Source organism: Manduca sexta, chromosome 20, assembly GCF_014839805.1.
Source record: "Manduca sexta isolate Smith_Timp_Sample1 chromosome 20, JHU_Msex_v1.0, whole genome shotgun sequence".
Taxonomy (NCBI): Eukaryota; Metazoa; Arthropoda; class Insecta; order Lepidoptera; family Sphingidae; genus Manduca; species Manduca sexta.
In genome coordinates, this window is record NC_051134.1 from 6810033 (window position 1) to 6882121 (window position 72089).

Consider the following 72089-nt stretch of genomic DNA (forward strand, 5'->3'; position numbering starts at 1 on the left):
AAGGAGAGGTATCGACAGTATAAAGCAATAGGACAATATGATTTAGCATTGACATAATTATTTGACTAAGTTCTAATCGCTCTCAATATTAGTGGCTCTCGTTCCGAGCAGTGGGTTATGCCTATGCAACATGGTGAGTTAATAAAAGTGGAAGACTAGCAATACCTACATCGATACCCTCTCAGCTGTTTTTATATTGTCTAAAAATATCAAAATGTTTTCAAGACGCTGCCTTGATAACGTAGTTATATTTGGTACGACCACCGATCTCCAATCGGGTTTGGATCCCAAGACGGGTAAACAAATATCGTGACTTTCCACTCAGTGTTAGCACGGAGACTGGAATTTGTGCCCGATATAGCGATAGGTTCACCCCGTATTACGTCATGATAAACAAAAACTGCCTTAGTTACTTCTGCCTACTCCTTTAAGATAAAAGCGTAATGTATTTTCTTAAGATTCTATCAGTACATTAAACTTCACTACCAATTCAATCTTAACTTATCCGGTAGTGCCATTATAGTCTTGTTTACAAGTGTACTGAGTGTGTCGCCCCATTGCACCAGCCGGCGGGCGCAACGCCTCTTCCATGTACCACATCAGATATGCGCCGATTTATAGCGGCCCGCCTTAATTGCGGCCCGATTACCGCTACAGACGGACGATTTCAATTTGTTATTATAGACCCGCGGGATCATTGGGGACGATTGATGTGTGTTTGGGGATTCTGTTTTGTGCATGCTTGATGGTAGTTCCGTGATGCTTTAAGATAAATAAAGTCCTGGATTCGATTCTGGTGAGGTAATGAAAGGTGTAAGTTATTAAGTACATTAAGGAAAACAGGGCAAAAAACGACAGATGGAATACAGTGCCTTACAGTACTCTGAGATTTCAAGCTATTGGTGTTTCTACATACATAGAGCGATGGTCAGCTGGTAAATTATAAACATATTGATAATTATATTCGATATGTTACATCATTTATACGATAACATTTTTCTACCTCTAACAAAGTTGGTTCTAAAATCTTTACAAATACATAAAACCTTTATAGCCAAACCGATTTCGTACACAACATACGAAAACATAAAAATGCCATCAAAAGCCAGAAACGTAAATATGAAATAATAAAATTCTTCATATAAAACATTGGTATGTAGGTACACCACTTAGAGCCGGCTGCCGCGGCCATTCTTCTTCTTTATGATGTCGATTCACCCCCGAATACGGTGGAGTGTCTACCTCGCGGTAGGAGGGTTGGCATGTGTGTAATAAACGGGTTCGTATTACCGAGGTTATTATAATGTAACACGGTAAGTGTATTTGATATATGTGGTGTCTTTCATTTTAAACAAATAAATTAACCAAAGTATTTCTGGTTACAATAATATAATTTTACAAGTTTTTATAGTCCCGCTTATTTCTTTTACCATTTCGACTTATCAAATCGAACATATTTTGCTTTTATAGTATTAACGGCAAGGGGTTTTAATTCCAATACACTCAGATTGCAAGCAAAATATAGAGTGCTCTGATATAAGAAATAGGGCATCTCGAATCTTTGAACCAATCCACTAAACCAACCTTTTACCGAGACTTCGATATAACGAGACAACAGACGGAAAGGTTTCACAACGGTACGCTATTTTTACAGCCCCGGGGTCATCCCTTAAATTCTTTTTATTGCCGCCCTTGTAAATCATTGCGTAATGCCTCAGTGCATTATCCGTCCGGGGAAACTTCATTATGGCCGGTTTAATGGTTCGAAGGAGCGATAAAATCTAGCCGGTTGCGGTGGGTCGGCCTGGACGCGTAATAGCTGTGGTGACTATGGCACTGACGATGCGAGGATTGTGCGAGAAATTAAGATATCAGCTGTGGAAGAATAGTGATATTTTTGGACTTAGGAAGGAGACACTCTCGCCTCATATCCCATCATGAGACGGACGCGAGGATTGTGCGGGAAATGAAGGTATTTGCTGTGGAAGAATACTGATATTTTTGTGCCTCTATCACATCATAAGACGCACCACAAATTGCAAATAGTCGGTCTCCTGGTTGCATCTGTATACCCTTTTGGGGATGAAGGCGTTATGTGTGTAAGAAAGGAAACTATGTCAGGAATATGTTTGTATACTCTGGAGACTTTGAAAAGGGCATTTGAAGTGGTATCTGACTGGAAAGCGGCTGTAAACGTGGTGGGAAACCACATTGTCTTGTTTCAGGGTCTGATGGCGTATATCCAGCAAAGATGGGTTGGACAGTTGAGCTAATTTCTATTTTAGGTTGTATTGTTTCATTCTGGCAAAGGAAATTTAGCACTATTAATTACTTAGGGCCTGTTTCACAACACAGACAACTCGCTTTTATCCCCGAAGGGATAGGCAAAGGTACAATCATGGTACATACTTTTTACCTGAGTGTTCCGTCTCATCATGTAATAGGCGATGAGCCTTACTGTGTCACTCTTTCACAAGTTTAAAGTAGATTTATTTGACTGTAATGGTATTAAATAGCTAGATAGTACTAATTTTTTCACTTGTTTAGAAGCATTAGATTACAGTGAAATTTTTGTGTTTTGTCGGCCGATAAATTTATGTGATGCATTTACTCAGAAGTTGTGAAATAGGTCCTGTCTTTCCATAAAAGTGTTCTATCACTTGGACCGGTAATGTGAGAATTCCAGTTACTGAGAAGCTTAACTCAATAATTATTTTTAAATTTTTCAGAAAAGGATCTACAGTGCTTAGCAATACTTCGTAATTCAATGCTATGGCTGTTTTTACAGGCGGTAAAAATCAGACGTACAACCACTTTATACAAAACTGCTGCACTCAGTCTTGAAAGCACGCAACATAACATCTCGCCGTATCAAGCACAAATTCCAAACTCCGGGCTGATACTGAGCAGAAAAACCCAAATATCTCTTAGCCCGACCCGGATTTCGAGCCCAGGACCTCACAGCGCTGCCGTACCGCGCATGCAGTACAACTACGACACCGAGGCAGTCCTGAAAGCAAGAACTAAAAAATACTAGGACCACTAAGAAGTAAAAAAATTGCCGTCTCCCTAGGACTATCCACCAGCGGCCGCGGTGAACGTCACCGGATTAATGGCGGGCGATACATCACTTGCAATTTGTTGCGATAGCGCCGCGATAGGTGGCCGCTGCCAGCGCTGGATTGTGTTTTATTGCGCTATAAAAACGTATACGCAAGGTACTTTTTGGATACTCTGTGCTGTTAATTTGTATGGGGTTGGATGAATTTTTGCGGTTGAAGAAGGAAGGAAGATACAAACCGTAGACACCGTACACTATTACAGAGTAGCACAATAGAAGCGATCATGTGTTTGAATAATATCTTAGCCTATGTAATTAATCGTCGATGGAAATTTACTGATGTCTTAACATACGTTTAAAGATGCTTATTATATATTTTGATTCCTTCCTAACCGACATTCGGCCACGGCGGTCAATTGCCAAGTAGCCAAGAGATATTATAGTGCACAAGTGTGTGCGCCATATACTGGTGTTCTCTCTGTTCCTCCACTCTCATAGTCCAGTGAGACGGCAATCTGACATAACCAGAGAGATATCAGGCGCAGAGCCTGCTTTACGTGCTTTCTGAGGCACGGAGGGTATCACACCGCTAACGTCCTGACTCGAACTGCGACTGAGTATTTTTTAAGATTGAAAAACCTATTCCCAATTTTTATTGGCCTGCAACCGCTGTACCATCTTCGATTTCATTTAGATAGTTCAGCGATGTCCCGAAACGTCTCGTAGCGCGGGTACAAAGCAAATTCAAAAATAGAACTTCACCGCCAACAGAAAAAAGCTTTTTGAATGCACAAAAGATTTCCAAATTGATGATCACGAAAATACAATCGATTATAAAATTGATACGAAGCAAAATTTTCTATAGATAAATCAATTTCTTTTTTATGTACTATTCTTCTATATCTTGACAAAAACTTTAAATTCTATACCAATCTAACAACTGCACACTCATTCAAACGATTTTTCAATACTTTCGAACAGTTGGAGACTTTATTATAAAATGTCTCATTGAGTAGGTAATCTGTTAAGAACTGCTTCATCATTACGGATAATGCTGAGCTTTTACATTGTGGCGTGGTGCGGGTTCGAATCCCGCGGGGCGCCGCCCGGGGGTCCCCGTATTAACTCCCAAAGAATAAAAAGGAAGATAGGATGTTCCAGTTAAAAATGTAGGTAATATTAAAAATAATGGGTTTCTATTAAGTGGATAGGACCATTGCCAGTTACAAGGGTTTGAGTAGGTTTGAGAGTATTTAAGTAAGGATTTTTTTTAAATAGTTTTCAAAAGCTTTATACCTATTAAATTATTCAAACAGTCATTTTTTTCACGGTTTTTTTATGATAAAGCATTTTCAATCGTGCGCGATTTGAATTTGAAAAAAATATATATTATGTAGTAGTAGTATTATGTAGAAGTCGGTGCAGATGAGCGTCCATGGTTTTATCTATATATTTGTTTTGTGATTATACGTTTGACAGTGATTGGAAGGCAAATTGTTCTCTGATCGATGAATAAACGGTTCTGTTCAAGTTAGCTCTATGTCCCTGACACTCGCGTTCACATTTGGAAATAAATGGGGGGCATCGCATGAAGGGCCCCGTCTCCGCACTGGGGGGTCCAAAATCCAGCAGCGATGTGAAATTGATACAGAATTCGGTTTTCATGCACCGATTGAGTTTTTACATTCATTGTTATTTAAAATGGCGTTCAGTAGTTATTAGGACGATGAGTTCGTGTTTCCACCCCTTTTTGTAATTAACGAAAATATGGATTATGTTGTATTATATTTTTTACTACCATTGGGGGGTTATTATGTATCTATGATGAAAGTCATGTACGCAGATGGCAATTAGTTAGTGTAGAATAGGCAATTTTAAAATAATTAGAATACATTATTATAAATGATGTTTTTTGTGTATGTATATATTATAGGGTGTAGATGCACACGCCATTTTGAAGTTTTTAAAAAAAGACGTCGTCCACTGAGGTTGATCAACCCGGTGAATGCAAATGTCATAAAGTTAACCTATAAATATAAATATTTTCTTGTTTCCTATAATGAGTTTAGAGAATTTATTTACTCATTAAAGACAAGATATCCAATTACAGTGAGTGTTAGTAAATTAAAGTTACTTAAAAACTATGGTTAGCTCAATCTTTACATGTATTTAAAATATTTCTTCCCTCACAAATTTTCTTAGCCATGTTTCAAATATCTCTATTCATTTACGATCTTTTATATTACTTGGAAGACTATTGTACTATAATATTTGTGTCATAACTATATAATACAAACAATATGGACGCGAAATAAACTGCAGTATCGTGGTCCGAGCACATTACTCTGCCGAATCAATGGGCTATTGTGCTCGGTTACATTAAATTTGTTGCCGCAGTTACTCATAACGGCTAAAGGTAGTCGTCTACTTAGGATTCAGAAATTTGAATTACGATCTGTAATGTATTTGTATACCGAAATATTATATACATCTTTATATAATATATGACTATGTAATTAAAGACGTTACAAGCACTTTCTACGTGTAAGAATATTATCTATCTATCAGGAATATTGCAAAGCACTGTATAACAATGTATTGTTCAAGTCTACTTAAGTTTTATGTCTTTTTTTTAGATAAGGGCAAGTTAAAATAGCATGACTAAGTCTCGTAAGGTAAGTATTATAGTATCAATTGGTGAGAGATCACTCGATATATGATTATGACGGCTTGATAAGCTCTGAATGCGCGTCATCATTATCGAGGATTTTACACCTTGAACTATATGGACGGGTGTAAACCTTCCACAAGCAATATTCGCTTCTGCAGCTTCCCAGATGTTCGCAGACTGATCGCTGCCGGATTTGCAGCGATCAAACGTAAGCGTGCAGCATTTGTGTTACATAGACTACGAGGCAGTACGAACTGTCTCTTATTTGTTATTGCCGAAACAATATTTTGTTCTCTGGTTAATTCTTTGAGCCCATTACATCATGTACTCACATAGATAATATTATACTAACTGTCTCTTAATTGACATTGTCGATAAATTATATTGTCCTCTTAATTCTCTGAGCAGAATGCATCATTTTGTTTAGGTTGTCTGGAAGAGATCGCTTTTAGCGATAAGACCGCCTATTGGTGCACTTTTTATATGATATAATAATTGTATTTATTTTTCTGTATTTGGTGTATATATACAATTAAGTGTTTCATTCATTCATTTATTAATTCATTTACTAACATAGGTAAATAGTGTATTTGTTACTAACTATAATATTAATATTACATTAAGGAATGTTTTATTTTTGAATGAATAGATTATGATTATACTACTACTTCTTTCTTACGCTCAATTTATATAAGAGTCAAATAAAGGAAAGCCTGACTAGATATAACGATTTTTATTGACGAGGTCTCACCGATTACTCTTATTATAGTAACCATACTATCTGTATACTGGCATATTAATTTCGTAGTTTTTTAATTCCTACCTTCACTCAGTGGGTGCTTACCCTACTAGCGGAGGTAGCGCGCAATAATTCCGCGCACAAAGCCCGCCCGCCGCGTGGGTGATTAATGCGCGCCACCTAGCGGCCGCTGTTGAAATGAGATGTCGCTTGCTGCTCGTACGTTATGATGTGATGTATCGTGATAATTAAATAATGTCGGGTGAAGTATAAGAGAGGGTCGGATTCCTAAAGTGTAAAAAATATATTTTATTTTAGAACATATAAAACAAAGTCCCCATTTCGACAGAAATATACATACATAAGTACATGTATGTATGTTATCGATTTTGTTAAAATCTACTGTATGGATTTTTATGAAATTTGGTATGGAGATAGTTTAAGACCCTGGGAAAGTTAAAGGCTACTTTTATCCCGGGAAAATATAAAGAAACACATTTCTCCCAGAAAACTCCTTCACGTGGGTAAAGTCGCGAGCAAAAGCGTGTTTTGAAATAAGACAGTCAAGCGGGCAATATCGCGGGCAAACCTTGTTGATAAATTAAGTCTAGACCTTTTGTGGAGTCAAGCTAGTCCGCTACTAGTTAATTTGGATTCCCTCTATTTTCCTGTATATAAGGAACCTTTAAGTAAATTTTATCCGCCAGTTAACATATAAGACAAATAAAGCTGAATTCATATACTTACTCTTTGCTTTACCAGGGAGTTTGACTTTTGAATTTGTTCGCTTTATACTCGGCGATTAGGGTTTACTTAGACATCAATAAGAGGCACTGAGTAGGCTGAATAGTCTTGCGTAGGAACTGAATTTGACCAGTCAGAAGGATATTATATTCAGTATAGTTATTTGGCATAGTGAGACAAGCGTAATTCTGAACTACTAACGATAATTTTATTATACAGTAATTTCGAAATTGCGTTAATAAACGAAAACACACCATACTATTATTTACCTCTGCTAATATTGTACTAAAAGTCATTTAGGAACAACGAATATTTTTATCTGAAATCCTAGTTTTACTTTTCTTTTAATTTTGTTGTTTAGTGCGAATATGGACATTTCGCGAGAGTATTTCTATCTGAAAGTGTGATGATATGTGTTTGACTAACTTATTGTAATGTGATATTTTTAAGAAGAATATGGTTTCATTAAGTAACGCAATGTCAAAATTACCGTCGACTGTTTTTACCAATCATTTTAAAGTCGCCCACATATCCCTATGTCGCCCAATAATAGTGCATATTATGAAGGCAAATCATGAGTATTGGGTAGTCGGCGCGCTGTCTGCCCCAGAATTGAATCAAGTAATAGAAAAGCAATCAGAATTGAAGGGGCGTTGCGTCGCTCTCCCGCTGTTCATTGTATGGATTAGGGATTGTCAGCAGAGAAGTATACTTATCGATATTAATGTATTATGTGCATTGACGCATGCATGACGATTTATATGGATAATGTTCAAAATTTTAACCAAAACGTCACTGTTATAACCTATTTATTCACTTGAACAACAAATAATTTTACTTATTTGACTAATATATTTAATTCTCATCCAGATTTACACTTAGACTCAAGTTCTTATATTATGAGCGCCGCTCCGTACACAACCACACGCTTTCAATGTTCAAATCATACTAAAGTCAGTCGTATAGATTCCAATTTCCAGTACAAATCAGTTGAACACAGTGAGCGTTCGGAACGCCATATCTAGTACGTATACATACATAGGTATATAGATCGATGATTACGAAGCATTTTATCTAAAACAGCTTTAAGAGTAGCATTTAGGTTCTAAAGCGTGGGGTTCTGGTGTCTCACATAATTCAATGAATTAGATAATTAGGTGTGATTTTTTTAATACACGCTTGTGAGCTCGGGTTTTGTATTTCTGCTCCTTATGGCATTGGCTCTCTGTTATCACAATAGATGCCATTACGATTAAAACTAGAAAAAATATGAAGACAATTCATCGATCAGTGTTATAAAAGCCCTAACCTAATTTAAAAATAACTTAATAGGTGAAAAATTACATAAAAAAGGCATAACATAAAAATGTCTCCGCTAATCTAATCCTACCAAATTATTTCTGGCATAAACCTATTTGATTCATCGATATCGATAATGGCGTCTCACTCCGCCATATTGTCGAAAATGCCAACAAGTAACATACAATGAGGCACCGAGATTGTTTACCGCAATGCAATGCAATATAATGCTCATTCACCTGCTCTTACCGGCACTGTGGGGTTGACGCAATACCCTTTTCAAATGTTGCAGAATTAATATACCTTAATATTTATAACAGCCTGCTACAATATAATATGTGTAAGAAATACCGCATTATTATTAAGGTATTTTAAACATATTTTTGGAAGAAAATACTGAAGAATCGATGGCTCCCGAGTAAACTGTCGTATCTGAAAAAATTACGACATTCGCTTCAAAGGCATTCGTTATCTAGGTACTGTTTACTACGAAACCCATTTAATTCAAAAGTTAATAAATGGAAAAAAGACATTAAAAATCATTTACTAACTTTTTTTTTAATTAGCTTTGGTAGTAAACAGTACCTACATAATAACGTTAAAAAAGTGAATATCGCTATATTTTCAAATACGACAGTTTACTTGGAAGCCATCGAAATTTAGATTGCCTACAAAATAAAATAATTATAAAATAATACATCTCGGAAATTTTGTTTTCTTATTTTTAAATTAATATTGAAATTGTGTATATATTTATAATAATTAACAACAAAGAGGAAATAAGTCAATGGCCGTGTGGAATTATCATTGGTATGTTTTGTTATAAACAAGCGGTTGTAAAGTATGCTGTAGACCACAGATTTGATTGCCGCATCAATGCAAAATGCGCGCGTGATTCGTAAAATATAAATATTAATTGTTTGAGGTTTAAATAAAATTATAGTATTTATTGTATGCATATAATCGTTAAGCCTCCGTTCTACCGTAGTTTGGGTTCAAGAATACCAATAACTAAGAAAATAAAATAACGAGGTTATAAGGTAAGGGTTTATTTTTTTCTTATAAAGATAACAAAATTCGTAACTCCTTAAAGTATTGTGAGTTTGTTCCAATCTCAAGGTAAAATTGATAAAAATTTTATTAATAATTGGCAAAAATATGAAATCATTTTACAGAGCTGCAAATATAAAAAATTATAACGCCATCTAGTAATTTTATGTTAAACTAAGAATAAGAGTGAGCGCCTGTTAAATAAATTGAATACGAACTGTGCACATAATTTCATAAAAAGCTTACAGATGGCGTTAAAATAAATTTTGGATTTCTTTCATCCTCATTTATGGAGCTCGGTTTTGTATGACACGGTGATACCGCCTTTGTAGAGCTTATACTACCAGGGAATAGATAAATTATCTGGTATATGGCTCTGAATGATATCTATAAATCCATTATAATTCTCTTTTCGGATATACTTTGGTTTTATAGGGTTGTATAATACTTCCTCTATCGGAGTCATTATGAATTACGAAGGCTATTTTTTTAGTAGCTTATATTTCAAAAGAAACTCGGTGGAATTAACAGATGTCACTAAAAATAATTTGACTAATCAAACCTTTACGCTTAAAATGGGTAGGCAAACGGAGCACTGCAATTATGGGATAACAGTAAACCAAGTTTAGCCAGACGAGCATACCGAGGAGAGGCAGGGGATAGCGGCTTCTCCCATCCTGGATTCAACATAAATGCATCTTTTTGGAAATACCAGAGGGAATGGGGGATCCTACCCAAATTAGAATGGTTTTTAACATCATGGAAAGAATTTGTAGGGACAATTTATTTAAGGTGTCTGTGGGGAGTAAAAAAATAAGAGCGGAAATACAATGTATATCAATTGTGTAAAGTATACCTACTTTTGAGGTGGAAAATCGGAGATTTTTGGTTGCGTGCTCTAATTTAGGTTAGACTTTTTTCGAAAAGCCTATGTGTTTGGCTTCGGGGGGCTGGGGCTGTAGTAAAGGCTGCCTCCTAGAATACCTCGAGGCTTCCTAAAAGGAAAACATCTGGCAACATTGCCAACAAGACGTAGATATTTCTACGGATTACTTAAAACCTAACTATAATAGGTATTAAAACCATTTTAGCCTAACCATTCGATTCGACTCAGCCAGCTTAGACGCTCGCCATTTGTTATAGTTACGGAAGCCATAAATTCCATAAGCATATGATACCTAAATGTAGCGACAGTCAACAAAAATTATCGGCTTACTTTCATTATCAAATCAATTACAATGTTTAAGAATTATGATAACGTATCGATGTTGCTTGAAACATGGACTTTAATATTTTGCTCTGACGTAGGTTATCTCTAAAGTTAGTTTTTTTGTTATATATTGTTAAAATGAAAGGCCAAAAAACTAAATGAGTCACCTAAACCAGTGTGATGATTATTAAAATTAATTACTTTTGCATACAAATATATCTTGACACTAGTTTTCACCCGTATATGTCTGTTACTGTCCGTTCCCAAACTGAAAACAGCCTATAGCCAGCCTATAACACGGAGACATAATGTAGATTTCCATTAATGAAAGAATTTACAGAATAATTAGTATTTCCAGAGAGATATGAACTTCTACAAACTCTTTTGGTTTTATTGTAATAGTAAAGATTATACGTAGAAATCAATCTTTATATATTTGTTTGAATAACTGTTTTCTGTCTGTCTGACAGTTTTTCTGTTTGTAGTTTTCACAAGTGAACAGTGCAGTCTTTGTTTCATTCAAATGCGATATCCAGAAAAGACGTTCTTGATCCCTCCTACCCCCCTCCTTCGGCTGCGTGAGAGCAAAAAGTGATAAATTAATACGCAATTATGAGATAACACAAAATTATGTAAAATATTAAATTATAACAAGTTATCGGCGTTGTCCTTGCAATAGCCTTTGCGATATTAGCAAATCACTTGTGAGTGATAATTAGTGCAAAAGAGACGCGACTCTTAAAAATATTTTTATTATTAAATGTGACACTGATAGTGCTTTAAACAAGGTACGTGACTGTATTAGCTTTGTATTACAATTATTATGCTGAAATCGTTTTCTACTTCGAACCCTTATTCGAATTTATTTTCATATCAATTACCATTTGTTTTAATTTTATATACGGCCTTATTATTTTTACGCTTATAAACGGTTATATTATTTATTTAATAATAGAGGTTACTTTTGCAAAATCGTTGGTAATCAAATCAAATTTAGTAGTCTTAAAATAGCTAATTATAACTATATTAGATTAGCAATAATAAAAGAATTAACAATGAAATAATGGCATTTAAGTGATAAAATATTAATTAATGCAGTATGGCGATTGAGGAAGTCAGACAGCGGATCATTAAAGATGAAAACAACAACAAAATAAAAGAAGTAGAAGAGAAGAAGTCCAGATACTTCGACCCGTTGACCGATGGCGTCAGATGGATCGAGAAATACGCAGAGTCTCTGGAGAAGTTCTTCGAAAGATTACCAGAGTTTATCAGCACATTTATTGCAACCTTTGCAGTGTTTACATTTGGTGCTACTCTTAGAGGTAAGACCCAAGCTTTATTATAAAAAAAGAATCTGGAACTAAGTAAAGGTCACCCGATTTAAAATGAGTTAGTTATACACTCGCATCATCGATGTCACAAGAACCATGAGCATATTAATACATCGAGAAAGTTATAGGAGTTAAGAGATGAGGGGAATTTCCGGAAATCCTACAATCCCTTTGGCGAAGTCGCGTTGATGCGTTCTCTTTATATCATGGACGTTTTAGATTTTTCACTATAACGTGTGGCAGTGGGCAGGGCACATAGCTCGCAGAACTGATGGCCTATAGGGCAAAAAACTTCACGAGTAGAAACTACGAACCGGCAAGCGCAGAGTTGGATGTTCACCTGCAAGGTGGGCAGACGACTTGATAAAAGTCGCAGGAACAAGCTGGATGCAGGCCGCTTTCGATAGGTCCGTCTGAAAATCTTTGGGGGAGACCTACGAGTTAGTATGTATGTTACAAGTATACAAATATCTCATAAAATAAGTGTTTGTACAATTGACATACAGCAGAATTGAAACTTCTGGAAATCAGTCTACGAGATTGAGATGGATATGGAGTATCACGAGTATTAGGATAAATGTAAGGTATTTTATTTTTGCATAATAAGATACTTGCAAAATTAATTTATTAGTGAGATTAAAATATTCACATAAATAAAAATACACAAATAATACAACACGCTTGCTTTATAATAAGGGACTTTCTCCGCGAAACCAAAAAAAAGGGCTTTGTAATACGCTGGCACAAACACATGTATGAGACACATCCTACTAAAAGGATGCAAAATGCAGGCAGGCATGCAGGCTGGTTAAACGCTGCTCCTTTTTCAAACGCGTTTTCGTTTCATCGAATTTTAAATCACAACCATTTTAAAGAAGTTTCACTTCAATAATATATTACTTAGCTGTTACGTCAGCAACCACTGCCACAACAGCACATGTGTCAAAGGGTCCTATGGCATTCCTGCATATATTTACACAGTATATATATTGCTGTTGCCACACATGCCTGCCATGACGTCCTGCATTAGAGGTTAGACATTAATGGGAGTAACGAAGACTTATCAAAAGTACTGGCAATGCAACTCTAAAGGACTTGGTGTTGCAAGTTGCGATGATGACTTGCCACTACGAATCCCATTAAAATAATCCCCCTCTTTATTAAATTGTTATTCACGTTATATAAAGATCTTTGATGATTTCGAAATCCATGAAGATGTTTAAATCATCGGTAGCATTTTTCTATAATCATTTCATATCATCAACAAACTTTGAAGACCGAGTTAGCAATAATGACTCATAATTTATTACCACGCTTCAATTGCTGATTAAAACTTCATATTTATCATCATGCTAAATCAATACTTTTGCAATATCTTGCATAGTAATTGAATTTTTATTTATATATATCATATGGATATAATTTGGTAGTAATCTGGATCCACGGTCTAACAACTAACTTTTTTAGGAGAAATGCAGTGAACTTGTGGTCTATATATTGCCTTTACTGTTGCTGCTTCAGGAACGCCATATTGCTCTTGATGAACACGGGATTGGATATTGGCTCTAAGACCGTCTCTAATCGCTGAAAATAATATAATCATAATAATACCAGACCATTATTATACCTAGTCTTGCCATAAATATTGTAATAAAGAAAAAAGAAAATTGTTAACTGCAAATAACATTTATTACTTTTACAGTGTGTCAGTTTAATACATAAATATAAAACAATTAAAAATATAAAAAGCTTATTCGAAGTGGTCTCCATTGGCTGCAATACGGTCCTTTAAACGATGAGGCCAGTTATCAATAGAAGCACGCACTCTTTCCATGGGAAAATTCTTCACGGCCAATCGTATAGATTGTTTTAGGGACTCCAAATTATCATGGCGTTTAGAGCAAGCTGTACTCTCTAAAACTGACCACAAATCATAATCCAGCGGATTAAGATCGGGACTAGACGACGGCCAGTCTTCAGCTCTGATGAAGTCCGAAACGTTCGATTCCAACCAAGACTGCGTGGACCGAGCTTTATGACCCGGCGCCGAGTCTTGCTGGAAGGACCATACTTGGTTATTGAACATGGTGATGTTAAGGGGCTTAACTACCTTCTCAAGAATGGTATCTTGATACACTTGTGCCGATGTTTTGATACCTTTTTCACAAAAATATGGCTCAGTCACTCCTTCATAGCTAACACCCCACCAAACCATCACTGAAGTCGGATAATGTCCACGTTGCACTCTGTCGACTAATTGGGAAGCTTCCTTAGAGCTTTGAGCATAAATACGGTCATTTTGTTTGTTAAAATGTTGCTCAATTGTAAAAATTTTCTCATCCGTAAACAAAATTTTTCTGTGACCTCCCTTTGCGTACCGCTTCAGTAGTTGTTTCGATTTTACCACCCTATTCTTCTTTAAATTATCAGTTAAGAAATGGCCAGTGCGTCTCTTATAGGCTGCAAGTCCTAAGTCATCTTTTAAAATACGCGACATGGTTCTAGGTGCTATCTTCATTTCCCGAGATAAAATCTTTTGCTTTCGGACAGGATTTCTTCGAATTCTTTCCCTTACTGCTTTGACCACCTTTTTCGTACGAACACTACGTGGACGGCCAGATCTTTTTCTGTCACAAACAGAGGAGGTCTCATTGTACCTATTAATAGCCCGGTACACAAACATTTTACTAATACCAAGTGTATGGAGAGTTTTAAAAATTGCATTTGGCTCCATACCTACTTTGTGTAATGCTATCACAGCGATTCGGTTCTCTTTATCACCCCACACCATTTTAATATCGCAAAATATTTTACAATGTATTGGCGCCAAAATGAGAAAACACAATGAACAATCGTATAAAAATGACAGATTCGAAATTCAAATGTAATATTTTTTTATAATTAAGTGTAACAGTATTTATGGCCAGACTAAGTATAAGTACTGTCCCACTGCTGGGCACGAGCCTCCTCTACTACTGAGAGGGATTAGGCCTTAGTCCGCCACGCAACTTAGTGCAGATTGGTCTAATGTAAATTGCTGATAGCTAGAATCTTATTAATTTGGTCAATCCATTGAGAAATTTTTACTTATATAAAATTGGATTCCACTGTTTTCGCAATTAGTATGCCAAAAAATGTTATCTCAACTCAATGACCTTCCAATATCGTAATAATAATTTGCAAATGTACAAATTGTGTCCCAACGTAGCAATCAGTATTAATTCTCAATTACCCTTGTCAATAACTCTTTTAAAGATAAAAGTTATGGAGATGTAATTAATCAAAAAATATTGTCCCTGTACGCATAATAATAAAGTTATTTGCATATTAATTAAACCTCATAATCAGAATTCTTTTTTGTCCGTCTGTTTGATCGGTAATTATTCAAAATGGCAGACTCGATTTTAACAGGTCTCTCACGAGTAGGTAGTTATCTGAAAATGGAATTATTCTCCATGGAAACTAAAATTTTCCATTGTACGTACACGCATTCATTAATTACCAACTCAAAATTGTTATGTTTAACTTACCAGTTACCAAAAAAATATTGTTTAATATTATACAAATCATTATCATCTTTCCCGTATTTTAATAATAATATATCAGCCCCGTTTTATATACTGTCCTCCTGCTGAGTATTGGTTTCCTATACTACTGACCTCGACCTTAGTCTACCACGCTGGCCTAGTTTAGATTGGTAGACTTCAAATACCCATAAAATTCCCATAGAGAAGTTCCTAAATATGCAAGTTTCCTCGCAATGTTTTCCTTAACCGTTAAAATAATATTAAATTATTCGGTAGCTGGGCACGGACCTTTTTTATTAATACAATTCATTATAGTCCTTCACGGTCTAATGAACCTTATATTAAATCTGACAAGCCGAGCACACTTCACATGCCTTTGATATACGTATGAAAATTCTTTGGTGTGCAAAGATGAAGTAATTTATGCTATTATTGAACATTATAATCTGTAATATTAATGTTTATTTAACTTTAAGAAAGGTAAAAGAAAAAAGGAAAGTATATATGGTAGATTAGAAAATTTTATAAATTTTAAAACACTTAAGGCTCTATACGAACATCAACGCTGTCTTTCGCTAAGAATGCCCGTAATTGCAATAGGACGGATTTACCCTCGTAGACGGAACAGGACCCCCGGATTATATACTCGTCTTTACCTCTGCTACCGTTGTGTGAAAAATGAACCATGAATACCGACTATTTTATCTAAAATCCCGAGTTTACTTTTCTGATTTTTTTATCAGTTTAGAGTTTAGCGCGAATATGGCGTGTGTCTGAGTGTATTTCTGACTGAAAGCGACACATATATGTACCACAGCGACAAATTCTATTAAATATCTAGTAGTGGTATTAGGGCGTGGTTTACAATTGCAAGGTTTTATGTTATTCATATTTGTTCTATTTTTTTACTTATTTGGTATTTAATTATAAGTCTTTTTCAGTAACATTTCCAATAATCGTTTCAAATTTTTGCCAACGTAACTCTAAGATTTATGTGAGCCAGATTTTTTTTATCTACGGTTCAAGTAACTTATTATAAAGTTAATTTCGTATCGTATCGTATCAGCCTATAATATCCCAATGTTGGGCAAATGCCTCCCCAAGATCCTTCCATGAATCACGATCCTGCGCTATAGTGAACTAGTTATAAAGTTAATTTCAAGAAGATTAAATATGTGGTTTCATTGAATAACGCAAAGTTAAAATGACTCTTTATAACTGTTTTAATAACTTAAACAAAACTTCACATAGATCTTGATGATAGCCGCAGCGCAGGTGGTAATGACCTTTTCGTTGGTTCGACATTCGCGGCGACCTCCATTAAATCAACTTTGATGACTAAAGAACGCATCCTTATTACACTAAAAGCAAAGGCACACATAGTTTATGTCCTACGTCCTGTTTCAAAAACTAATGAGTTCAATTTTTTTTAAATCAAGTAAGCAATGAGATCATAAGAAAATGATGAGAAAATAAACCGCGGTAGACTTTTGTAATGCTATTGCTTTATCCATTTGTGGTGGTAGGATATATTTTACATCCGTCCACATACCGACCACCGTACCCAAGATGTTAAAACCCCCCATAAGCCCACGTTAGTGTGTCGCGTTCTGGAATCAGCTTGTGTATATCCGGTTCCAGCGGGCTATACACGACTTCCGAGGGATAATCATCTCTCGTCAGTCGACATCCTATTGGACCCCACTCCACTTACCATCAGGTGTTGTGGAGTCATTTCCCGAGCACGAATAAAAAAAAATATTCACTGCTCAACAATCTCAGTCAATAATAGATCTATCATAATTTTACCATGACTTATCCTACTTTGACATTGGCAAAATCATCGTCTGTAAACCAAAGAGCCTGAATCTAAAAATTGAATTGAATTACCTTAGGTATATCAAGGAACAGGGCTTAAAAAGCAGTTTTTACTTCGAAATCTGCTAATAGATAAACGATTAAACACTCAATTTAAACTATGTTCGTGAATAAGTGGAAATTACTCATTTTTATAACAAGACTTTTACTGTAGATACTTTTACTGTTCAACAGTAGGAACACCATTCAACACCTTGAATTACAAAGTGTTGTTTGGTGTTCCACTGCGCTCGTTATTCTAAGGTCTTACCTTCACTGGCTACAAAGTCCTTTAAAGCGAAACACAACCGTGACTACACACTGCTTCTTGGCGGCAGAAATAGAGATTTATGCTATTGCGGTAGTACCTATCCAGGCGGACTCTCACATATAGGAGACCTACCACTATTTGCATAGCAAAAATTACTTCATAATGTCAATAAAGTCATCTAAAAAAATCGCTTGCAAATATATTTTGTGTGTGTAGTAGTTAAATAAAAAATGTAAAATGAAATTAGTAACAGGCTTTGACGTGGTAATCCTAGAAGAACAATGATTATGATTAGTTAGGACTTGTGGCATTCTACGTAAACTATACATTAAATTTTAATACTATATCGCAGTATATTTCATCTTAGTTTTTGCGATAATATTCGTCTGAATGTGACTTTAGGATGAATGAAAGTTCAAGGTGACCACAGATTAAAGAAAATGTATCAACAGTATCAATTACTTCTACTACCATTTGGTGGGCTTTATCTTCGTCATCTTTATCTACGTTCGTGTCATTGTGTCTTCATTTTTTGTAGAACTGATTGTACTTTACACCCAAATAACGAATGACAATGTCAACATCTCAGTAATGTAGGTATTTTTAAACGTACGTAATCTCAACGAATCTCTTTGACATCATTTTAATTCATTGATAAAGAACACCTGCAAGTATTCATAACATATGAAACAACAGAAGATTGAGTGTGTTCTGAGACATTGAGCCGATAACATTGATAAAGATAAAAACACTGTTGCTTTGGTAGTTATGCTAGGGATTGCATTAAAATGCATTAAGGAAAGGTATCTGAAAAACGAAAGTTAGAGTGAAAGAAGTGAATATTCAATTCTTGTAGTACAACTTTAAAGTAAATCACTATTACTACCATGAGCGTATGACGTTGTCTGGCCATTAATGGTTACCCACATCTACTGAGGTAATAGATGCAGCAAGATCTAAAGAAGCTGAAGTAGTTTGTTTTGTACAAAATTTAAGATCCAAATTTGAACTCAAGTTGTACTTTCATCGCTTACCACCAATATTCTATCAAATACCACGCGAAGTCATACGTGAGCACTGTTGTGTTTCAGACTTAATAACATAATCCTGATGACGGGCGACATAATCGCACAACGAATTTACGTAATTGTGACATAAATACATCGATATCATATCGCAAATGTCCGATAATCGATAAAGTCATTTACACGCGTTTCGCAAGCTTTAGTCATTGGTATTGAACATGAACTGTTCATCCGTTTCTTTTGGAGGGCATTGCAATAACAAAGAAGGGTAATGGCTGTGTACTATGAGATTAAAATTTCGTCTCAGGTTGACAGGCAGTATCGAAAAAACGAAACGCAATTTTGTTTTGGTGACACCTACACTTGCATAAGAAATTATGCGTCTGCTCGTCAATAAAAGCACAAAAACAATGGACAAAGCTTCTTTAAGCAATACTGATGGGTGAACAACGGCTGCGATAGTAAACAAATAGGAAATCAAAGATAAAGAATGAAACAATATATATCGAAATCCTGAGATTTCGATATATATTGTTTCATTCTTGACACTATTTTTACAATAGAGGGAGAACTTGACAATATTTTTACACGAAGAAATTCATTAACAGATTTGTGGTGAACCTATTGGTCTAAATCATCCTACCGACTAAAACCTCGCCTAACTATGCACTTTTCGGTATACCGAAGGTTGCAAAGTGCGCATGCACATACTACCACAACCTTCCCAAGAGTTAGCTTTCGAGCAGAATCTTTCGTAGTAAACTTAACACTACCATGTTAGAAATAGGAAGAATATACGTATCGAAAGCCACCCTTCCATATTGAAGAGATACTTCAAGAACCACAGCATACTATAGATTCATAGTGTTTATGACTAATGTAAAATATTTTAACATTATTTATACAATTAATAATAATTTGAAACAATCAAAATCCATAGTTTGATTTCATAAAATTGATATCCTATTCAAAGATAGATCACTTCGGGAGATACAAGAACCGATAGATATTTCCGTTGACTAGATGTTAAAGCTGTCTGCTAGAATAAAATTAACAAAGCACCATTGTTAGTGGTGCTAGGTATCAAAGGTAATTGCTCCACGCACAAGTTTGAAGTGCTATAGCTATTCGTACGTGATATTTAATTACATTTGCTACGTGCAGCCAACCTTATAGGTACTCGTAGTTAATAGCTTAATCCGTTTAAATATTTTGTTTATTTCAAATATTTTATCATCTTTACAAGTAATTTAACCCGAATTCAAAATGGAGTTCTCAATTCAAAATGAAAGTATTTAACCTATTTAACCCTACCCTACAACTTTCAATATCGACCCTACATTGGTCAACCAATATAGCCTTTTAGATATGATCAAAAAAAATATATCTACTCCAGGATATTTTCCTTCCATTAAAGCAAGTAATATAATCCAAAATTCTTTACTTTCTAGGAGAATGGGTGGTGATCCTAGTAACAGCCCTGAAGCAGATCACAGGGCACACCCAGACGGGTAACGTGACGGCCGAGGAGATCTACAAGCTGTTCACTTCGGAAAACTTAAAGATGGAACACTTCAGCTACATATTCATAGCAGCACATACCGTATCCTTCAGCATGTATTTCTTGATTGGAGGATTTTTGCATGTAAGCATTGAATCTCATTTATTTGGCAAACTGTTGATTTTTTAGGTTTTGATCTTCGTTCAATATACTCAGCCTTCAATGTGTAATAATTTGTTTCGATTCAAAATTAAAGCTAATTGCTAGGTTTTGTGACCCAAAGCTGGTATAAATTAACAATGAATCACTGTCAGAAGTCAGAGGTGCGTGGTATAATAAATCGCTTTTATACACCGCGACGCTATCGTTATATTTTAAAATCTTATAAAAAATATAAATAGATACGTATCGTACTTAATTTAGTTACCGTCTGTAACAGGCGACGTTTTCATTAAAATTCTATTCTACGCTATGTTTCATCTTGAGATTGGAATCTTTGAAGTTACTTTTTATAAGATAATAAAATTTCATTCGATCGTTAATTACGTGAACCTCGATACTTTACATTTAATTTGTATTGAATTTATGAATGAGTATTACATGAGCAAGTCTTAAAACTCTATCGCCACGAGATGTTTAATATGTTAGATCTCCAAAGTTTCAAATATTGAATGTTCATTATATGAAGTCTGATCACAGATCTGCTTGCTCAAATGTGTTTTCCGGAATATGTTCAAATGTTTGTTCATGGTGGGATAATATAAATTCACATACATTTTATATATGAACTCCCCAACAACACATATCCCTTTCTTTGCGAACTCTCTTCGTTAGCTTTTCTGATAATATATCATTCTGATTGATATTAATAACAATTTTTTTATTCAATTGTAGGAATCTAATCTATAAAATCCGTTTCTTATCGCTTTGCATATCGGATTTGATATTAGGCGGTTTATCCGGACGTCAGTTCTTTGGCACTGAACGTCCTTGCGGCATATTAATATTGATATACTATCAGATTTACACTTTATTTTGAATTATTCTTTTGTTATCTAAAGGTCATTAAAAACATTTGAAATTATTGAGGTAATACTTTAAGCCTTTTTCTTTTGTTTGACTATTTACTTTTCATATTTATTATAACTACAGTTCACTTGAGTCATGTCATTGGACGTTGGACTGACTAATAATGTATGTAATGAAGTAATAAATGTATGGGTAATAAAAATATGACTAAATTTGCACTCAAAGACCGAACTTAACATGTACTAAAATCTAAAACTTTGTACATATATAACTTTATATCAATTCTGATAAGAGACTCAACAACATAAAATATATGACGTCTTATCATTATGATAATACAATTTTCTACCTATTTTATAACGCTAAAAATGTAATACACTAAGATTCCGCTATATACTACGTTATTTATTACTTGTATTATGAATCACGAGGTGATCAACTCATACTATGTAGGCAATTGCTTTCCATATAACTAAAACCTTACTTTGTATTTCAATGCACTGTTCTACAATCATAATGTAATACGTTGAATATAACTGTAAAGACTAGTTTGAAAAATATTCATACATAATTAAATTTTCATATTGTAGTTCAATGAGACAGTGCATGCGATCGCCGCATCACGTTTGGCCTATTTTAGAGTTAAGACTTGAATTCACTTAACGCTTAATAGTTTTTTACATTATGTATAAAGTTTTACACACTATGTGTTGTTCCAATCGCCAAGATTTTTATCTGGTGGAAAGCAGCATGATGACTCACTAACAAACAGTAGAAACTCCAACATAATTTCACTACAAAACATCGAGAGATATCTACTAAATTTATTCGGAGCCTGAAAGATTTTCTTGAGGGAATGTTTCGTCTACTTATATTATTTATTACTAAAAACTTGTATAAGAATACTGTGCCTATTTATCCAAATCATCTGTTATTATACCTTTAGATCAACCGTTCCTAAGAATTCTTCATGAAATAGTCTATGTAAAAACCTAAAATGTTCCAGCAAATTAAGAAAAAATCTAAATCATTTCACAAAGGATTTCTGAGACGTCTTTCCCATATTATCTTATTCGCAACTATTGATAAGAGTCCATGAATTTTCTTCTTAATATCCTTTAATATTCGATTCAAATCAGCTTCATAAATCCAATTTCTTTTACTTCCAGTGGTACTTCTATATGAACAGAAAACATGTCGCTCAGGAATGGAAGATCCAACCCAACAAATGGCTCTCCCCGGAGTTAGAGCGCCACGAAATCATGGTGGGAACGCTTTCATTGCTGATTACCGGCTCCTTCTCCGCTTTCCTGGCCTGCTACATCTTGAATGGAAACCCCTCCACCGTGTACTACCAATTCGATGAGTACGGCTGGTTATGGTTCTTCCTGCAGTTCCCATTGATCTTCATTTATACAGTGAGTGTAAAAATTTATTTCATAAAACAGGTCCTTCGGATGTCGTACTAGTAGCTTATATTATACCAAGCATTGGAAATAAGTTTAATGGTAAAATCAACTGGAGATGCCTAGGCAAATACAATCGATGCGAAGTGATAATAGCCAGATTTTAACTTAACATTTTTTGATTCCAGGACTACACCACCTACATATTGCACCGTCTGTACCACACCCCATGGCTGTACAAGCACTTCCACAAGCTCCATCATAAGTACAAGCAGCCGACCGCGTTCTCCGTCACCGCCATTCATCCAGTGGAGATCATGCATGTCCAGCTCACAATGTGTCTGCCACTCTTCACCATACCAGTGCACTGGGGTGACTATCTGGAACTTTTATGCCCAACAAATATTTTAATTATCAACTTGATTATCACCGATAAGTAATTTTTTTCTTTGTATCGAATTTTGAGTTCTAAAAAAAACATTCAACGGCTATTTTAAAAAGATTATTGTTATTGATCAATTCTCCATACGCCTCTTAAATTTTTAAGTGCCTTGAGTCAGAAGAAGTATTCAGCTAACTGAGGCTGTATTTTATTTTCCAGCGCCGTTCTACGTAGTGGCTATCTACAACTACTACCACGGTATCATTGACCACTCGGGCATCAATTTCAAGGCGCAGTGGTGGCAGCCGTGGCAGCCTGACGCAGAGTTCCACGACCAGCATCACGAGTTCTTCCACTGCAATTTCGGATTCAACATGTCTTTGTGGGATAGGGTACGTATCTACTATCTACAACTTAGATTCTTGAATTTTTAACAAACTAACAAATAAGTTATCTAAGCTAAATAGTTTCAAATTTGTATAGAAAAAGGAAAACGCTTTAGTATAATACTTTACTATCTCGGTGGCGTCAACTACGCCACCAAAGCTAGAATAGCTAACCTTCGTCAAATCTCTGGTTTCACTACCTACTTAAATTTGCTCATGCAAAAAGTCCACCGAATAGTGGCGCAAAACGACATAAAATTCTGATTGCTGCGAAATAGATACATGGGAAATATATTAATTTCTATGACACCTAATTTTCAGCTGCATGGCACTGCAAGGAAGATGAATACCGTTTACACAGAAGAGACTTTCCACGGAGAAGCTCCGTCCATAGAAACGCAGGAAGCCAAAAAGCTCTTAGAGAAAGATCCTGAGCTAGTCGAGAGTATCAATAAGCCAAGCGTGTTCAACAAGACTGAACTCAACAAAACAACGTGATTATCTAGCTCCATGAGATTAGACAAATTTTAGATATTCATAGTTTAACGTTGTTGTAGTGTAACCTTGTTTCGTGTGATAAATTTTGGTCATCAGTAGGTACTGTAACTATAAATTATTTTGGATTTTGTAGACAAAATTTGCTTATAAACATGTAACTACGTTGGCTTTAACCGTAACACTCGTACATAGTTGGTAATTTGTTCTCCTTCACTCTAATGCTAAAGCACTGGAAGTAATTTTACATGCAAAAATCAAAAAGTTATGACGAGAAGTTACTACGTCTTTCTTATGTTAACTAAAGTTTCTCATTAAACTTAAAGTTTCCCGAAATAATAGTAATTTCTTTAACAAAACCATGTTAAAAAACATATCTTCAATGAGTGTTTCACAATTGTAAATCGACCTCGTGTCGAACCTTGATTTGGAAATTAAATCACATTTAAATTCAGCAAAGTAAAATATTTTTTTATTTTATAACATTGTATAAGTTACTCTTAAATATGAAAATTACAATAGTATATTATAAATGTATAAAATGGCGCCATGGTTGGAGGCCATAGGTTCATGAAATATATTTTCAATATACAATGTTATTGAATGTAGAACGAGACATTAAACTAATGCGGTTTTTAAAGCTATAATAATACAATGTATATTGCAATGCCGAACCAAAAATTTGGATTATAATTACTGTTACTGTTTTAGATTCCTCCAATTATAAAGGTCTAAAATCGATACGGAGGAATATTCCAATTTTTGTTTTAGAAAATTCTTATGGATCTACAAAGGAATATCAATTAGATCCAGTCGTGATTGAAGTTTGTATTAGAATGTAAGTATTTAAATGAAGTGGAGCCTAGCATATTATAAATAATATAATCGGTGAAGAGTATAGGTAACATTAGATTTCGTAGCTGTTAGTAAAAATCGCTGTTTCCCCTGTAAAGATCAAAAATAACAGCAATGACATACGAACAGATAGATTTTACTACGATACCCCTACACATTGCTTTTTTACCTAAGATGTTGTAAAATATAGTATTTATAATTATGCACTATAGTATTTTAATAAAAATATGTTTTTACAAGAAAAAATGATTTTATTTTACACGTAGATACTTTTGTTAAAAATTTAACAAAAATACCTTGAGTAGTGATAAACATTAAATTCCCGATTCAGAACTTTGAATTACAGAGGAGGGCATGGTCTGCAGCTATTAATTTAAGAAATGGCACACGACAGGCCGGCAATATACCGACGACTAAAGAGGGTCATAACGTCTCACATTGAATTAATGAATGAATTCCTCCTAGCCGAATTTCGGCCCCGGCGGCCAATCTCAACGGAGATCAGCCAAGTATGCAGGAGATATTATAGTGCACAAGTGTATGGGAAATACACAGATGCATTCTCTGTTCCTTTAGTCTCATGCTCCGGTGAGACGGCAAATCCGACATGGTCCGAGGAAGATCAGGCGCAGGACCAAGAGCTTTACGTGTTTTAAGGCACGGGGGTATCACACCGCCCACTTCCTGCCGCCGAGCTGTGACAGAGTAATATTTTAAGATCGAAAAACCCAGTCACTATTTTGGCTGAACTCGGAATTCGAACCCTTACTCGTACCATATAAAATCACAACTGCGCCACCGAGGCAGTCGAGCCGTTTCACATTAGCTATTATTTGAACCACGTATCACTTCTAGAGGAGTTACTTTACATGCTGGAAAAAATTAGCATTCTATGTTCAGAATAGTTACTTTACATGCAAATAAAAGTCGGCTTTTTAGGTTCCAGCCTTAACCCTGATATCCATGCGATGATAAACTGCTAAAAGATGACTAGTACTAAAATAACTTTATTAGATTCGCATCAAATAACAGGCGTTCTAAAGAAATTTCAACGTCCAAAGTCCATTTATCATTCCGCAATGAAAAAACGCCCGGGGTCTTAGAGGGCGGAAGAAATAACGTGAGTGTAAGGTCTGCCGTTTGATTTACGCGCCCCGGGCCGGCGAGGTGTCGGCGCTTTAATTAAACATCGACTAACGTTGGATTTGTTGAGAGAATTTTTAGAGCAGATAATGTTCTTTGCAGGTGAAGCCTTCATATAACCCGATTCCTACCTATTCCCTTTCGTAACTTATGTAAAATTCAATTACCATCGGAACGATTTTTTTATATTGCCACATCAACGTGATCCCACTGTACTTGATGGTAAGTAGAGTGGTATCCAATAGAATGTTGACGGACCAGAGATGATTACCCCTCGCTAGTTGACAAAATTGTGTAGGCTTGTTGGAACCGGATATACGCAGGTTGATCCCGGAACGCGACACAATTACGTGAGCCACTTGAGCGAATTTTAACACCTTGTGTACGGTGGTCGCCTGGGCGGATATAATATATTCTTTACCAAAAACGTACTATTGCAGGTTTGCACACCGCATTTATGCATATTATTATAGTAGTACTTATATGTTGTGCCGTGTTTATGAGAAAGTCAACATTCAGCACTGGTTCTTTTTAAAAAAATTATCGACCTTTTTAACAAAAGTATTGTAGGGATTTGAAAATTAAGAGTCGTCCAGGTCTAACTGATTTTAAGTACATGTCAAGTTATATAAAGAAGCAATGACACCCAGAACTTTGAACTTTAAATATTAAATACCTTTATTAATTACGTTGAAAACAGTTAATAATTAGAAAAAGAAAGCGCAATCAATCAACTATTGACATGCATAGTTGCAAATTGCTATATTATTTCAATTTCCTTGTATTTTATTTTTATATGCAAACTTGAATATATTTATGATTTCCTAATTAAATTTTAAAGATTGTTTTAAAATTATAAATGGTGTGAAATACATTTGTGATTGCACACCAGCTTGCTTTACAAGTTACTAAATAGACAAAGTTATAAACCATTTCTCTTAAAGAGAATAATTTAATATATGGGGATGGTACAAATCGGGGTGCTTCAGTGACAATTTATTCGCTTGTACGGAGATAATTCAGATTAAGTGGGTTCCCAGTGGAAATGGATGTTTCTCACCAAAATGTACATAAATATTTTTTATAGTTTTAGAAAACTTGAAGTAAATATTATATATCACGCAATACACATACAATAAACGATTGTATAAAGATAAATTATTGAGAATATAGCGACTGGCGTAGCCTTATTAAGATGCACCTATATAAGAGAAAGCTACTTTAAAAGTATTTGTTGGTTTACGACGATTACACAAAAATTCATTGATCTCTCGGATATAAACGACTTATTTTAGTAACGTGCATTAAAATAAAAATAAAATAAAATACTTTATTTATCACGTAGGCAAACAAAGTTGCACTTATGATACCTCAAAACAAAGCATAAGAATAATTATTATTATTTATAAACAACTATTAAAATTACTTATATAACTATGGACATTTTAAATTAGGGATAAAATTTATAATAAAGACAAGGTAGAAACCGAAGTACCCAGGTCGGGCTGGCAGGTAGGGGGAAATAGAAGGATAACGCGTCGCGATCCTCACCGGCGAGGACATGAGCCCTAACCTAGCTAACTTACCAGCCTTTCACTAGCTACCTAAGTGATGACTACCCAAAGAAGAAAGGCAGAAAAAACTCCGGGCTTTCTTTTTTGTCATCAATTGTTCAGTACATCTTTTGTTTTTTTTTCCAATTCTTTCTTGTACATAGTCACAATAGTTATATATAATATATAAGCTAATGCACGCACATCACCGTTAACATGGGATAAGTTTAAATCCAATCGTTTAAACCTGGAGCGGATTAGTCTATTAGGTAACTGTTACACGAATATATTAAAATTTAAAATAATTATTGACGATTTATATATTCTATATTTATAAAAGTTGTTCAAAGTAATATGACATAAGAAGAATTCACTAAAATATCCAATTATCCCTTCGAAGAATGAATCATGTAGCCTCGTTCAGTTCCCTTTTGTCGAAGAGTCCTGGCTTCTTGATGCTCTCTGCTAGTTCTGGTTCCTTTTACCAAAGATCCTTCGCTTCTTCAGTACCTATGGTAGGGGCTTCGCCGAGGAATGTCTCTTCTGTGTACACAACATTCTTCTTTATTCCCGTGCCGTGAAGCTAGCAAAGATTTAAAAACCATTAATATCTTAAAAGTGAAAGAGTCTTGTGAATAAATGAAATATGCAGTAATATTGAATATAGCTTAATTAAGAACCTATATAATTAATGTATTTAAATTGGGTAGTTGTTTTTTTTAATTGATTACTTAAGAGGACCTATAGGTGTTTTTTTATGAGCTATAAATAAATTTGAATTTAGATTATGTTTTACAAAAAGACTATTGACTGTTACAAATAAAATGATCACAATTTTAAACGACCTCTTAAAAGGAGGATGGTACTCAATTCGTCATAATTTTTTCACTATTTTTTGTAATCAGTTAATAAAAAATGTAGACAAATTCTGCAATTGTATAATAGACACGAACAGACAAGAAAATTTATAAAATGCTGATACTCACCCAATCCCACCGGGATAGGTTAAATCCAAAACTGCAGTGGAAGAACTCGTGGTGCTGGTCGTGGAACTCCGCAGGGTTCTACCACGGCTGCCACCACTGCGGCTTGAACTTTACGCCAGAGTGATCAATGATACAATGGCAGTAGTTGTAGGTGGCAACCGTGTAAAACGGAGCTAGAAAGTATTATCTTATTATTAGAATAATTCAAATGTCTCTTTTTATATAAATACTAGCTTCCGCCCGCAGCTTCGCCCGCGTGGATTTCGGACTTCAAAAATGGAGCCGGTCGCGAACGTTCGAGAATGTTCGTTTTACGAAGCTACTCGCTGGGTGATTCGCTAGCCTCTAGGTACCAAGCAAGCCGCCTGCCTGTGCGTTCGCGACCTTATATATATACAGAAATAATCCTTATAGCATGATTCAGTATTCACGCATGATGGCTTATTATTAGCGTATCTCATGTATAACTTTGGTGTTTCTATACCGATTTCTATGATTCTTTTTTATGGAATATTTAATAATGTTAACTTTTTAATTAGGGATGACTGAGAGTGTTATAAACGTAAGAGTAGACAAATATAATGAGAAAGCTTCGAAATACTAAGCTATCGGGAGTTACACGTGTTATTGTGAGTCAACCATAAAAGATAGACATATGCTGTCGTGGGATATTTTTTACATAATTTTGAGGAGAACATTTCCGTGATACATGATTTCTGTGTAGCTTTAACCATTAAGGTTGCACACACGACGGAAGCTTAAAAAATGGAGTAACTTCTCCCGTTTTCCCAACATTTCCCTTCACTGCTCTGCTCCTGTTAATTGTAGCGTGATGAAAAGTATACTATAACCAGCACAGGAGTATGACAAATAATTGTACCAAGTTTCGTTAAAATCCGTCGAGTAGTTTTTGTTTCTATAACGGTTATACAGACAGACAGACAGACAAAAATTTTACTAATTGCATTTTTGGCATCAGTATCGATCCCTAATCACCCCCTGATAGTTATTATTTTGGAAATATATTTCATGTACAGAATTGACCTCTCTACAGATTTATTATAAGTATAGATAGATAGATTGACATTGCAAAGTACCTTCAACTGATGTGAAATATAAAAAAAAATCACAAACAACAGAGTTTGTGTGTGGATCTGAGCAAATATTCTGGCATGTCGAATTGTTTCTTTACATTATGTTGAAAAGTCTATTATTGGGCATCATATAATAATAAATTAAATTCTGATAAACTACTATCGACCGTGGAACAATACACAACACACTTAAACTCCAACCTAACATCTTGAACTGCGTCTGATAAATATATTTACAAAGTATAAAATTTAAAATTGTTTTTTTATCTACCTACCCCAATGCAGTGAAATTAAGAAGAGCCACGGGGTATGATATAGACGATGGATCAGTTAGGTGGTGTAGTCCTGGATATAAAGACTTGTACCGAGACCAATGTCCACAGGTTCAAATCTCAAGGGCACACACCCCTGACTTTTTTAAAGTTATGTGTGTATTCTTTGTGAATTATAGCTTGCTTTAACGGTAAAGGAAAACATCGTGAGGAAACCTGCATACCCGAGAAATTCACTATAGGAATTTTCGAGGGTGTGTGAAGTCTACCAACCCGCACTACAGTGTGGTGAACTAAGGCCTAACCCCTCTCAGTAGTAGATGAGGCCCGAGCCCAGCAGTGGGACAGTATATATTACAGGGCTGATATTATTATTATCTCCCGAGACGGTGCTTTTTTTGCGAGGATAAACCCCGAGTGAATTTAAGTTTTCTAGTAGTATGTATGCCTAATAATTTAGAACCGATCTATATCTCTTTATAAGAATATTTTTCACATTCACCATGTAGACGAATACCAATGGGAACTGCAGAAAGAACCACAACAATCCATACTCGTTGAATTGGTAGTACACCATAGAAGGGTTCCCGTTGAGGATTTAGCAGGTCACGAATGCGGAGAAGTAGCCTGTGACGATCAAAGAGATCACTCCCACCATGATCTGATGGCGTTCTAGCTCTGATGTTATCCATCTGTTGGGCTGGATCTCCCACTCGTGTGCTAGATGTTTTCTATTCATGTAGAAATACCACTGGGGATAATGATTAGAGCTATATTTGAGGAATATATTGAAGGCTATAAATGTCTGCTACCGTTTTAACTAATGCTTATTTCCAATAAAGGAAGTTTCCTCAATTCTAATAGGTTAAAATAATATCATGTCACAAAGTTACAGTGGCTAAGTACGGTTGTATTCTACGTGAAGATCATTCAAGTTACTGATAATAATTTGATATATTAGTGTGACGGATGCAATACCACAATACTTCATAATTCATATATTCGCAAATTTGCTATTATTCATGGTCAGGCGTTGTGCTAAGACTATCTAAATGACCTTCATCTTGATTTGTTATGTTTACGCGATCGTAGGTAGATATCGTAACTTTGACTTTTCAGATGACCAACGTGTTAATCCGTCCTGTAACTAAGAAGTCTGCAAAGTCTTCGAAACGTTGGGAGAAAATAATAATATAATAATCGCGATAAAATCCGCATAACAGTTTATTTTAATGACCTTTATCTTATGATTTATGTGCAAAAACCTTGGTTAGATTAAGTATATTTTGAATAAAAACAACTTCATAAATACTGTACTACAAATAGCGAAATTATTGTAAGCCAAGAATAAATTAAAATTTCAAAGACTTGACGTCTGAAATACTTTAGAACAAGTCTATACAAAACCAAACCGTAGACGCATTAAGAAGATTAATAATGTCGTAATTAAAACAGAAAATTTGTAACAAATCGATATAAAGTGATCTCGATATAACGAAAAGATATCGTTATTTGTGAACGGTATATCGAGGGACATCATTGTAAGCACAATAATTTTATTGATTAAAATTAAATATATGATTGTTGGTTTAATAATGTGAGAAATAATTACAACATTTTTTAATCTGACGAATAACTTTTGTAAATGAAGCAAAAGATTAGGTTATATTCATATCGCGTGTTGCACAAAAGCCTCCTTCTTTTTTACAAGTATGTATGTAAAGGTCACCCACTTTTCGCCAAGTACGTTCTATCCTATGATGTGATAGGGTGCGAGCCTATCGCCATATCGGACACGAATTCCAGACTTCGGGCTGATACTGAGCAGAAAAACCCCAATATCACTTTTCCCGACCCGAGATGCAAACCCAGGCCTTCAGAGCGCTGCCGTACGGCGCATGCAGTATAACTAGGCCACCAAGACAGTCTGCTTAACGAGGTTTTTATAATAACGAGACTGGCAATGCGAAGATAAAATGTACATATAGGTGTTGGTGGCGACAAAGTTTACAGACTTTGTTGTGTAAAACTCGAAGCATTATTAAATTTTACATAAATTAAATTGAAAGTATCGAAATTCGCATAATTAACCACCGACCGAAGATTTTATCAATTAAGGAAAAATAAAAAATTCAGATACGATTTAATTTCTAAAATCACAACAACGCTTTTATCTTCAATGGCATAGTAATTAAAATTTCATCTACAATATTCTTGATGACCCTTTCATTGACTATAACTTAAATGTAAAAATCCTCCAATCAAGAAATACATGCCGAAGGATACGGTATGTGCTGCTATGAATATGTAGTTGTCCATCTTCAAGTTTTCCGAAGTGAACAGCTAGTAGATCTCCTCGGCCGTCACGTTGCTCGTCTAGGTGTGTCCTGCGATCTGCTTCAGGGCTGTTACTAGGATCACCATCCATTCTCCTAAAAATTATACATAACTGCTTTCATTACGACAAAGCTCTTTAAATAAAGATTAAAAATAACTACTTTCACTGTGTTTATTTATTTTGAAAAGGCCTTGTTATTCCTTTAAAATATGATCAGTACACATTTGCTCTAGTATTAAATCCGCTATTATACAAATGTAAGTATATAAAGTGAAATTAAAGACTAATGTTCTTCTCGTCGATTTCTATCTGGAGGGGTTTGTAACATATGATACATCTATTTTTATGCGTGCTGCAGAGTAAAATGGCGTAGTGATCACCACGATGGTCTGTCAACAGCTACTGAAGAATATTAAGTATGCCATGTGGACTATGGCCACCGTCTATGATGTCTCGAGTTATTAAAAGTTTTAATATACTCAAAATCAGCAAACAGTGTCTTCCACTCAATCTGTTTGGTAGTAGAAATATACATGTGGAGTATCCATTTTACCCAAGACTTGCATAGAAAAGACTAAAGACCTGCATACAAAAGGTTAAGTATCATAGGAGATATTTCCCTTATCACAAATTAAAAATATAAATAATTAAATGTAGCAGCTAGTATTACGTAATACGTGCTAATTATGTCTAATAAAATTATATGGAAAAAAAATTATCCCGGAAACTCCTTCATGCGGGCGGAGCCGCGAGCAAAAACTAGATATTTTTAAATTTTGTTACCTAATGAATTAATTAAGTGTTAAAACAATATCGATAGCATCTATTATCAGTGTGATCTTAGAATTATAGATACATGTTTAGTTCCTGGTGCAGATGTATTGACACAGGTGCCTTAACGATTACGGAGATATGGCAAAACATGACCGTGGGATATCGGCGTCGTACTGATAAGAAAGGATTAGGGACGAATTAAACCAGGTGTAGAAGAATAATAATTTATAGTGTGCATTTTGTTAATTTATGCATCACGTTTTTACTATTGTTTTATGTTATTTGTATTCTAATAGGTATATTTTATCGCACGAATCTTTACCCTCTTAGATGTAAACTGCAATTTAATTATTTCATTATCAAATAATCATTTTATATTCAAAGCGTCTAAAATCATTTATTTTATACTAAGTCCGTTTCAAACTTACGTGAATATACACACACACACTCTCGCCCTTTATTCCTGAAGAGGCGAAACTGCTGCACTTATCTTCCTCCATGTATATTCCGCCCCATGATGAGATAGGGGCCGTGTCTATCGCCATTTCGGGCACAAATTACTGGTATGGTAAGTATTAATTTACTGGTGGTAGATCTCTCATATGCGAGAATCCTTCTAAGTAGATAGCACCGCAATGTCTATTAATTGTAATGCAACGCGTACTCACTGTTGAGTTTCGGTTCGAAAGACATTGTAGCCAGTGTAACTATTGGAAATAATGAGACTTAACATGTCATGTCTCAGGATGGCGAGTACAATGTAATACCAAACAATACTTTATAATTTAAGGAGTTGGATGGTATCTCTACTGATTATGGGCAGTCGTATCGCTTATCATCAGGCGATGACAAGCTCATCTCGTCATCCAAAGCAATAGTAAAAACCAAATATATAATTAAACTTTCCAGAGAATTGATAATATGACAATGACATCAAATAAAGTATTTGTTTATTTGCCTGACTGTGCAAAATTATGGCTCTATTGACGAATTAATTATAGCTGATTTTATTCAGATAACGTGTCACGTAATTATTCCGGTAATATCAAGTCATTCGTTGTTATCATAACATCGACTGATCGTCCAGGTGTTCATACTGACGTTATATGGTATTGCAAATCATTGCAAAAGGGTCTTCTATAACCAGCTAATTATATTTACGTTCACATGATTAAGTAAATTTGATATCTACAGTCTGTGAATTGCACATACATCACGTATTTATCCCCGAAGGTGTATGCCGAGGCGCAAACTTGTCACCCACTTTTCGCTAAGTGGGTTCCGTCCCATGATGTGATAGGGGGCGAGCCTATTGCCATATCGGGCACGAATTTCAGACTCCGGGCTGATAATAAGCAGACAAACCTAAATATCACTCTACCCAACCCGGGATTCGAGCCCAGGACTTCAGAGCACTGCCGTACTGCGCATGTATTACAACTACGCCACCGACGCAGTCATAATTTGTGAATTGCGTCGAACGCTAATGTTATGCCGGCCTACTTTATTGCTAGTTCAGCAGACGAACTTGTACATTTTTCCAAACGAGACATAATTCATATTAGTTGTCACCGTAGAGACTACGTGCTATTTTCCTAAACTTGCCCTTATCCCACTCCTATGGGGTCGACGCAATACTTTTTCGGAGGCCTTATTTTCTATACCACACTTCATTTTGACAGTGCGTAGGAAACTTGTAACACATCACGCCGCGCTTAAGACAGTATAATTTAGACTACAGAATATTATTTCATCTAATTTCACAATAACGTTACATATCCGTGTTAGGAGTTTATATACTCTCATTGACAATAACGCCCTTGGTAGTGGTAAAAGAGATATCGCTTAATCTTTAAGCCTGTTCGCCTATATAACGAGAACTTCCTCTGGAAAATTTAATTCAGATCATATGAAGGCGTAACGTAATTACCCTAAAAGTTTTCTTATTTCAAAATTTTTATGCAGATTGAAAAAACATTGGATTGATAGTCCGTCGTTAGCTAGAAAAATCGGTGTCTAATAAATATGGTAGTCTGCATTCGACGTAGCAGTCAATTTTCATGAATGCGAGAATAGATCATTCAATTATAAAGGGTTCTTTATCGTCTGTTTTAGATGAAATGGCCGATCCGATTTCTTATACGAACACGTCAAAGTGACCCGTGGTGGTACGTGGAGTGGGGTCAAATAGAATGTCGATTGTCGAGAGATGATTATCCCTCGAGAATCGACATAATTATGCTGGCCTGTTGGAACCGGATATACACAAGCTGATTCCAGAACGCGAGACACTTACGTCCGCCACTATGGCGGATTTTAACAACTTATGTACGGTGATCGCTATCCGGACGGATATAAAATATATCCTACCAACAGCAAGCCATTGAGTTAATAGCGGATAATGAGCACTGAATTATTTCTAATTGTTTAAGAAAGTATTAAGCGCCAATGCAACCATTAGAAAGGGACGAATGATCGTTAAAAAATTGTTAGTTTTATTCGTTTTAGATTCGAAAAAAAAATCTTCGTTGTTGCATTTGAAATAAATTGATAGCACACTTAAGGGCCCTATCGTTATAATTATTGTCTAAATAGGGGGTCTCTGGTAAGAGTCTGCTTTCGCATGTATCACAGTTTTCTTTACTCCTGCCTCCAAGCTACGACGAGCAAACAGCATGTGTATAGCTATGAACATTATAACTGATATTTGCTGGTGATATTGAAATTTTTTGAAAATAGTGTATATTATTCCTCTAGAACTAAATAAATACTTGAGCGGTCCATTGGATGTGGATGCGAGTGATTAGATGTAATAACTGACGAGGAATATGTGATTGGAATAAGTTGAGCACCTTAAATCTATTTGATACCATTAACACAGGCTAAAAGTGCTCAGAGGGCAAAACTGGTACAAGATTCAGGAACAAGGTTTCAAACAAGTTTGGGATGGAAACTATTATTTAAATTTTTCATTAATAAAAATCAAGTATTGTTTGGTATTCCACTGCGATCGCAATGCTAATACATGAGATTTAAAGTATTATTATGTCCAGTAGGTACACACTTCAAACCGGAACATAACAGTGACAACACACTGCTTCTTGGCAGCAGAAATAGACATTGCAGTGGTACCTACCCAGGCGGACTCTCACATATGAGAAACCTACCACCAGATTTATTGTATGTATATTAAACACAGCGAGAAAATCATAATCATGATCATCATCAGTCACAGGATGTTCAGTGCTGAACATGGGGCTCCCCCAAAGATTTCCAGATCGACCTGTTGGAAGCAGCCCGCATCTAGCAACTTCCTACGACTTTTATATCATCTCTCTACCTCGTGAGTGGACATGCGAAGCTGCGCTTGCCAGTACATGGCCTCCACTCCAGAACCTTCGTGCCCCTTTGGCAAAACGCCCCCCTAATGATACCAGTCAGCGAGTAATTATATATTTTTTTTATTTATTTTATCCATAGAGAAAAATATTCTTCCACAAACAGCGCCATGTATAACTTTACGTTACAATAAAATTTGAAAACGATTTTAAAATATTATTTAGTAAAATTTATGATACCCAATTACAAAGCGCCTTGTTATAAAGAATATTCGAAAGCATTTATTTTTAGATTATTTTAAAATATAGAAATTGGATATCAATTAAACATAATTGCGATTACTTTAAAAAAAACTCGATTTACCCTGGAGCAATATCAGTTATCATGTTTTAGATGGTTGAAATATTTTTTTACTAGCGGGTAATTCTTTGAAGTGGACATTTATATTCTAGAAGTACCTAATATCTCAGAAGTATCTTACACATTCGAAACGCCAATAGAATACGGAACATATATTATACAAGAGTAAATAATACTACGACTGCCTCGGTGGCGTAGTTGTATTGCATGTCCGGTACAATAGCGCTCTGAGGTCCTGGGTTCGAATCCCGGGTCGGGCAAAGTGATATTTGGGTTTTTCTGCTCAGTATCAGCCCGGAGTCTGGAATTTGTGCCCGATATGGCGATAGGCTCACCCCCTATCACATCATGGGACGGAACATACTTGGCGAAAAGTGGGTGCCCTAGTTGCTCCTCTGCATACCCCTTCGGGGATAAAATGCGTGATGTTATGTATGTATGTAAATAATACTATTCGAAAACTATATTTAAACACCGGCCAATCCGCCTATAAGTGTATCGCGTTTTCGGGTTACCCAGTCTATATCCGGTTCCAACAGGCCGGCATAATTGTGTCGAATGCCGGGGGTAATCAACTTTCAAATATTTATCTTAATTGACCTCTATTGCCACATAATCATTCACAATACCAAAAGAATCATGAATGTTGTGACTAGTTTAGGAAGGGAGGATGGTGTTTCATCTTCAGGAAATCTCGCTCATGGCGCGTAACGATGCCAGCAGTCTTTATACTGAATACGCATATATCATAATATTTATTATCTACAGCGTATAGTTTGTGAGAATCCCCATCCATTCTAAACAATATTATTCAGTTTTAGAATACTGTACTCCATTTTAAAAGGAAAGGTAAGTAATAGAATCCCCTCGGCGTTTATCTGCTACGGGGTTTTTCATAGCAGATAGACGGCAAACATTGAAAACGTTTTTATGCTCTTAATTCAGCAATTTGATGGACCCGATATCACATTCAGTTTTATAAAAAAAAAAAAAACATTTCATCCCAATACATTTCAGTTGAAAAAACTACTTCTTTTTAATTAACGAGTTATCACCGATAACCAAAAAACCTTTATTTGGATATTATTCGTTTATATTTTTGAAGGACATTAAAAGCATATTTTATTTTGTGATTGAATTTAATTGGACCCTTAACTCTTTATTGGAATGTTTCCAGTAAAAGGGATTTTATATATTTTTATTTTGCTAAGCCGTTTCATTAATCTCAAGAAGCTATTTGATCCTACAAATTGTAAGTATAAACATTAAACTAGTTGTTCTACCGACTTCATCTGTTTGAAATTTTATAAACATTTTATCTATCTTAGTCATAATTTTTAAACTTTAAGTTTAAGGGAATTGCCTTTTGACGAATAATAACAATAAGGATTATAATTTATTAATATTTATTTATTCGAGTAACATAGAACTCATATTGTTTCTAAAGGATACAACTTTTTAAAATAATAAATTGCTAATACACATTTTTGAACGTCTACCAAGATTTCATATTTATAATCGTGTTTTATACATTTGACTCTCAATTATTTGTGTGTTTTCTATCTCTATCTAAATATCAGTAATAATTGAAAATATTATTTAACGAATATTATTGATACCCTTTTACTGGGGTTTCATTTTATTATTGTAACTCCGTACTTTCCTCGCGTGAAAACTTAGTTACCGACTAACTCAATGTTTTATTAAGAGTAGATATTGGAGTTTAATTATACCAATTGCGTGTTTAATAGCAACTTACTAGGATGGGCTTGTGAATCCGAAAAACTTGTATCCTAATCTAAAATCTATCGTCTTGGCAAGTCTGTCTAAATTTTATCTATACTCTCACCCAAAAAAAAAAAGGTCGTAGGCTATTTTTCCTGCCATTTCACCTATATTAAATCCATTCCCGCTATGAAAACCAATAGCACTCATGAATATAGCTTCCTGTTAGTAAAAAAATATTCGTAGTAGTTATTCCGGAGATTAACGCCCTCAAACATTTTTCAGTATTTTACATATTATTGCGATTATTTGTAAAATAAGCGTTGCAATGTAAAAAGTAGTGGAAGATTTTTTACGTCAAGTTACTCTCCAGCAGTTCAGTAAGAGTGTTCCGGCAATAACAAGATATACTGAAACTATACCAATTGTACTGGACCAAGGAGGACCGCAAGACATAAGCTTATAGCGACTGACAAATTCAAATAAGAGTTTATTGTATTTCATAGATTTATATAGATATTGTTTTTTTATACTTCTTTTGTCCTACCTAATATAGAATCAGTTTATAAATCAAAAACAGCTCAACAAATGACTTTAAGCATATTACTGAAATTGTTTTGCTTAACATAATTTTATAGTCAGAGTATTATTTAATTACCTAAACCTTATTGCGATTTCTCATATTACTGTCCAATGGCTGCTACAAAATGCGGTTTTGAATACATATTGCAGAATCATACGTCATAGTGTTTACGTTCAACTGCCTGCCCGAAGTTAGGACTTGGAAGATAATCCCTGGCAAGACCTAAAAAAACCTATGTAAAGGGCCTTACGACCTAAAAATGTCATCAAAGACCTTCCGATACCAGTCCATAGAAGTTGTCATAAGACTAAGGAAGTGACTCGAGATATTACCAACATTTTATTGTATTTCAGACAAGTACTAAGACATAAAAGGTGCAAGTTCTTTCAACTTACAATGATAGGAAAAGTAGCGGGCAAAAGGAAAATTTGTCGAAGGAAAAATTCGTGGTTACGGACTATCCGCATGTGGACGGGGATTGTAAGCGCTGCAGAAATATTTCGCCTCGCAAAAGAAGATAATATGCTGTTTTGACTGCCAATTTTCACTAGTTACAGAGGCACTACAAGAAGAAGAATTATATTTCCTAATAAACAAAACCAATCTCCCAAATATTACACCACAGCCAAAAGCAAAGAGGTTGGAGGAGGCAAACGGGCGTCGAAAAGCCTCCTGCATAATGCATCGCGCGACTGCAACGACCTTTGAGTCCCCGCCGGATTATACACTACGGGGTTTATTTCGAAAATTTCTAACCCACGGCATCCCGGGAGACCTGTTCCCGGCTTCGAAATTCTTTGCTCTTCCCCGGGATTTTGTTGGGAGCGGCTTAACGAAACGGGGGCAAGTGTTACCTGAATGGACGTTTTTCTGAAATCTTCTGTTACAGAGGTAATTGTTTTGTTTAAAAATATAAAGCAGTTTTATTGTGAGAAAGGTCTGTAGCGTTAGAACTTAGAAGGTAACTATTTCACAAAACATGGCCACGTTATTTACAATTTACCATTATGAATGCATGTATGTGTTTAATATAAGGCTGTTAGCTATTATTATTCATTAACGTCTAATTAGTTTTCTGGAAGACACAGCGTTCCCAGACGCGTAATCAAGCCTCATGCATTTTAAGTATGTAAATTCCTCGACCGTAATTCCCTGTGACAAACTTCGTCAATTTCACTAGATATGAAAATCATAACGATGTGGTCTTATTTATTACTTATTAATACGCATTTAGATAGAAAAGAGAATACTAGGTGTTACTCGCGGCTTTGCCCGTGGAAAGAGTTTCTACGGAATAAACGCCATCTGCATATTAGATTTTGGAAAAAAAAACAGGGATAAACGCCCTCTGTATATTCGTTTTCGGAAATAAAATCTGATAAAAAATATTCTCTGTTTGCCGAATATCTTCAAATGCAATGATATGTTACTGTATCCTTCTAAAATAAATTTACATTATTAATCTAAGTGTATTGGCAGCCGTCAGCCTGCGAAGACCTCGCTCATATAATACCACTCACAACGTCACAGATTGCCATTTACTATTGAGAATTCATCAATATTTCCCAATCAAACTGTCTGGTATTACGCTGGTTGGAAATCATGTTATATGTTTCGAATTCAAAGGACAGAAGCTTGTAATTTCGCAGAAGCGTGGTAACAGCCCCGTAGGCCTAACGTGTTCAGTGAGACGCGAAGCCAATCGTACTAATAGCTTCCTGATCACTCCCCGGATTCGAACCTATAACAATCTTGCACGGTAATATTACATGGAAATGCTAAAAGCCACTTAGTATATTATTTAAATAAACCGATAGATCTGATAGTAATTGATCCATGTCCGATGCTAAAACACGAATATTAACAAAATAATTGTGTGAGGTAAAATTTGAGGGAAGAAATACGGTATATAAGAGGAAAAGGGATGGTGACGATAACGAACAAGACAATAAATAAGTTGTCTCTCTGATGATAGCTGCTACATCTATCCAAAAATAGCTATTCTACTTACAACTTGCAATTACGAAATATGACATCAAACCACACTATCTGTTACTCTAAGATATTATAATTCATTAGATGTTCAGTTTCATAGCGCTTTATATTCAATAGATTCTCTGAAAAACAGAAGTAGCAATGAAATAAAACCTTTCATGCTACAGAAAGTGAATACAGCGCAGTTCAACCACTCATAAAGTTAGTTCACATCATCAGAAAATATCAAACGAAACTCTAGTAGATTTTTAAGGCTGCACTAAAAACGTATTTCAAACGTTCTAATTGGGGATGAAAAACTACGAATGGTACCAATCAAACGAGAACGAAGCCAAATATAAAGCTATAAGACGCGTACAGCCAATGAAAAATATTTTATAGGACGCCTTCGCTGTTCGGGTTCTTAGTTTTACACTCATGTCATAAAAAGTCAATAAAATATAGCCGGTTGTGCGGGCTAGTGTTGGGACGAAATAGTTCAAACTTGATATAACAAGGTTTATTTTCCTTTCATTTTTTAAAACGCTAACTTGAAATAGTAAAAACATATCTCGCGAATTGGCTCTTTCATTCCTTTTATGCAATCGTAAATATTGCTAGAAAAAAATATTTATATCCTCAATCCATTCCCTCTTTATATAAGAGCAAGATTCACATACTATCATTTTTTTTGTATGCTCGACTTCTGACGTAAAATGAGTTTCACATTTTCGAAGCAAACAATTTTTTCTTTATTGATGAGATCTTCGAAGTGACTCCAAAACCTTCTCGAAAGTAATGACATCGAGTGATTAATCGAATCTCACGGTTTTTTCTTGGAACGTAGTATATAAAAAGTTTGAAAGTCACTCAATAAGGTTTCCAAAATACTTCAACTATGGACTTTAATCTCTATGCCATGATATTCAAAATGTACCACAAAAATAAATTAAAATATCGTTACCGTCAGACACTATTGTATTTTAAAAGCAAATCTGAAAATCTCACTAGTATAAAATGTACTGAAGTAAAAAAATCAAACCAAATAGAATATCTCATACACAAAGAAACATGAGGCCATTTCTTATCGTTCTTCCGAACAGTCACAAGACGTGATACTTCATCGTTTTAACTCAGTCATATAAAGGTATCAAGATTTTTGTCACGAACAGAAATATGGCGCGAGTATTTTATGCTGTGTTTTATTATATTCCAAGAACAGACATTCAAATGTATCAGGTCAATAGTAAGAGGTATTAATTATTCAATAATTTAATTACGAAGATTTAGCAATAACTTTAAATGAAGGAATAATTAAAACGTATACAATAAACGTTCTTAGAACTTTAAATTAACATCTATTATGAAAGTTGAAACAACCCTGAATTACGAGTTGTGTTATATTTTATGATGAATACGAGAAACAATTTATAAGATTCATTTCATCTCAGTGGTGTCATTTGTCTCTTTAGATTGACATCAAATGACTTCGCTACTATCAATTACAGCTTGGCGAACTATACGTCCACTAGCTGTACCACTTCGCATAAACATAATATGAATATAAACACATGTAAATCAATATTAAATGAAAAAAATAAAAACATGAAAGACCGAACGAAGGTATAAAAATAAATCTATACTAAATCTATAATAATAAATCTATACTATGAGTATAGCATGACGAACTATGCGTGCACTAACTCAATCCCTTTGCATAAACATATGATATAAAAAGGAATTAACCTATATTAAATTAAAAATAAATAAAAACATGTAAGATCGAACGAAGAACGAACCTAAAAGGTCCATCTCGTATTCCACAATGAGTCTCAGTTTGAACAGTGATTCGTTACACTTGAACAAAGCGGAGAACTTGTAGGTTACTGAAGAGCTGGGAAGTTAAACAAAAACTGTTATACAGACGGCGGACCGACAATAACTGTATCGGAAACTCGTGTAAATTTAGTTTTGTGCAGTTCCACTGTTTCTTTGTGCCGCGCTCTTGGAACGTTCTTTTGGGATTCTCTTGTCTTATGATTCGACGTCGTTTGTTGTTTATATTTTTGTTTACATGTGTAGAATAAAGGTGTTGATGTTGAAGGATTTTATATCTAAATATCTCATATTTTGAATAGTGCTCTATTTGCCAATGTCATATAAAATCGCCTGAAGCAATTTCCATCACACTTCGTAATTTTAGATTTACGTTGTCTCATTTCCAAATAAAACTATTTTTCTAGACATGCATTTGGGGTTGTCCAAGAGCAAATAACCTGCCGGAATAAATTTAAACTGTATTCTTTTCTAATAAAATATACCTTATTATCTTAAATCAGACCTATGTCTTTTATCTTTCATTTTATCAAAACATCTATTGCACTTAAAATATTTATAGTAATATGAATTTTCAGACTAAAGACCATTGCAGCCTTAACTTAAACAAGAGTTGCCATAATCTCGCTGGAACGATAGTAAATAAAATCGCCGACACTGCAGTCAAAACCGCATTTAAACGGTGTCATATAAACGTAATAACTTTTATTTCCTTATCTGCAATATTCAGATAGAAAATTGTTTTTATTCAGGTCTTCTTTTAGCTCAAACTTGAAATGAAATATGCAATTGCTGGTTAATGGTTATTTTGAGGAGAAATTTCTGAACAATCAAATTTCTTTTCCTAACTTCACGTCTTTAACAACGATATTAATTATCTGTACGATGTTAATTGTCAATGATGTTGATTAATAATACATAGTAAGCAGAGGATCAGGTGGGCGACTATCATCCATCCACACAATATACATCCACACTGCCTTTTAGTTAATTATAGTGCATTTTAGCCTTAAGACGCGCTCATAATGTACAAAACATTACTGTGCTTTCCATTAAAGGGATAGTATTGTTATTTTCATGATTTATGTTTTATCTTAATTTCAAGATCCATGTGGCATTTAGAATAAAGAGAATTAAAAATACAAACATATATAAGATATTCCTGATGCTATTTAAACTAATACAGAGTAATGTTTTACTCTGATTATATTTCTCATGGAACAAGTCACTGCACCAGGACAAAGAAATATGTTCTTCTAAAACAATATAAAGCTGCCGCATTAAACAGCAATGTACAATTATAACTAGCCTCCCGAGCTCGTAATTAAACATAACACAAGTTAGTGAAACGACCGAGTTACTAAATGGAGCATCATTACTACTTCCAGTGTTAATAAAGGGACAAAAACGCGACAGGTTTGGAAAGGCACCTAATATTAATATTTTTTTCGAGCTTGCCGTTCGCCTGATGGTAAGCGATATGACCGCCCATAAACAGTAGAAACACTATCCAACACCTTGAATTACAAAGCATTGTTTGATTTTCCACTGCGCTCGCCATCCTAAGACATGAGACGTTAAGTCTCATTATATCCTGTAGTTACACTGGCTACAATGTCCTTCAAACCGGACCACAACAGTGACTACATACTGCTGCTTGGCGGCAGAAATAAATATTGCGGAGGTACCTACCCAAGCGGACTCTCATATGAAAGACCACCAGTGGAAAAACTGGTAGTCATGTTATACAGATGTGATTTTGTATGCGACTCCGTTTGAACTCTTGTTCAATCTGGTAAAATGTGGTGCATTTTATCAGAATGAACAAGATTTTTGTCTAAATTTTTTTTTAAACAATATGATCGGTACTTGTAAGTAAAGGAGTATTGTAGAAATGCTCATGTTTCTTTTTCAAAGACATTTAGACCTACCAACTGGTATTATAATTGACTAATTACCCTTGGATACTCAACATTATAAGGCTTCCTTATATTCATGAGTGTTGTAATTATTTCATAAACAGGTTACATTCTACTAAAAATGGTTGACAGTAATACAGTATGTAAATTATGCGGACGTGATTTGCCTTGGTAATGAATATATTGGCAAGAGTATGGGTACGTAATAAATTCATTCTCAAAAATTCCGAATTAATTATTCTGACGTGAAAGTGTATAGCAGCTACTATTCAAAGCCGGCTAACGGAGAATTCGAAGAAATACCACGAATTCATTTCGCTGTACAAACATAATATATTGTACACAATGTTGTTTGGTTTTCAAAATCAGATTTCTTTACAAATCTTAAGAGGCTTATATTCAGCATTGGGTGAATATATAGCTTGAAGAAGAATGAGAAGATATGAGATATTGAGGTTATAATTAGTTACATACAATTTTTAAATCTATAACCCCTGAGTATTAAAGAATGAGCGTTTGTGTATGGTCAAACAATAATACGACACGGCTAATATAAAACATTTGCTATTACAAGAGAAAAAAGGAACAAATAAATGTTCTTCTAACAGTCGGGTCAGTAAATCCTACAAAAACACGGCGGTTGGTTAATTAAACAAGCTTGTCTCATGACCTACATTTTGTTTAAGGTCGACATAATTGCCAATGACGGGTGCTGTTCTTATTAAGGGTATTGTACCTAAAGGTTACCTACGGAAAAACTGTTACTAGACCTACAGTATACGGTTTGACTATCAAGCGCTGCATCTAAAGTATAAAGATGGCTGAATTTTTCACAGTATTAATGTATGACCATGTTGTGGAACATTTAAAAAATAACATATGAAATGAAGATACGCATAAATATACTTAAGTAGAAAAACTTCAATAGCCGAGTTTATTTTTTTTATCGCTTTGACTAACTAGACGAGCTTGGCGTTCACCTAAAGGTAAGCGATGAGACCTCCCATAAACAGTAAAAACACCATACAACACCTTAAATTACAAAGTATTGTTTGGTATTCTACTGCGCTCGCCATCCTGAGACATGAGATGTTAAGTCTCATTATGTCCAGTAGTTACAATAGCTACACTGGCTGTCCAGTAATTGCACTAAATTGCGTATTAACTGACTTCTTTATAAATTATAATCAACATAGATACAAGCTAGCAGCGACTATGACAATGAAAACCTAGATACTATAGTACTCATTCGGACAAGTCCGTTCGTAACAACTGTAACGTCTAACCAGTGGGGAGGATAAAACTCTTGTGACAGTCGATAAATGCGACATACCTCACGACAGTCCAACCTTATTGTAGAGAATAAGTAGTGTAGGGCAATTAAAACTCAACGCAACATATATCAGGGAGATAGAGGCAGTTCAGTAAAATGCAGATAATAACAAATTTCTAAGTGCTGTGTATGGTCAATTTGGGCCATGAAATAAACGACTTACGTTCCCGTAATGTATTACCATTAGTGTAGTACCTTCAATAAATATCAGTTCTAATGACACTATAATAGCATAGAAATATCTCGTATCTCGCAGGCCTTTAGTGTCCTGGAACAGTATAAAAAATCATTATGACAACATAAAATAAGCTCTATTCCAAGAGAAATATAAGGAAGAATAAATATTAATTGTACGTGTGCCGCCATATCGATTTGAACGTAATGATATGTTGGATAGAGGAAACATTTGTTATATCTATTAGTCCCTAATGCTTACAACCGAAATGTTTGAGTACATTCTTTTCATTTCCCATCACAAATGGATCTAATGCGTCTAGAGATACCACTGAGCCATATGAAGTGGTTCAGGAGCATCACGTTCTCTCAGCCGACTTCTAACCAATAACAACTATAGACTGCTTAATTCTTTTGAATAGTATTTTTTTTATACTGGCACAGGAAAGTGATCTAGTGAGGTTAATTTGCACCTGATGGTAAGTTGAGTGTCCTCGACAGTCGCTTCAACTATGTCGGCCTGTTGGAGCAGGATATAGATAGGCTGATCCCGGAACGCGACAAATTTACGTGAGCTACTATGGCGCATTTTATCGCCTTGTGTACGGTGGTCGTTATCCGGACGAATATAAAATGATCACTATGAAAAAAAATCCTTTAATCAAAAGTAAACCTATTTATCGTCCTTAAATTGAAGATCTTATTATCGTAGCTTAAGATCACGTAACTTTTTAAAAGATAAACAAAAACATCCCAAAAATAGTGCTAACGTAATCTGTAATTCAAAATAACATTAGTAAACAGTGGCAACTCCTCCGGGCCCAATCCTGAGGGTCGCACAATCACTATTATTGTCCAGGAACCGTCGACAAAGGTAGGGATCGAAACGTATATCGGTGACGACGATACTGAGTAAAGTAGTGCATACTTCCATAACGAATATCGATATTTTTAACTGGATACTGAATGATTGTCAGATTAGGCCTAATGCAAAAAGCGTATTGATGAAATAAAATTTTCGTTTTTATTTGGAATAAATGGTCAATATGAGGCACTAAATCCATTAATAGTTTATACGGGGAAAAATTTAATAACGAGCTGGTATATTTTTGAGTGGCGAAAAATTAAGTTAAAAGTTGTGGAGTGGTGGCCACGAACCGGGAGACGCTTCGTGGGCAGGCCCCCCACGGGATGGACCGAGGACCTGGTGACGGTCGCCGGAGTCCGATGGATGAAGGCGGCCCAGAACCGGTCCCTATGGCGCTAATGGGGGAGACCTAAGTCCAGCAGTTCCCGGCTGAAATGATGATGATGATGATAACATATTGTTGGATTCAACAAATAGAACGAACGTAGTCGCAATTTAAAAAACGTTAGATAATTATTCACATTTAGTTTTTTGGTATACATTTTGAATATCGAATTATTGGAAAGTCAACATCGATATCAGAAATCCATACTACCCTACATAAGTAACTTGTCGACCATTTGTATAATGCTATCCATTCGGGGCTCTCACAAAAGGATTCGGAACCAATTCGGTGCTTATTTCAATTTTAAATAAACCAACGAGAATGTACGTACAAACGGCTACTTGCGCGAGGATAAAAACCTACGTAGAAATAACAATCCTATTTTGGGTACGGTAGGATTGGTGACTTGATGGTTCCGCATGCTTATAATAATGACCTTGGATGCTTGGTTAACTTTACAAGTAGATGGTCAATAAATGAGCGTGGATTTTTTACGCGAATGACCATTACTGTTCATAAAAACCTCACTAACAGAATTGTGAAAAATTCTGGAGTGGCTACCATGAACCGGGAGACGCGGCGTAGGCAGGCCCCCCACGAGATGGACCGACGATCTAGTGAGGGTCGCCTGAGTCCGATGGATGAGGGCGGTCCAGAACCGGTTCCTGTGGCGCTCAATGGGAGAGGCCTATGTCCAGCAGTGAACGATTCCCGGCTGATATGATGAACAGAATTATGAATACTTTGCAGAACTTTGGGAGGTAGATTGGGAAATATTTTAGCGGCAATCTTACTGTCCGTAAAACTATCTTATGTCATTACTACCAGTTAACTTCTCTGTTCGTTTGATAAAATTCTGCGTCAAAACAATTCAATATATATCTGTACGTATAAGCAAAGATTTTTGCAGGACCAAATATAATTTTCGATTGTAAATAACTTTTTATACTGCATTGGGGAATAATTTATAAGTGATTGTTAAAAATCCATCAACGAATCCAATTGGATTCATTACAAAAAGGTTATTGTGGCATACGAAAGCTACGAAATTTACTTCGCAGCGTTTCGTTTCAAACAATATTGTGTAATTGTTAAAAATGGAATATTTTATTGTCGTCGTTTATTAGTGTTTATCTATATCTATACTTATAATAAATCTGTAGAGAGGTCAATTCTGTACATGAAATATATTTCCAAAATAACTATCAGGGGGTGATTAGGGATCGATACTGATGCCAAAAATGCAATTGGTAAAATTTTTGTCTGTCTGTCTGTCTGTATAACCGTTATAGAAACAAAAACTACTCGACGGATTTTAACGAAACTTAGTACAATTATTTTTCATACTCCTGAAGTAGTTATAGTATACTTTTCATCACGCTACAATTAATAGGAGCAGAGCAGTGAAGGGAAATGTTGGGAACGGGAGAATTCCATTTTTTAAGCTTCCGTCGCGTGTCAACCTTAATGGTTAAAGCTACATAGAAATCATGTATGACGGAAATGTTCTCCTTAAAATTATGTAAAAAATATCCCACGACAGCATATGTCTATCTTTTATGGTTGACTCACAATAACACGTGTAACTCCCGATAGCTTAGCAGTTCGAAACTTTCTCATTATATTTGTCTACTCTTACGTTTATAACACTCTCAGTCATCCCTAATTAAAAATGTTAACATTATTAAATATTCCATAAAAAAGAATCATAAAAATCGGTATAGAAACACCAAAGTTATACATGAAATACGCTAATAATAAGCCATCATGCGTGAATACTGAATCATGCTATAAGGATTATTTTTGTATATATAAGGTCGCGAACGCACAGGCAGGCGGCTTGCTTGGCACCTAGAGGCTAGCGAATCACCTAGCGAGTAGCTTCGTAAAACGAACATTCTCGAACGTTCGCGACCGGCTCCATTTTTGAAGTCCGAAATCCACGCGGGCGAAGCTGCGAGCGGAAGCTAGTTTATAATATAATAGAGGTTCGTTTAGACAGTAAAGCCTCATTTAGACTAATTGATTATTGTTAGAAATAATCGTATGCAGTCTTTGCTAGAAATATACGTTTTATTAATATCCGTAACAAGACGGACATACCGTCAACGAGGGCGGGAATTGCCTTGTCATTGTCATGCTGGTGGTATTAGCAAGAAGTGGATACCTATTATTTTATTTCGTTTTCAATGTTTTCTATTCTTTGAAAATATATATTAAACACAAGATTTTTCTCGTGACTTCTTCCGCATTAACATTCATCTTTGGAATAAAAAGTAGCCCATAGCACTCATAAATAATGTAGCTTCATATAGCTTTTGAATTTGTCATTTACAAAAAAAAACATAAAAATGACATTGTTTTTTTGTTTAAAGTGCCTGTATTTTTTTATCATTTCATATCTAAACAAAACATTCTAAACTCCATTTAGCTATACATTTGACATAACTTAAAAAAAAAACGGACCCCCAAAAAGGTCGCCAAGTATGCTTATTGATACAATTTTCATTTCGCCCTTACGTTTGTGATAGTATTATTGTGGCAACGAAAAATAAAAGCTAGGCTTTGTGATCTCAGTCCTTTTGTCCGGGTTTATTTATGTTTTGCTTTGATGTCGATGGCTCTACGATCTGATGACCTTTGCCTCTGATATTACGTGGTTAGATGAATTTAATATATGGCTTTTGTTGGTTTAGCGCGAATTGGTTTATGTGGATTTTATTGTTGAGATAATATTATAAACAATGAGTAGGTTTCATATTTATGTTTTTATAGTTATAACTTATAAACAAAGTAATTATTACTATTGGTTTAGAATGATGTTGAAATTCTAAAGTTAATGTAATTCATAGAAGTTAATGAAAAACAAGCTACTAGATCTTCTCTGGAACTAAAACACATCACTGCTTCTATAGCAGCAACTAGCCGAGTTATGAACCAAGTTGCTTAATCAGTATAATATAATATTTATAGAAAACTAGGTTTTCCCTGCAGCTCCGCTCGCGTGAAAAAGTTTTTCCGTGGTTATTATTTTTCCAGAATAAAAAGTAGCTCATAAAACTCAAAAGTAACGTAGCTTTATATTAAAAAAAAATAAAAAAACTCTTCTGCTTTATATATTAGTATAGCTATCAGATATATCATTTCTCATTTATCTAACGCTAGCTTTTGCTCGCGGCTTCGCCCGTGTGAAGGTGTTTTCAGGGATAATAAACCCACTATATATTTTCTTGGGATAAAAAGTGTTCTATAACCTTCCGAAGGTCTTAAACTATCTTCATACCAAATTTCATAAAAAACCGTTCAGAAGATTTAGATAAAATTGATAACATACAGACAGACAGAAAAGGGGACTTTGTTTTATAATATGTAAAGATGTAACAAAAACAGAAGTAGAAAATAACATTTCCACTTAATGATCCAATAAATTTAATTATTTCCAGACATTTTACACTCAAATACAGTTAGAAATAAACAGGGATGAGAGCAGGAATTCTCTCGCGTACTCCGCGTCAAGATTCTTAGCAATGCTTGTGACCGTTTCCTTCGCAAATATTTCTCATTACTATTTCAGGTGTGTTGGGAGGCGAGTAGTGGGTTAGTTTGTTGCTGACGGTAGTTGTTATGGATTTAGCTTTGGTAATTTTCATGTATCTGATATTGATACTGTCAGCACGTTAGTTGCTTTGTGACTGTCTTTTAATTTTAACAGTCCATTTTGTTATAAAGATAATCGTTTGATAAAATTTCAATGCGGAACAATTAATAAAATCAAATGAATTACTGGTAAGTTCAGTAGAGTTTTTCACTATAATATAGTCAAGGGTTTGCTTTAGATAAAGAAAAAAATATTTTGATCACGTAAATGTGTTCTAAAAATGTCGACTTTGGACAGCTATTTTTGTGGATGACTGTACCTATATCTGAGTTTTTCTATAAAAATTATGATGATGCGACATTTCTCTTATTTTCTTAATTTAATGTTTGTTACTACTGTTTCTCGTACACTATGCTCACGTATAAGTTTTTATTGGACTACGCGGTGTTTCTTCGCGCCGACCAATTTTGTTTTCATTTGCGGCTGTAATACGACACACGCACCTTCATATAGGTCGGTTAGGGGCAATACATAGATACATATTATATTTACTGGTGGTAGGATATATTTTATATTCGCCCGGATAGCGACCACCATACAAGGTGTGAAAACCCGTCATAGTGCCCCACGTAAGTATCGCGTTCCGGGAGCAGCCTGTGTATATCCGGTTCCAACAGGCCGGCATAATTGTGTGGAGCCGAGAGGTACTCATCTCTCGCCAGACGATTCTATTGGACTCCACTCCATTTACCATCGTACACGTATAATACATATTTCTCTTTTTATTTCTTTAATGCGTAAGCATTGCCTTATGATGACTAAAGCTTGTTGTGTTTATAAAATACAAATTCAATTGGAGAGATCCCTACAGATAGATGCATTATAGCCAATGTAGGTCCTATTGGTATGTAAATATAAAGTATGACGTCCAGTTCCTCTGCCATATAGTCTCTCCTCTGTTTATTGAGAGGCATGCTGCGTACATTTAGATAGGCTCGCTTCATTCATGTAGATATAGTTAACTAGCTACTCATGGGATCCAAATAATATTATGACCATTAATAATTATGCCAATAAAGATTTATTATATCCCTTTATTTTTAAAGTCTCTTTTTTATTTATTTTCTTGTTTTTATTTATCAACAAATGCCTGTCAATCAAAACGAGATAGCAAGTAATTTTATATCTCCCATTTCCATTTCAGAGAACAGGACGCACTTCCTCAACTAAGGTAAGCCCTTCCCTCTTATTTTGTGCATCGTATCATTTATCAATCAGGTTTATCGACCATCTCGTGACCGACTTGAAAAAGGCTTTTGTATTAAAAGTATCGTTCGTAGGGTCTGTTATCTGATCCAATGTCGTAGACCTTTGTCACAGGGTCAAGTGACCTCACGGTCTCACCAAGGACCGTTGTTCTGAAAACATTTAATTTCATTGATTAAAATGAAATTTTCCCAGACCCGTTCCTGTCTCGATCGATTTTAAATTCAATTTGGTCGACTCGGAATTCAATAAAGACGTTTTTGGCATGACTCAGTTCTATGGACGGCGAATTAATCAGTTTATACTCGAAGGTATATTGATGAAGTGAATTTAGCTTGTATTTTGTATTTTCTCTAACATGAGTTCTATCACGTTATGTTTATCTACGTGTTACTTATTTATGTATTTATTCCATGTACAAGCATATTGGACTTATTAAAGGACATATTTATTAGCAAGTTACTCACAATTGTGAAACTTATTATCGAATGGATCAGGACGACTGTAGTGCAGTATGCAGACTTTTGTTCTCGAAAGTTCTGAGTGATGTTGAAATTTTATGGGCGTTTCTCTTATAATAAAACTGTTACCTTACCCTTAAAATTATTAAATTAATCGTAAAAATTATAATACGAGCATATGATTTTTGAATGAAATAACGAAGCCTGGGTGTAATTGTATGACGATTGCAATCCTGAGGTCTCGGATTCAATCCCCAGGTCAGGTAAGGTGATAGTGGTTTTTCTACTCAATATCAGGAGTCTGGAATTTTTGTCCGATATAGCGATAGGCTGGCCCAATCACATCATGGGAATACATACGGGGAAAATCTGGTACAAAAGATGCGCCTCCACCTAACCATTCGGAGATTCCCTCCCCCTTACTTACCATTACCCCGCTTCCTTCTAATCCCAATCCCATCCTTTCCACCCCATTATCCCTGCCTCATTCCTTCCCTTCCCTTAGCCCCCCGCAGTCGCTAAGCCAGGAGAATCCAGTATCCCATTCGCAGGATTCCCCCGGTGTTGACTGCAAACTCGGCCTTTAATAAAAACCCTTTGGGGATAAAAGGTATGAGTATGTGTCTGTGAAAGACATCGTAACGATATTGGGATTTTAAAGAATAAATGATGGGATAGTAAATACAATTAAATTGTTAAGGATGGCGGATTTTAGCGGTTGCTGTAAACCTTGTAAAATATTCAAGATCTTGTAAGCATAATACTATTCTTGGTCGTCTAGGTAAAATTATACACGCTGACTTATACCCGATTGTTCCAGATAACATTCTACGAATAACCGACGGAATATTCTATTGTTAGGAACGGAAGTGATTCTGACAAAGAACTAACACTGACTACTTAAATATTCCACTAATATTTCACCAACCAACCAACTTATACTACTTATTAATGACCAACTGCCTTGGTCTATCAAACGCTCGGTGTTTAGCAAAAGATGTCACAAATACCCACACAACTATATTTTGATTTTAGCACTATAATATTGTTTATGAATTTGTAGTAACATAGTAGTAGTATCTTGTTATTCGTTCTTATTATGTTTTATTGAAAAGAGTAATAGTCGTTACCGTCTCACCTTCGGGGCGACTGAGCGATAATGTTAGGGTCATAAGTCTTATGATATTTTGGCGTTAAACCACCCGAAGCGATTAAACCCTAATCTCTTTCGATCTTTCAAGGTCCCAGATATCTCGTTTTTATTATTGTAAATCAATTTTCCGCGGATAAATACTTTCCATAGATTTTAATAACGAATATTTCAAATATATTTTATTATTCACTAAAATGTATGAGAGTTTAAATGTGCCTTTTCTGACTTGTTATTTACGCTGAATTCAATGCTAGTAAGCCACTCCATTGAGGGCTAGCGCAACACACATATTCAAACATTTGCAGAAATGATTTTGCTTACTTTACTAACTACCTGCGTGACATCAACCCTTTCGGATGCATCCACTCCCGGGACAGTTACAATAAAATACAAAAACATTTATTCGCATAACACCATGACATAAACAATTTACAAAGAAAAGAAAGAAAAAATACTATAAAAACACACACACACACACACAAACAAATAGATGAAATAACAAAGGAATAATAACGCAAATTAACTAGTGTTCCGAACGTCATTGTGTACCTACGTGTGAAACGGGTCTCATACAGCACAATAAAAAAACCCACATAAACGATTACTCAACCCAAGAATCGATCTCAGGACCTGTCGGTTCCTATCCCACACATTACCACTAAGCCAAAGATTCGACGAACTATCTCCAAAATTAACTCACGCGATAATCTTAACGACATCAATAGCTGCTTTGTAATCGACATACGCAACCAAATTACCTCCTTTAGAGGAAATCTTGGTAAATTTTCGAGAACACGTGGTAAAGCGTGTCGATAGTACTCCAATTTCGCTTCTCATCAGCCGGCACGTGACGTGCTTAAGGTCTCCTCCATTACAAATTCTGATGTACGGCCATAAGGAAATTGGTCTGGAGTATGGAGAAATGTGCCTTTCACTTAATTAACGTTTGGCTTTCAAGAAATGGAAAGAGAGTTGAAGATGTATTAATCGTGAATGAATTACATAGATAGTATCACGCGTCTATCTCGTAGGGGTAGGCAGAAATAATAAAAAAATAATAAAATAATAAAATGCTTTATTCATCACGTAGGCGAACATGGTTGCACTTATGATAAGTCAAGGTACATCAGAATATTTCATTATTACTTAGATAAAATCGCTTATATAAACTAAAAACAATTTATATTAGACATAAAATAAATGAAAGTCTAAAAACTAAACAAAGAAGAAATAATCTTAATTAAGATAAAGGGAGGAACGCGTCGCGATTCTCACCGGTGAGGATGATAAGAGCCCTAACCTAGCTAATATGTATAGTGGTAATACATTACCACTTTGCACGATTCTGACATACTTCTCTCGCTTCCTCCACCTTCAATCTTTTCATTCATTCCCGCCGGTTCAGGGTACTTTTGGCCTGACTTTTATTAAGAATGTCAGATATCTGTAATTCGAAGGTTCAGTGCAGTCGATTCCCACTAGCTTTTCCATCCACATTTGCCTTATAAATCCTCTTTGTCAGTCTCCTATCATCCATCCGCTCCAAATGCCTAAACCACCTCAGCAATGTGAATGAAATTCTATTGTGTACAAAAGGTACTGAGGTAATCAAGTCACCCGCACGCAAAGAAAACGCATCTGTGAATTTCAAACGATTCGTATAGGATCATGTTCTATAGGAGGATCTAGATCTAGGGGAGGTCCGCCTAATATTATGACTTCGTGGGTTATAAAAACCATAAATATTAATTTGGCTGCCACTGTAGTGAATTTTATATGAATAGCTTCAATCAAGATTATCAGGAAGATACTGAACATCAACAATAATATTTGCTTTAACTCACACATTGTAGGTCTAAAACAAACTCCCCTTTTGTAATCTATTCTATTTGTTCGTTTGTTATATATTGTGGTTCATGGATGAAAATTGTAGCTATGAAAGGATTGGTTTGTCTATATTAAATTCAGTTATGCGAAAATTTAAAAATGTTTCACAGAAGGTCGTTTCCTTCAAGGTGATTCTGCAACGTGACTACATATTGTACTTGAAAAGATCGCGACTGTTCTAGCATGCTTATCCCAAGGTCTTTGTTATAAGAAAAAAAGGTTGGTAAAGTGTTTGACATAATAAGATATATTCTTCTTTAGTACGTAATTATTACTCAATGAAATTAGGGGGCCATCTAATTATTATGAGATTTAACATGTTATGACGACGATGATGTGACGATTCCACTAAAATGCTATCCAGTACATGTAATTAAAGTTCTGGGTAGCTATTTATGGTCAGGTTTTTCGTCACCATCTCGCCATTCAGTTGAGAAATATATAAACCTTTTGCTGGTGGCAATACTTAGATACATATTATATTTGCTGGTGGTAGGATATATTTTATATTCGCCCGGATAGCGACGACCGTACAAAAGGTGTTAAAACCTGCCATAGCGGCCCACGTAAGAGTGTCGCGGTCCGGGATCAGCCTGTGTATATCCGGTTTCAACAGGCCGGCATAATTGTGTCGACTGTCGAGAGATAATCATCTCTCGTCAATCGACATTCTGTTAGACCCCACTCCACTTACCTTAAAACCTTACTTTAAAAAAAAACTATAAACTCGTTCAACAAACAAGCTAATCTAAACAAAATATTTACGAAATGCAATCCTCAAAGATCCCGAAGCAAACAAACTGCTAATTCGTATCGCTTAAGGTTTTCTTCTTATTGTTTCTTGCAAAAATGCAGCTTAATTAAAGGGAAGGTAGTTCTATTTTCATTAAAGTGGTAAACAACGCCGACGAACGGAACGGCTACAACGTTGGCTAATTAGCTGACATTACACGCTCAGTCGTTTAGCCTTGGTTGGATAGAGAGGGAGATTTTGTTTTATACCATTTTTTATCTCTAGGTTATGCTAGCCAATCCATTCGTGTGATGATCTTTCTCCTATATCCCATCTTCTATGTCCATCTAGGATATAGATTTAAAAAAAATATTTTATTTATCACGTAGGCGAACAAAGTTGCGCTTATAATACGTCAAAACAAAATATTGTAATAATTATTTCAAGTCTTTCTTGTAGATAGTCACAATACATATATAAGCTAATGCACGCACGTCGTCTTTAAAAGTAATTTATTATAAAATGCGATTGCATAATTTAAGACAGAGACGGAAGAATATTGATTAGTAGGATATCTCATGCACCACCAGTTCGCCGAGCTTATATTTTATTATATCTACTAGATTAGTGTCACAAATTCTAACTCGGGCAGAGACTTTTTCGCCCTCACACCCACCACTACAACTCCTGTAAGCCAGGATCAGCAGCAATCTAATCCGGGTAAGTCAGTAGTATATTTTTATCAAAAAATTCACACAAATTGATATTGCCCACCTGGGAATTGAAACTCGAACATCACTCTTTATAACCCAAATACAATGCCGCTAGATCAATGATGTTTATAAACATTAAGAAATAAAAGTACCTAGTGAAAAAAAAGCGTAAGTTCCCAAATCTAGAAAACAATATACTCATGTTCCGCTCTCGGAAAATTGGACCCCAGAGCAACGTACAGGTGTGAAGTTTTAATAAAATTTCGCACTGATATTAAAAAACTTCCCTTTTTTATAGCACACAAAAATGTAATTCTACTATGCATATACTCTTTGTAAGGCATAAAGTTGGAATATATTTGACAGCTTCCATGGTCACTCACTTAAGTCTTGTATCTCTGACGAGGTAGGCAGAGGCGTAGCTGGTGTATCCACTTTACGCCGTGAGTATTCCGTCCCATAATGTGATGGGGGCAAGCCTATCGGCCACATATTCCAGATTCTGAGCTGTAATGAAAAACCCAATATAAGTGTACCCGGCCCGGGAATCGAACCCGAGACCTCAGCACAATGAGTAATCAAGTGACTGAAAAACGAAGTGTTGCAGATTTAATCCTGAATGGAGAAGAATATTCTGTTTCTTCCCTGCACCTAGTATGTTTCAAAATAACCTCAACTGGTTTTCTGGAATCAGTTTTCAGTTCATGCTCAGAAACGAAATAAAAGCTACATTTTAATTTTAATTAAGAGATTTTTGTTTGTAACGACTCCGTAATTTTATGTTTTAGTAATTTTTCTTTGCAACATTTAGTTTGTAATTTTTTTTCTTAATTACTAATATATAATTAGGCCACTACACAGCGTGTAAAATAAATGTCGGACCAACTAAAACAGGTCTACAGAGGCCGTCAGTATGAATCGAATTAAAACCATTATTTTTGTCCTAAATGCAGAATATGCTAGATGCAGGTCCGTCTGACAACCAGTGGATGGGGGGTTCAAATGCTCGGCAGTAAACTTAATGATTTAGGTAATTATTTCCCCGATATTGCATAAAGTTATTTAGATTATTGTGATAATTTAATGAATGTAACTTTACGAATAAGCTTCGTATCTACAACTGGTCTAATAGGTATACCTTTTTGCACTACGGCAATACTTAGGAGACAATACAAAGAAGCGAGAAGGAAAATGGACAGCCGAGACAAAGGACGCATCTCTAAATTTCTTATCTACGCAACAAAGCGACACGTGGCGCAAGTAAAATGTTAAAAAAATCATGACTAAACATTGCGACCCTTAAAACCAGTTTTTTGCATAAAATTTATGTCGAAACTTGATGGAAAATTGTTTAATTACCCTCAAAAAATTACATCAACGTAGCCATAACCGTGCCCTCGTGAATTTCGTTTGACCGCCGATGCGCGATCGCGTCACCCATAGAAACTGTGATATACCAACCGTACGAATTTAATAAGCCAACGTAACACGCGAATTCTTCCAACTTTGTTTATACTAGACTAGATGTGCCCGTGGCTTTGCCCGCCTGGAAATCAGTGTCACTAAGTATTTCCCGTGTAAATCCCGATTGTTTGTGAATTATCGCTTACTTTAACGGTGAAGGAAAACTCCGTGAGGAAGCCTGCATACCTGAGCTCTCTATTAAGAATTTTCGAGGGTGTGCGAAGTCTACCAGTCCGCACTAGGCCAGCCTGGTGGACTAAGGCCTAGTCCCTCTCAGTAGTAGAGGAGGCCCGAGCCCAACAGTGGGACAGTATATAATACAGGGCTGATATTATTATTTATTATTATTAAATTCCGATCCACGAGATTTTTTACAACCACACGACCTCTGCAACAGTAATCGTTATATTTCAGTCAATTTATATAAAACCGTAATGTACAAGTAACCTAAACCTACCTCAAGAATTGCACTATCTTTTAGTAAAAACTATACAGAAATCCGTTTAGTGGATTTTGAGGAAATCGATCTCATACCTACAGCTTTTGGGGACTTTGTTTTATAATACGTATAGAATATAGATTTTTGCAATCGCTGCTTTAATGGCCGTTTCGAATTAACAAACCATTTTATGAGGGATATTTAATTTGGTTATAATATCGGCTTATGCTATAATCGATAAGTTAATCAGATAATGCATTATTTATCGCCTCGTTAGTACTGGCGACGTGAGATCCGACGCTGATTCTTTGGCCAACAAATTTTTTTTTTTCGTTTAGGTACGTTGTGGGTTAATTTGTTTTTGGCATGTCGGTGAAGTTTCCGACAGTCAATTAGTTATTCTATATAAAAATTACCAATTTGCTATCTTAATAAATGATTTTGTGAGTATGCTATAGGTATGACGATATGATGTCAAATATAATGGACATTTAAATTAAACTATTTACGGATTTTGTAACGGCTAATTATATTATTATTTTCTTCCGAGGCGACGTTTCGAAGATTGCAGCCTTCTTGGTCACGCGGCGGACTGCTGTCCGCTTTGTTATATTTTTTATATCTCATCTTTTTTATAATCAAAGCGAATTAAGAATGCTTCTTTTACGATTATGACGTAGGGAATAATATATTATCTGACAACCAAATATTGTGTCAAATAAGCAAGTTATGATAATCTTCACCTAATTATTTTAAATCGTTTAATATATTACTTGACAAAACAAAAATCATAATTTTCTCTCCACTAACATGCGAGAAATAGTTCTTCTGTGAGGGAGGCGGAGCTAAATCCACTTTTCATCCCTATTTACTATGAAGGCTCACCTCTATTACATAAAACTTCATCTAGGTAAGTATACCTACTATAACATTTTTCACGAATGATGCAGAAATGATTTGAATAACTTATTAAGATTGGTCATTTGCTTAGCGTTAACACTTCTCTATACTCAATCAATTCATGTTAGTTTCCCACAAGTATTGCCTGCCTCAAATTTATTACCTCCCAACGTAATAAATACATCGCCTATAAACGCTAGCATAAGAATAAAGGTGACAAATATACAAATACAAAAACATTTATTTGCACCATGACGCAAACAATATACAATCAAAACAAAGAAAAAAAATAAAAAAACACACATAAACAAATAGACTAAAATATAACAAAGGAATAAAAACGCAAACGAACTTGTACATCGTCCCAAACGTCATGGTGCGTGCGAAACAAAATATCGCCACGAAAAAACACAGTCAATATTTCTAAAAAAAGAAGGCCTCCGTTAATAAAAGTAATTAATTGCCTTATGATACCAGCATGTTTAATTTAGATTTACTAAAAATACATGTTTTCAATGTCCCAAGTTCGTTATCTCGCTAATTGCCCCCAGCCTTCGCGTCAAAGATGATTGGGGTCCGTAACCTAATTTGTTCTTGTTAATTGTGTTACCTGCTGCTCAGATTTATGTTACTTCTCGTAAATATTGAAGGACGAATGGTCAATAGTTTATTGGGAACGTCTGGCTAGATATTAATATTGTATAAATTGAACGATCAGAGGAATATTCTCGAAACTAGACAGGTTAGAGAACTATTAATAAGCTGTGTTATAATAATAAATTATAGAAAGGAAAATATATTATAATATAATGTTATTACAAGCTTTAACTTAAATGGAGACAATAGGGAAAAAAAGCAATTATAGTTCCTCTTACTCTATGATTATAATTTGAAGAACACCTTTTTGACATACGAGGTTAAAACCACAACGATATTACGTCACCTTAACTTATAAAAGCAAGCTACAGCAATTCAAAAACACTTCTCCTACTTTTTGTACTAAAATACCGCACTTGACCTAAAAACGTAGTCATTATTCTTTCTCAGAGACTGGTCATGCATAATTTTATAGAGATTTATTTTACAACGCTGCAGTAGAACAAAAAGGAGTGTTTCATTAGAATAGAAATACAACGTCTCGTTTTGAAAATGTATTTTAAATTTTTCTCTAACTAATGTGATTTATGTAGAAGCATCTTGAAGATAATCTAATCTAATTTCAGTATAACGGCTGGGAGTTTTTTCTCTAGTTATTGTTAATTTAAACTGTATTTTGTACTTTCACACACACACGACATCACGCATTTATCTCTGAAGGGGTATGCAGAGGCACAACCAGGGCACCCACTTTTTGCCAAGTGTGTTCCATCCGTGATAAATTCCAGACTCCGGGCTGATGCTGAGCAGATAATCCCATCAATTAGCTCGTCTCGGTATTCAAACCCGGAACCTCAGAGCCATCTCCTACCACGTCAATACGACAAGAACATCACCACAGTCAGTCTACTCTTCTCGACATAAAAAAAGAACTATCATTTCCTCCACCATTTCATTTTGCAATAACCCATTGCCACTAATAACAAATGGTTAACAATTGTACTTATGTCCGACTATAACCGACATAATTGGCACCATTGTCAGCCCATTAGGGCCACATGGTGAACATAAACACCGTTAACATTAAATTAAAACGTGGTAATGCGATTATATCGGAGCAATCGTGCCCCGTCCGAGATGGGACGACGCAAGTGCCTGATAAAATAGGCCTGAGAATGTTTAGTTCAGATCTGATTCGGTTCTGTATAATAATACAGTTCTTTATTATTATGTCATTACCAAATGTGCCCAAAACTTCATCTGTATGGACTTAGATCTATCTGTAACTTGAAAGTTTTAAAGGAAATTGCAGATATCTTAAGATGATAACAATTTTTTCCGAAATTTAATGATATAAAGGCTATATTCTGTTCCAAATTATACTCTGCTTACTTGTGTAAATAGGTCAGTAATGTGCGCTAACAAATAAATGGAGAAACATACAGACTGAAACTAATTCTAAAAATCGGTGGATTGAATGCTATTACTCTTCTTTAACACTCTTCTTTAATAGATAGCGCAATTTAATCAATCCAAAGATTACTTCATTTTCAGGGGATCCCGACCCTCAGCGATGAGGAAAACGAGGCGAGTAGGAGAAGGATTCATCTTTAGTGACCCCTTTCTTATTTATTACTTTTCTTTTAATATAGATTCACAGTTTTATTGTATATATTTAAAATCAAAAAGCAAAGGAACTTGTCAATTGTATTAATTCATTGCTATAAAACTGCTAATAACATTTTAAATTGACAAGTAAAATAGTGTTACGCTGTCGCCTTATAGTAAAAAACTTGAACTAGATGAAGCAACATGAAAAAACTAGTAACCTTCCAAATTAGTTTTTTCAGTCAAAATTTTAAAGAATTTTTTCTTCAAATCTTGTTTGAAAAAAAATCCAGAATCAGTTTAATCAAATTATCTCATTGATTTTGCAAATTTCTTCAATTATACAAAGTAATATTTACAAATACGAATATTCGTTCGTTATTTAGTTTGATTACTTTTATTCTGGAATAATCTCCGTGGGGCCTAGGCTGTCAGCAATAACAAATTCCTGTGAAATCCAATCAACATATTAATCTGCAAGAGTGAATGTATACGGACCGTATCATGAGTTCATTCCTTAACCTCTCACTACGTTCAATGTAAACAGGCGTATAATAAGGGTCGATTCAGAAGCAACTGGACAGAACAGATACGAAAGAACGTGTGCGGGCTTGTATTGTGAATATAATTTATTATCGTTTGTTTATACTAGGAGTACTTAATAAAACGCTATATAAATAATTATTATGTCATATATTTGTTTTCATTGGTGTAGAAAACTATTAGATTATAATTCAAGTTTTCTATAAGGTTGAATTGATATCTGTACTATGATTAGTACAGAAGATAATGAAGCTTCCAATGTAATTTGATAGCATTTTGACACAAAAATAAAAATCTTTATTGTTTGGTTTTCAAAGAGCTCATGGTAAAATATTCATTAATCATTAATAAATGATCTCCGTTCTTAACATTAACTATCAAAGGCCATATTTCATCGCATAACTAGTGGAACAGATTATGTTTTCAAGAGCATTTACCTATAACGAACGTTACATGAGTACTAAAATGATGGTAGGATTCTCTAAAGGCCAAAGTTCAGAATTTCTAACATTAATGTATCAGGTTTAGTTGTTGATTAAGAATTCAGTAACAGTAGAGGTAATATTATAATACCGCATCTAATGGTAAGCTAGAAAGTGGGTTAATGGACGATAAGTGATCACTGCTCCCGCACCTACAATGCCATAATCATAGTTGGGTTACTGCCTGGTAGAAAAGAATAGCGATGGTTATTTATAACATTAAGTTCACTGACCGTAGTACAATAAACGGACTTGTTAGTTCGCGGCTTTCTACGTAACTCCTAGCGACCCGAATGCATGTTGTAAATAAAATTATTTACAGTTCGGTATTCAAGTATCTTATACTTGAAAAAAACATACGTCAAAGCGGCCATTCCAGCTCTTTCCAGCAGAATAAATCTGCCGCACAAAGCAATAGCAATTACCTTTCTTGTGTCAAGTTAAACAACGATCCACTAAATTGAAGATGAAAAGCATCCGATCTTTTAAACGTATCCAGGGTAATTTTGTTTTGCCAGGGCAAACAGCGCCGATCCTGATCTTTATTGTGATTTGACGGACGATTTTTTACCGTAATTTCGCCGGAGTTGGTAACTGAAAATTGTGAGATTAGTGGGTCGTTCTTGATTTTATTTTGAGGTTCTGATTTGGGAGATTGCCTGCAGTTAAAAGTAATTTTATCTGATTTTTTGTTTGGAATATGAGGTCATACCAGGTTGCTAGTTTTTGTAAAATATGATCTATATATTCACACTTAGTTATAATGTCAAGAGGCGCAACAACTTATGATAGACTACATCTTAAGTTTATCATTTAGATAGTGTAGTGACTAAATCTTGCTAGGATAGAAGTAGTAAAAATATTACTTTCAACAAACCATAAACTTTTGCTTGTATTTCCTACCGATATAGAAAACAGGAAAATCCCGATAGAGACTTCTACAATAGATGAACTTTCTTTACGTTTCTTTTACCTTTTTGAAACTATTGGCTGTTTGGAGTTTCTGTGTCGATACGAACTAAAAGGAAAGCAAAGATTTTACATTATATTTTTAATGTATGCAACGGAATCTTTAGTTATTTAAGTTGTGGAGAAAATATTATTATACCATTCTCGAGACATTCAGGTTGTTAGCCCAACGGTAAGCATCTTTATATACGCAGCAAAATATATTTGGTAACATGAATAGTCGACAAATCCACGTCGACAAATGTTATTAAAATGAATTTTTATCAACCGTTCAAATACTTACCGATTCCATAGACGAGATTCTGCCACTAAAACAATATAGCAATCAAGTTTTAATAAAAGTAAATAATAACAAATTTAAAATAATGCATACAATCAAGAATACTGGCATTTCAGCAGTAAAATATAAAATATAACTAAAAGAAGAAATGCTTAATAAAAATTCAAGGAAGCAGCACATGAAACATAATTTTAAAATCTTATTAAAGCAAGCTGTAGGGTCGTTAAAGGTCCATAAATAATTGTAAATTGTTGCATTCGGACGTAGCCGGCGCCAGTTGTCGACGATATACCAGCGGTAATTATGGGAGATAATGTTAGAATTAAGCAGATTACGGCACTGTTTCTAGCTTTGGTTTGAGACCATAACGTTCGTGTTATAAATGAGTTTGAACGTGTTTTGGAATTCTGAAAACTTAATTTAGCCAGAATGAATGAGACATTCAGAAATTTTTATCTTAATTAACTTTGTTGTTTCATTTATAATATACTTCATGAACCTTATGGAAGGTCTTCTGAAAGCAGGATATCTGCTGGGTAAGAAACAACAGTGGCGGCTCTAAACGATCCGAAGCCCCAGACGATAGCAAAAAAACGACGTGAGGCCCCGAGCGAAGCCAAAACAGTGCCTCGGTTTTAACAGATTTGTCGGTAAGATCGTAAAAAATGTCGTCGAAGGCACCACGCGAGGCCCCTGTAAGCGCGAGGCCCCTAACAGATGCCCTCGTTCACCTTCCACAAAGGCCGCTTCTGCAATACAATGTTTATTTCTGCCAGTAAGCTACATTGTGAAAGTATCTATTTTGTGTTCCAGTTTGCAGGCCAATGTAGCCGCTGTAATTATGAGCATTATGAGACTTAACTTAAGAGCGTCTTAGAGTGATGAGCTCAAAGCCACGCAATGCTTTATTATAGTTCAGGTGGTTTGCTAGTTAATAGGCTGTCTTATTGGGAACTGTCACACGTGCATTATGGTTTCCCCATTGAATTGTATTTTTGTTCTATTATCTCAATGGTATATTGACTCACTGGCCTGGCGGCGGCGTACTTGGACTGGGCGCTATGGGTTCTATAATCAATTTCCAGATCCTAACAAAAATTTGGACGTTTTTTTTAAATACACTCTTGTTGACTAAGTTTAACAGGGGTAGGCTTACTCCCTTTCACAGTACAGAACTGACATATGATTGACAAAGTGTGTATTAGTTCCACTTCTGCCTAACCTTTCCGAGATAAGGGCTTGAAGTTTGTACGTATGTATGTAACGAGCGTACCTACGGAAAAGCCATTTCAGTTAAACTTTAAAGTTATGAGAATTGTTGAGTACTGTTTATACACTTACCATCAGACAAGCGAGGTGCTTGTTCATTCCTTCCAAAATCTTATAACTCATAAAAGAGCGCCGAAGCAAAACTATTTCACAAACATTTCCACATCAAGTTATCTACAGCGTCTTACGTTCAAAGTATTTAATTTACAAGCGCCAAGTCCTCGATTACTTAGTACTTGAATCCACTTAGGGTATACGCGTGCTCGAGCGATAAGTTACATGACAAGGGTGGAACTTCGCAATTACGATACTGCTCACTGAATCTGGCGCGTTGTTTAATATTAAGGAAATTGTTTATTCCAGAACGAGGGATATAGGTGCTGTGAACTAATTTGTCCACAGAACGAATCGGCTGCGCTGGCGCGATACCATTATCGATCTATAGGCTGTTACCGCCTTAGCGAGATTGCTTGAAATTTTTTATAATTCTTCCCCGTTTTTTGGATTCTAATCCTGTTTGAAATTATTAATGCACTCATATTTCCTTTTGTAACGTGGCATGTACACAAAACAGCCAATTATTATAAGCCGAGCTAGCTGTACGTTGACCGTCAAGTATGTTATAAATTTTATCCACTGGAAACAATAAACGAACTCCATTTTTTCAAAAAGCCTTAGCGAGATTGCTTGAGGTTTTAAAATTCTTCCCCGTTTTCTGAATTCTAATCCTCCTTGAAATTGTCAGTGCACTCATAATTCCTTTGATAACGTGGTTTGTACTCAGCGTATCCAATTGACTTAGCTACCTACCTATCTAAACCTTAGCCGTCAAGTACGTTATAAATTGTATCCACTCGAAACAATAAACGAACTCTTCCTTTATTCAAAAAGAATTTTCATCACAAAACTACTCCGTCCGCAAATCGGCGACAAGTTTTATGACTCGATTCGAAAGTTGATACAAATTTGTAAAAGCGGAAACCGACGCATGTACCTGAAACTTGGTGCGGTATCTTCAAACTTACGAGATAGTTCTGGCGAAAGAGGGTTATCTGATATTTGGCGATTCGACGCTGCATAAGACCTTTATTCCGATTTTGGATAATTTACATAATTATAACGTGTCATTACCCATACCTTGGGGTTTTCGTGTTATTTCTTCCACTCTATTTGATATGATTGTAATGTTAAAACAGATTCTTTCATGTGTATTAGTTTTTTTTTCATCTTGTTATAATAATTACACACGATTTGATATTGCTCAGGTTTGGCAATCTTTATCTTTAATGTTATGGCATAAAAGTATTCAATTTTATATTACGAGTCGACCCTCTAAAGTCTTTTCATAATGCTCACCGTATAAGGAAGTTTTGTTCAAAATTACATGCTTCTAGATTCAAGCTACCTACCATGCTGTTAATTAGTATAAGTATTATAGTGCATTTTCTATTTAGAGTTTGCTTGTATAGAGTCCATTATATAATACACGTTACCTTGAGCGTTTCTTAAAAATTACGTGCTTTACATATACTATAAAGAACCAAATATAGTACGAAAATATATAAACACATTTAGGTAGAAATGCTGATATATCAGCATAGTTAGATGGTTAGATGAAACTTTAAATGGTTTAAAAAGGAAATATTGGTCCATTAGTACCGCAATGTTCTCTGTATAGCCTTTTATCTCCGTGTTATGGCTTACCTACCCTTTCGCGAGCGGATGTAATGTGATTCTCTGATAACAACTTCTGGCTCCCGGCTTCAGTGAAGATTATACTAGTTTTGTTATTCACACGAATAGCTTCTTTAATTCTATTAAAATTATAATGTGAACCTTTGCAAAGATGTTTTTATGGCTAAAGAAATGTGACATCAGATAGAAAGCTGCTGTCCTAGATTTATATATAGCTAGTTTTAATCCCAGCTCGCTTTTTAGTTTATGTTCGTAAAATTGTCTTTTAATCCGGATAATACAGACAACGTGGAAGAAATAACAGAACAAGTAAACCAAAATACATTACCTCCTTTGCAATCGGTTAAAAAGGCAATAACAAGAAAGCATTCGCTAATAATCAACAAACATGTTCACCTTCCTCGCAAGCGACGAAGGAAAAACCCATAAAACTAATAAGATCCCAAGAATAGTAACGAGGTAAGTTTTAATTCAATGAACGCGACGTTCGAACCGTTGTGTGTACGGATAGAAACTTCGGAAACTCAACCTGAACGAAAGGCCGGTAATAATTGAGCAAGGTTTCGAAAAGGCGGATTAAAGTGGATGGACTGAGACAATTCCTGCAGCTAGTTTTCTCCGCATGGTTTGACACGATATTTTTAAACAGTGTTTATATAAAAGTGCAGGAAGATCACCAGATGGTATTTGATCAAATCTGCTCATAAACATATTTTTAATAACAAAGAAAGAACTAAAGGCGCATTGTCGAATTTTAGGAGAAACATGTGAATTTGATTATTGTGAATCATTAAGTAGAAATAAGCTTTTGGTTCAATATTTCTATACCTCGACCTACGCTTATTAAACATTATGTTAGAAATTAAGCATAATATTTTTTTTTTTTATGTTAATATCGTTAACAATCCGCTATGATGTAACAAACACACATCAGGCATTTAACCCCGAAGGGGTATGCAGGGACGCAACCAGGCCACCCACTTTTCGCCAAATGTGTTCCGTCCATTGTGATAGGGGGCGAGCTTATTACCATATCGGGCACAAATTCTAGACTCCGGGCTAGTACTGAGAAGAAAACCTCAAATATAATATTGCCCGACCCGGGATTCGAACCCAGGACCCAATAGCGCTGTTGTGCTGATGCTAAGACGTATAAAGGCATAATTTCTGTGAATTGCTGATCTTTTCAGCATCTTTCAAGGTCCGAAGTAACACAACTTCAAAATCGGTCGATCTTTTAGATTTATCAACAAACTCCATTGTGTTTGTAATATTAGCACGGATGAATGACTTAAAGCAAAGAGTTGTTTGAATAACTTCTTTAGACAATGACGCGCGTCGCATTGTCTAACTTTGCTGAGCCTTTTGTTCAAACCATCTGGAGATTTCTATCGTATATTGCTAATTCAAATCATTGCTACGGCTGTCAATTCCGTCTATATCTTATTTATTGACTTTACAGTTTACATGTAACTTTGGCTCTTCGAAATTTCTGCTTGTTCGTGCGTGAGCCCGTGATACTAATTCATTCAAACAGCATAATATAGCAAGCGAATATTGGGTTTTGGCATTGTGCTGAAATTCAATACTAACAATTGTGATCGTGTATTATACTATGAAAGTTTTGAATGATGGATTCTATCTAGATTCTGGACAGTGTTATTGTGATTTGTGGTGTTAATTAGTACTTAATAATCGCTGCTGGTAAATGTACTGCGAATTATGAAAGCCAATTACGAAATCAATGTTTCTAAGAATTCTCCATAATCGAGGGTAAAGCCTACTTACTCAGAGTAGATCATAAAGTAGCACAACGGAAGATAAATGCATCTCCCATTATATTATGAAAGAGAGCATGCCCAACAGTGGGAAGTTTACATAAAGTACAAGCATGTACAAGAACCTCAACATATATTGCCAATACTCATATAAGCCAATATCCCGGTAGCCACATACCTTTCGGTTCAAGACATCACAAGATTCTGTACCCTCTTTCTGAAAATGTAATATCTTTCAATTCATGTGGAGGAATATCCATCGGAGTTTTGAAATAAAGACATTCTCGCGACCTCACAAAGGCTGTTATGTTGATATTAAAATTTCCTTGGATACAATTTTTTTGGCAAGATATCGCTTTTATTGGCCTCGCCGCATGGGAACGGTTTATGTTTCTCGAAGCGCGTTTCATAGAATGTTTGCTTTTCTCTTGTTGAATATTGTATAGATCGCTGTAGCGTTGGCAATGAGATCAAAATAAAGGGGTCCTTTTGACAAATTATCTTAGACATTCAAATCGATGACTTCCAAGAATTCGTTCGAAATTCAAAAATAATAATAACAGGGGAATAAGTAATTTTCTACTACAAAAATATATGATCAAATGATCTTTCTAGTACATATCTACGGTAATTTAAAATAAAATTGGTAAGTACCCAAGTTTGTTTGTAGACTAGTTACAGAAACGATTCTGAAAAGTCTTTCACTAATAATAAGCTTCACGTATATTACACGATATCTATTTAGATATTTCTGTACACACTGAAATGAAGATGCTGGCAAATATTAGTAAAATTATTCCAATATATAATAAATAACTCATGATTGATTCATTCTTTTATGGCTCCCATGAAGCTGTGTTTTTTAATAAAACTTAAGGCGGTGTTGTGTCGTGAACGTGTCTACGTGGCGGGCATTAATGACGACACTCTAATACGTTATTGATTCTCCGGCGACAGCTCTTAAAGACTGTTGCTGCCAACTGTATTCCGATATTGCAAGGTTTGGAAGTGCAAGGTAGTGGCTGAAGCGAATAGTACAGAAACATACTTTGTTACGTTGGTTCTACAAATTTTCTTTTTACGGGTCGCTGTACCTTCATGATGTAAACTAGGATGGTATGATTGTTGCCACCATTTAGTGACTTCTAGTTTTTCATAATTTTCCACTCGACATAATATCAGGATTATACTTACTATCAGGTGCAGCATACGAGATAAAATACACTACCGTGCTGAGGTAAAAAAAAATTACACTCCGTAATTTGTGTGCACGAGTAATTCTTCAAGATAGCTATTCCCAGGTTGCTTTCCTTAGTTCCCTCTTTAACACATAAAACTTACACAGTGACAAGTCTCCTAACTTTTAAATTGGTTTAAACGATTTAGCAACCAATCAGCATCAGAGCCATTAGTTCGATTTTTATACTGATATAATAAATGACTACTGTCCGTAATATAAAGTAGAATGATATATAACAGAGAACCGATCAATAAGATCTATTGCCAGACGATTTAATACCGAGTTGCTCGAAATAAAACTATATATTCCGCTACAAGATATGTCTTGGACCATAGCACCCGTCAGGTGTACGAAGGCAGCTCGCGGGACGTGATCCGGCGATAATCGATCCAATGTCAAGACGGAGGCCATGCTCCGCGCTACACCCACTGCGCTGGAAATGACAACTCTAATGGAATGCCACGCCACGGCAAATTGTTACTTCTGACTCGAAACTTATAGCTCATATAAAATGGTATAAAATGACAGATACAGATTGGTAGAAAACTGTAAACGGCTTCAATAAGAAAGATTAACCTCAGCCTGTGTTATAAAATGCGTTGTGGAACACTTAATGAAACTCCACTGCCTTACCAATCCTAACACTTCTACCTTAAGCTTCATAAATGTTTAAAAGATATTTTTTCCCTTTGAAGACTGTCAACCATAATCAGGAACCATAATCTCTGAAGGCTCAATGAATTTGTTTCAAATCCCTATAACTCATTCTTAAACTTTCCAATTACCACCTTTATTTTTCAATAACAAATTCTACTCATTCTTGCGTTGTACAAATCCTTCATCAGCTGTAGAATGATCATATGCAGTTGTGATAACTATCAATCATATTAAAATCGATAAAATAGTAATGTTATTTGAACTTTGTGTGGTTCGTGCTATTACAAACTATGAGGATCCAACATTCCGCCGTTAATGTGAAGCTCATTTAACTTTTCAATTGACATAGTTTCGTCTCACCACTATGCAATATCGGTAAAATAATATCCTTTCGCAGTGAAAGCGTTTTCTATAGTCACTAGAATACATTTTGCATACTTGAAGAAGAAAGCTAATAGAAGTACTTGATATTTTGATAATATGAGTAAAGTAACTCAGAAACGTAATATATTCAAGACACTGTGAGCTCATTCTGCATAGATAGGACCGTCAATAGCTAAAACAATTTAAAATTTTGTGTAAGCGAAAATTATAATATAAAAAACCGCGATAAAACCCCTAAAATAGTTTTATTTCACTGTTTAACATTCAAGTAAACATAGAAAATCATTGATCATAATATAGTGTCACCCAATACTTTGAGATTCAAAGTATCTGTTGAATAGAGGTTTTTTTCGCATGGCACTCGGAACCATCGGAAATGAATCTTATTGTATTAAAAAGTATCGGCTTGCACTTTACACTCAAACACATCAAACATTATAATGCCAAAATCACTTGGTACACTTTTTCTTATATC

At 35.3% G+C, this 72089-nt stretch overlaps 1 protein-coding gene and 1 pseudogene across 1 annotated transcript; one reads left to right on the forward strand and one right to left on the reverse strand.

The window, feature by feature from the left end:
- Positions 1-11364: 11364 nt before the first annotated feature.
- Positions 11365-25088, forward strand: LOC115450644 (delta(7)-sterol 5(6)-desaturase erg32). The gene is made up of 7 exons (XM_030178698.2): positions 11365-11562; positions 11873-12099; positions 20240-20433; positions 22488-22736; positions 22913-23096; positions 23326-23498; positions 23814-25088. The coding sequence occupies exons 2-7, from the start codon at positions 11874-11876 to the stop codon at positions 23988-23990; spliced, it is 1203 nt and encodes a 400-aa protein (XP_030034558.1). The 5' UTR covers positions 11365-11562; position 11873; the 3' UTR covers positions 23991-25088.
- A 3514-nt stretch (positions 25089-28602) lies between these two features.
- Positions 28603-33695, reverse strand: LOC115450643 (annotated as a pseudogene).
- Between the last annotated feature and the right edge of the window lie 38394 nt (positions 33696-72089).

Excerpts from the sequence above, each read along its gene's own strand:
- LOC115450644 (XM_030178698.2), top strand. The coding sequence starts at position 11,874 with ATGGCGATTGAGGAAGTCAGACAGCGGATCATTAAAGATGAAAACAAC. Across the intron at positions 22,737-22,912 it reads CATTGATCTTCATTTATACA|GACTACACCACCTACATATT; the intron begins GTGAGTGTAAAA and ends TTTTGATTCCAG. Across the intron at positions 23,097-23,325 it reads CACCATACCAGTGCACTGGG|CGCCGTTCTACGTAGTGGCT; the intron begins GTGACTATCTGG and ends TTTATTTTCCAG.